Source organism: Jatropha curcas, chromosome 5, assembly GCF_041381405.1.
Source record: "Jatropha curcas cultivar XTBG-Jc1 chromosome 5, XTBG_Jcur_1.0, whole genome shotgun sequence".
Classification (NCBI taxonomy): Eukaryota; Viridiplantae; Streptophyta; class Magnoliopsida; order Malpighiales; family Euphorbiaceae; genus Jatropha; species Jatropha curcas.
In genome coordinates this window covers 17,276,294-17,348,382 of record NC_143155.1, presented here as the reverse complement: position 1 = coordinate 17,348,382, position 72,089 = coordinate 17,276,294, and the positions used below count along the sequence as shown (strand labels likewise).

The following is a 72,089-nucleotide window of genomic DNA, read 5'->3' as shown; positions in this document are numbered from 1 at the left end:
CTAAGAAAGAAACTTCTTCTAGCCAAAACTCACACTTACTGAGCTTAGCATACAGCTGTTTATCTCTCAAAGTCTGAAGTACAATCCGTAAATGCTTATCGTGTTCTGCCCTGTCTCTGGAGTAGACCAAAATGTCATCTATAAACACCACCACAAACTGATCCAGGTATGAATGAAACACGCGGTTCATAAGATCCATGAAAACCGCTGGTGCATTTGTGAGACCGAATGGCATTACTAAAAATTCAAAGTGACCACATCGGGTCCTGAATGCAGTCTTAGAGATATCTTCTTCCTTTATCCGCAACTGGTGGTATCCTGATCGGAGGTCGATCTTAGAAAACATACCTGCACCTTTTAACTGATCAAACAAATCGTCGATTCGAGGCAATGGATACTTATTCTTGATCGTCAGCTTATTCAGCTGTCTGTAATCAATGCACAGTCTGAGTGATCCATCTTTCTTCTTTACAAATAATACCGGTGCTCCCCAAGGTGATACACTGGGTCTGATAAAGCCTTTGTCTAATAACTCCTGCAGCTGAATCTTTAACTCTTTTAACTCTGCTGGTGCCATTCTGTAAGGTGCAATAGATACTGGTGCTGCTCTAGGATAGACATCTATGGTAAACTCTACTTCCCTCCTTGGTGGTAACCCTGGTAACTCATCTGGAAATATATTTGGATAATCACACACTGTTGGTATGTCTTCCACTTTCGACTTTTCTTTCTCTGCGTGTAATGCACATACCAAGTATGCTTCACAACCCTTCTGAATTAATCTCTTTGCTGCCATGGCTGATATCATATTACTCAAAAAATCTCGCCGCTTCCCGACTACTGTAATCTCTTCCCCTGCTGGTGTAGATAACGTCACCCTTTTCTTTGCACAATCAACTAGAGCATTATGTCTAGATAGCCAATCCATACCCAAAATAACATCAAATTCTCTAAATGGCAACTCCATAAGATCTCCTGGAAATTCCTTTCCATGAATAACAATTGGACAGTCTTTGATCACTGTATGAGTTGTTACTACATCTCCTAATGGATTGGTAACCAACATACCCTGACCCACATGTGCAACCGCTAACCCTTTAACCCAAGGTTTAGGTACACTAATGTATGAATGAGATGAGCCAGGATCAATTAAAGCATAAACTACATGCTCAAATAAAGAAAACTCACCAACTATAACATCTGGAGCTTCCTCCTCTTCTCTGGCTCGCATAGCATAAACCCTGGCTGGACCCCTAGTATCGGGTCTGTCCACAGTCTCTGATTGCTGTCTCTGCACTCCAGAGGGCTCACCTCTACCTCTACCTGCTATGAACTGGGTAGGAACTCTTGCCTTCTTTGGACAGTCTTTCTTCTGATGCTCTGATGCTCCGCATATCCAACATTTACCGGTCACCAACCAACAATCTCCACCATGTCGTCTACCACAATGCTCACAAGGTGGATACGGATAACCGGCTGACTCTGCACCTCTACCGGTGCCTCTACCAGTTCCTCTGCCTGAACCTCGAATACCACCGGCAGAACTAGCCACAACTGATGCTGCTGGTGCATGAACACCCCTAGCTATGCCTTGGCTAAAAGAAGGTCTAGAACCAGCTGAACTACTAGCACCTCTGAATCTCTTGCTTTCTGACTGGGATATACTGGGTGCACTCTGAGTCTGGTCTCTCCTCTGCTGAGACCGCTGGCGTCTAGAACGCTGATTGGCCTGTATTCGCTCTATCTCTTGAGCTGCCTCTACCAAGGCTGAGAATTCTCTGAATCTGGAAGCTACCACTCCCATCTGAATCTCATCATTCAAGCCTTCTTGAAATTTCTTACACCTCTCGGCCTCTGTAGACACTATCTGCTTACCATACCTGCTAAGTCTAGTGAATTCTCTTTCGTATTCGGCTACGGACATTCTGTTCTGTCGCAGGTATAAGAATTCCTTTCTTCTCGCATCTAGGTAAGCCTCGGTAATGAACTTCTTCTTGAATTCATCCAAGAAGAATTGCCAAGTACGCTGATCTGCTGTTACTCTCTGTTGCACAGTGGTCCACCATGTATATGCTCCTCTATCAGCAATGAAGTGGCACAAACCAACTTGTCTTCTGCTGTACACTGCAATTGTTCTAGGACTCTCGATGTCCCATCTAACCAATACTCAGCAAGCTCTGGGCTATCATCTTTACTAGCTTTGAATTCCTTTGCACCATATTTTCTAAGCTTCTCCAGTGGGGGCTTTCTCTCTCTTTCTACTATTACGGGTGCTTGAGGCATCACCCCTGTAATCTGTCGAAAAGTATCTGCAAGTTGCTTTAACAGCACCTCTTGACCTAGTGCTCTTGAAGCCTCACCCTCCACTGTTCTAGCTTGACCTGGTGCTGCTGGAGCCTCACCCTCCACTGCTCTGGAGGCGTGTGACTCACTTTCACCTTCCTGAGACATCCTCCTAAAATAATAACAACTACTTAGTTCATCAGGGTAGTCATGGCATGTACATATACTGACTTATGCATGCAAGCCCGGGGAAATTAAACCTAGGGCTCTGATACCAATTGTCAGGGTTCTTGACATGGCTGAATATTGTCCGCTTTGGGCCCTTCCGTACGAGGTCACCCTCACGGTTTTGTTCTTGGGGGAAATGGGAAACTTCCCAGGAGGTCACCCATCCAAGGATTTCCATTAAGCGAGCACGCTTAACCCTGGAGTTCTTCCAACTCTCCAGCCATTTCACCACCAAAACGCGTCCAACCATTCAAGGCATCACCCCTCTTTTGTACTGTCTGAACACCCTGTGCGTAGCCGATGTGGGATTCGCCTAAGGTGTAGTGCCCCAAACCTGGGATGTCACATACACCCCCCCTTAGGGACTCAGCGTCCTCGCTGAGGTTTGCCCCACCATCGGCCAGAGGGACAAGGCTCTGGCTCTGATACCAATTGTCAGGGTTCTTGACATGGCTGAATATTGTCCGCTTTGGGCCCTTCCGTACGAGGTCACCCTCACGGTTTTGTTCTTGGGGGAAATGGGAAACTTCCCAGGAGGTCACCCATCCTAGGATTTCCATTAAGCGAGCACGCTTAACCCTGGAGTTCTTCCAACTCTCCAGCCATTTCACCACCAAAACGCGTCCAACCATTCAAGGCATCACCCCTCTTTTGTACTGTCTGAACACCCTGTGCGTAGCCGATGTGGGATTCACCTAAGGTGTAGTGCCCCAAACCTGGGATGTCACAGTTAATCCCCTTCAACATAGTTGCATGAAGCATGTACAAATAGATGTCCACTTTGTTCGGGATAAAGTTGCAAGCAAGGAGTTATAGGTTCGTTATTTATCTTCCAATGATCAAATTGCAGATATATTAACGAAACCGTTGACTAAGAATAGGTTTATATTGTTGAGAGACAAGTTGACTATCGCCCCACACCGATAGTACAACTTGAGGGGGCATGTTAGTGATAAGGTTAGTTCAGTTGTTGTTATCTATATCACTGTAATTCTGTTAGTATAGCTGTCTATCTTAGCTGTATAGTTATCTACAGAGTGTGAGATATTGTATATAAAGACCTTTTCTATTAATGAGAAATCAAGTCTTCTCCTAATCGTTTATGCTAAAATCGCTGCAATGTATTACAAACCTACTGTTTTTGTTACTTTGTAAGAAGCACAAAACCAAGCTGCAAGGAATTATAGTTCTATGCGTTAAGCTAATAGAAAATATGTTTATTATTAAATATATAAAATTCATGGGTGATTACCAGTTTAGATTAGATTAAATAAGTACAAAGATACAAATAAGAAAAAATTTTAAAAGTTTAAATTTATAATATCAAACCTAGACAAATTAATGGCATGAACTAATACTTGGTAATCTGAAAAAAATAATACCATTGCTGGGAAGCTTATTGCAAGCATAAAGTAGGCAGTGGCATACTGGACTCACCACTACCTTCTTGAAAACCCGTCACAGCACATAAAAAAGCCCCCTCCATATCTTTAAAGACATCACCAAAACCAACCATGTCCTGTGCTTGAAAACTGGTCCGTCCATAAAAGCATGCCAATTGGATTAGAACCACATGCTCTTGAATGAGCCATGGAAGCAAATGCATAAGAAGCACGTAGGACATAAAGACCACCTAATAATGATGATGTCGACATCGACTCTCGCATCATGTAATTGCATGCTGATGTGTGTACTTGAAATTTAGATGTCCAAGTTTGCTGCCATCATAAATCGTTCCTAGCAAGCCAGAGTTTCCATTCATAAATACAAAATATATTATTATAATTTTGATTGTCTATTTTAATTCGCAAGTTAAGGTTGAGAGAAAGGGTTTATAACCTCAGCAAGAAAATTCTCTAATTATATTACCACGGTTGCAATAGCAACACCTACATGGAAAATCTCAATTTTTTGATCAATGAATAACACATACTGTTAAATAAATTGTTATTCACATTTTTTATTTGACCAAGTTTTATGCTAGTTCTAGTCTTTGGGATAGTTGCTGGTCTTTAACAGATTTTTAGTGATTCAATTAACTCCTATTTTATTGTTATTTTTCCATTGTAACTTGGCTATTTAAACAAGTCATATGCTGTTAAATAAAACAGAACATTCATTTCAATTTTGCTTTCATCTATCTTGTTTTGCTCTATTTACTATCTTGTATTAGGTGCATGAGTGGTATCAGAGCCTGGTTAATTGAGTTAAACACGTGAGGTTTGAACGAAACACGTGAGGGAGTGAATTTGAGAGTTTGCTGTAGCAAATATATATCATGGTTGTAGAAAATCTTGTGCAACCAGCGATTCCTCGCTTTGATAAAGCATGTTGATGGAAAATTTTCTTAGATCAAAAGAGTATTGGCAAGTGGTTTCTGAGGGCATTTCAGAACCAGCGCCAGGCACAGCAGTGTCAGATGCACAAAAATTAGAGATAGATGCAGCAAAATTGAAGGACCTCAAGGCGAAGAATTATCTTTTCCAAGCAATTGATAGTTCAATTTTAGAAACCATTCTGTCTAAGAATGCTTCTAAGCAGATATTGGACTCCATAAAGAAAAAGTATCAAGGAACAATAAAAGCAAAGAGGCAGCAGCTTCAAATACTTCGTTTGGAGTGCGAAACACTTCGATGAAATTGGGAGAGTCAGTTGCAGACTATTTTCCTCGATGATGGCAATCGTCAACAAGATGCGGATCCACGGTGATAAGATGGAGGAGGTTACGATTGTTGAAAAGATCCTTCATACAATGACAACAAAATTTAACTTTGTGGTTTGTTCTATTGAAGAATCTCATGACATCGATATGCTTTCAATTGATGAATTACAAAGTTCTTTGTTGATTCATGAACAAAAAACCACTCAGCAAGACAAAGAAGAGCTAGCATTGAATGCCTCAACTGAAAATCATGGAATTGGATGACGGAGCAGTAGGGGCAATGGCAGAGGCTGCAGTAGAGGTGGAGGTCGAGGCAACAATGATTGTGGAAAGGGAACAGGTGCTATAGCTCCAAGTTTTTTGACAAATCCAAAATTGAATGTTATCGATGCCACAAGTTCAGTCATTTTAAATCTGAATGCCGAATAGATTTGTCTAAATTGCAAGGAGAGGAATCAAATTTTATAGAACACGAGGAAGAAACACGAGGAAGAAGAGATTTCTTTACTCATGTTTTGTCACACAAAAGAAGAAACAAATAAGAACCTGTGGTTTCTTGACACTGGGTGCAACAATCACATGAGTGGAGATAATTTAGCTTTCTCCACTCTTGATGAATCTTTTAGAGATAATGTTAAGTTTGGAAACAACTCTAGAATTACAGTCATGGGGAAAGGACATGTTTCAATTGAAATCAATGGAGATTTTACTCACACTATTGTTGATGTTCTTTTTGTTCTAGATTTGAAGACTAATCTTCTTAGCATTGGTCAGTTACAAGAAAAAGATTATTAAATCTCCATAAAAGGCGGAATTCGCAAAGTTCTAGATGACAAGCAAAATTTAATTGCTTACATTATAGATTTTGGTGGAAAACTAATTTTTTTTATTTGCAGCAAATAAATTGCCTAATCTATTAGACATTTAGGTTTTTTAGGGTATTTATTTATTTTTTTTACTTTGCTGTTCTATTTAGTTGCTTTTTGGACATTTCTTGCCAAATTTTTGTCTTATACTCTGTCTTAGGTAAATTCATAATAGGGTAGAAGATAGCTTCTCAGTCATTTGTCTATTTGCCTTCAAAAAAAAAAAAAAAAAAAATACAGTCAAAAACTCAAATTATCCTATTGAAACTATTCACCAAAGTATAGATTCCTTGCTCATATACCCATCTAAGGCATGACTGAAAATTTCGTGAAATTCAAGAGTTGTAGCCAATCTACTTTCCTTCCACTACAAATATGAATCACAAAAAATTTTTAAAAATAAGAACAAATGAAAATTACATGAGCAAATGTTACTCCTCTGGCATTCGCAATCTAGTGAGCACTTGATTCTCCATGACTTTGTTGCTACCCCAAATAGTTCCTCTAACTCCAAAAGCTGCATAAGCAGTCAACATGATTCCATTGCCCTTGCAGAACTCCATTAATTTCTTTTGTTGCCATAGTGGATTTACCAAGAAAAGAAAATATTACTTAAAATGAAAAAAGCAAATGCAGTTACTCGATTAACATGACTAACGCACTTACTTGATTAACATGATTAATGCACGTACTTGATTAACATGATTAATAGCAGGAGGGATCTACACAACCAAAAAATAATACATTCATAACTGAAGGCTTAAAATTGAAATGGTATAGGGTTCAAGATTGTTGCTTTATATGCAAGATTATTGCTTTATATATTCACCATAGACTATGAGTTCAGCTTAATTCCAATGACATAAATAAGTTGGATTAGAGAAGAACTTGTATTGCATTCAAATTAATATTTTTTGGTCAGTGTTTATCTAAACAAAAATGAATTTTTAATCATTTTAAAATGTCTAATTATCTATATGTCGATTTCAAAAATTAATCTTTAAAAAATATATATCCAATCAAATTGTAGAAAAATAAAAAGAAAATTTCAAAAATTTATAAAAAAAGAGAAATGCAATAGTGAACGTATAGAGAAAGTTCAAATCTTCTCTTTGTTTCAGCTTATATATATATAGATTGTATGATGGTGTAAATAGACAGAGTGTGATAACTTAAATAAAAATTATGAATAATTTAAAATATAGATTAGATCAAATTAAATTTCTAAAGTTATTATTGCTACTAAACATTAATTTTTAAGTTAAAAAATAAGTTTCTCGTTAAAATATAGAAAAAAGTATAATACTTTGTGCAAACAATTTAACTAATCCTAGCTAAATTTTAGTTAGAACGAGCATAATCCCGGCACGATGTGCCAGTTAATTATCATAAATTAACATTTATAAATTTAAAGTATGTCATAATTATAGAACTTTGCATTGCATGATAATTCATATTTATTGACCTCATCCATGATAATTTTAACTCATAAATAGCATTATGAATATTATACTAACACTAACATACATAAATAAGTATGTAAGAAACCATAATAGTAGTATTTATACATTTTAGTCTAATATAGTTAGGTTAAAATATTTGTTAACGGATGATTATGTTTTTTCAATTAAATGAAATTGAAAATCCATGCATGTTGTGCTTGTGTTGAATTAGTATAAAATATTATGCAATTTACATAGCATGTAGCACGTATAAAGATTTTTTCTTTTTTAAAAAAAAGTGGTAGGAATATAGTTAAGGAAGATTAAAAAAAAAAAAAAAAAAGCTTGCGTGGATAAACAATGTTGTTATATTTATTATTTTGTGAAAAAAAATTAAATATAGTCAATATAAAAAGAAAATTATTTTAAAATGTCAATAATTTTCAATATATATATATATATATATATATATATATATAATTCAACAAAGTAAACAAATTTGCCATTAAAATTTTGTACTTGTACTAATAGAGTAATAATATACATAATAATATATAAATGAACAGTAAATTGATAGAATAAGTTTATAAGATTGTCACTTATTAATAATAATAGTGGTGATGGTGGTAAGTACTTTTTTATCTGAAAAATTATATAATAGGCACGTTTAAAAAAAAAAAAAAAAAAAAAAAAAAAAAAAAAAAAAAAAAAAAAGAAGATGAAGAATGTATTATACACAAGTTGAAAGTTTTGGGCTAATTGGCCCACTGTAAAAAAAAAAACAGTTTTACTAAGAGGTGCAATTATTAAGGGCAAAAAGAGAAAAATGGCTGAATGGTAAATATACTGTTATGACAACAGTAATCCATTCGCGCCCTTTATATATATATATATATATATATATATATATATATATATATAATATATACATATAAAATAATGTACAATTCAAAGAACTCAAATACATTATTTTATCCTAAATATTGATACTATATAAATAAAGTTCTATTTAAATTATTCAATATGAATAATAAAATTAAAATAATAACTTTTACACTTTAGACAAATACTTAAGTTCTATTTTTGCAACGCTAATACCAAACACCAAATATTATTTGTAATTTATTAGTCTTATAATATGTGCAATTAATGGAGCCAATACAAATTGAAATCACCTTTAATCCTTTCAAAAAATACAACAATAAAATTTAGTTACATCTTCTAACCATAAATTGTAATTCTAGGGCATTGAATTTAAATTTCAAATCACTTGAAATATCTTTTGGATCAAATAGGAAAGAAGAATAGGAAAGAAATAATTTATTACCCTTGTAGAGGTTTAGTTGGAAAACATGCCAAGTATCAATTAACTAATAAATGTACAAAAGGAATTTCAAAGTTATCAAAATACAAAAGAAAAATCTAAGAATCTGTTATATGCTCAAATCACTGTAATGTATTCAAAACCTACCGTTTTGATTACTTTGTAAGAAGCACAAAACCAAGCTGCAAAGAATTATAATTCTGTGCGTTAAGCTTATAGAAAATATGTGTATTATTAAATCTATAAAATTCATGGGTGATTAATAGTTTAGATTAGATTAAATAGGTACAAAGATACAAATAAGAAAAAATTTTAAAAGTTTAAATTTATAATATCCAACCTAGACGAATTAGTGGCATGAACTAATAGTTGGCAATCTGAAAAAAATAATACCATTGCTCAGAAGCTTATTGCAAGCATAAAAGTAGGCAGTGGCATACTGGACTCACCAATGCCTTCTTGAAAACCCGTCACAGCACATAAAAAAGCCCCCTCCATATGTTTAAAAACATCACCAAAACCAACCGTGTCCTGTGCTTGAAAACTGGTCCGTCCATAAAAGCATGCCAATTGGATTAGAATCACATGTTCTTGAATGAGCCATGGAAGCAGATGCATAAGAAGCATGTTGGACATGAAGACCACCTAATAATGATGATGTCGACATCCACTCTCGCATCATGTAAATGCATGCTGATGTGTGTACTTGAAATGTAGATGTCCAAGTTTGCTGCCATCATAAATCGTTCCTAGCAAGCCAGAGTTTCCATCCATAAATACAAAATATATTATTGTAATTTTGAGTGTCTATTTTAATTCGCAAGTTAAGGTTGAGAGAAAGGGTTTATAACCTCGATAAGAAAATTCTCTAATTATATTATCACGGTTGTAATAGCAACGCCAACTGGAAAATCTCAATCTTTTAATCAATGAACAGCACGTACCTGTTGTGCATCAGCTCTGATACCAGTTGTTGGACATCAGCTCTGATACCAGTTGTTGGGCATCAGGTACCACTTTCCTCAGCTCTGATACCACTCATTGGGCCCTTTCAATCAATTAAGAGAAAATTAACGCAGCGGAAAAATAGAATTATAACACACAGAAATTTATGTGGTTCACCCTCAACTATTTAGGGCTACGTCCACAGGACAAACTCCAAATAATTCTTTCATTATTAAATAGTAGGTACACAAAGAGAATAATACAAAAATAGTGGCACTCAAAGTGTTTCCCAAAAACACCCCAAAATAATTTTCTCACTATTTTTCTCTCCCCTAGTTTTAGGAAACCCTTCATAAAACTAGATAACTCTCTCTACATTTTTTTTTCTTCTTCGTTCTGCTATGTTTGTGTGTCGTGTTTGAGCTGCAAACTTCTCCTATTTATAGGAGAGGAGGATGCGTTAATAACGCGTCCACCGATTCTTTTCAAAGAAAACGTGTGTACTGTACACATGTTTTCCTCTTCCTTTTTCTTTTCTTCATTCAAAGTGTGTGGGTTCCACATGTCGGAGGGACCCATAACAATTCTCCCCCTCCCGACGACATGGTGGGACTCTTCATTCCTGCCGCTTTGACACACAGCTCGAACTTCTCCTTCTACCTCAGTTGTTAACAGAGCAACACACTTCTGTAATCTTGACTGCCACGACACGGCTCTCCCTGCAAATGTGATTAGATATCTTGATGTAGACTTTCTCTAGTCAACATCCCTAGCCATATCTGCATCAGTATAATCGACTAATGCTGGCTTCTCATCTCCAAAGCATAAACATACTTTGGTTGTACCTCGAAGATACTTGAAAATCCATTTCACTACAGTCCAATGTTCCTTTCCAGGATTTGAAAGAAACCGACTCACTACTCCGACTGAATGAGCAATATCTGGCCGTGTACAAACCATGGCATACATCAAGCTTCCAACTACTGAAGCATATGGATTCTTTTCCATTTCTTCCTTCTCTCCATCAATAGAAGGGCACTGTTTTGAACTTAATTTAAAGTGATTAACAAGAGGACAACTAACAGCCTTAGCGTTTTCCATTCTAAACCTTTGAAGTACTTTCACAATGTACTTCTCCTATGACAACCATAATTTCTTAGCTCTTCGATCTTCATGCCAAGAATGTGCTTTTCTGGTCCCAAGTCTTTCATAGCAAAAGACTTACTTAGCTGTTTCTTCAAGCTATTAATTCTGACCAACAGTCACCATATCAACCACATAGAGCAAAAACAATGTAGTTATCATCAGAGAATTTCTTCATAGAAACATAGTGATCTGAAGTAGTCTTTCTGTAGCCTTACTCCCCATAACAGACTCAAACTTCTTGTACCACTGTCTCAGTGCCTGCTTCAAGCCGTACAAGCTCTTCCTTAGTTTGCAAACACAATCCTCTTTTTCTACGAAACCCTCTACTGCTCCATGTATATTTCTTGTTTCAAATCTCCATGTCGGAAGGTAGTCTTTCCATCCATTTACTCAATTTCCAGATCAAAACTGGCGGCCATTCTGAGCATTGTTCGAATGGATGTCATTTTCACAACTGGTGAAAAGATCAAAATCAATACCCTTTCTTTGATTGAATCCTTTCACAACCAGTCTAGCTTTGAATCCTGGTTGGGAGCTGTGTTCTTCCTGCTTGATCCTGAACACCCACTTGTTCTTCAAAGCTTTCTTGCCTTTGGGCAACTTCACCAGCTCATATGTTTCATCCTCATGCAAGGACTTCATTTTATCTTGCATGGCTTCAATCCAGTTCCTCTTGTGTTCATTTGTCATAGCTTCTTCAAAGCTTTCAGGTTCTCCCCCATTAGTCATCAGTACATACTCATTGACTGGATATCTAGTAGATGATTGTTAGACTCTACTAGATCTTCTTAATGTTTGAGAACCTTCTGGTGCTGGTGGTTGAACATGAACACCATAATCTTCATCTAGTTCATTTTCATTAGGAACTTTTGGATTTTCTAACTCTGGCACTTGTTCTTATGAAACATTTTCTTCATCTCCAATTTGTCTACGTTTTATTGGAGGACTCTCTGTATGTCTGTTGAGTCTTCATCAGATCTATTGGCACTTTACTTTGATATCTTCAATAGTCTGCTCTTCAACAAATACAGCATCACGATTTCTTATAATCGTTTTCTGGATTAGGTCATAAAATTTATAGCCACATTAGTCTTGGCCATAGCCAATGAATACACACTGTCTAGTCTTGACATCAAGCTTCGACTGTTCATCCTTCGGGACATGTACGAAGGCTTTGCAACCAAACACCTGCAAATGATCATAGGAAAGATCCTTTCCTAACCATACTCTCTCTGGAGTATCATACTGTAGAGGGAAACAGAGTGAACGGCGAACTGCTGTGAGTAATGCTTCACCCCAAATCTTTTAGACAATTTTGCATGTGAGAGTAAACATCTGACTCTCTCCATCAAAGTTCTGTTCATCCTCTCAGCCAAACTGTTCAGTTGCGGCGTCTTGGGAGGTGTCGTTTGATGTCGAATGCCATGCTCTTTATAGAAAGCATCAAATGGCCCAGTGTATTCTCCACCATTATCTGTCCTGATACACTTCAGCTTCTTGCCTGTTTATCTCTCAATCAGGTTTAGAAGACTTCAATGTGTATACCGAGGTCTTCCTAGAATGGTCATCGATAAATGTCACAAAATATCGATTTCCACCATATGACATCATCAATGGTCCACACAAATCTGAATGAATCAGATCTAATACATTCTTCATTCTAGAAGGAGGGGTAATCTTGAAAGCTACTCTGTTTAGCTTTCCCGCCATACAATCAGGACACTTGTCTAGGTGAATTTCATCCAATCCAGGTAGTACGTTCTTTCTTGCCAGAGTTTTCTTACTCATGTGGCGTAGTCGTTTATGCCACAATTCAACTGTACTGTCATTCTCCGCTACACTCAAAGTGTCTTAGGAGAGTTTCGCATGCATCACGTACAGTTTTCGGTCTTTAGCTACCACAAATGAACCTTTTGTGAGCTTCCACTGACCATTTCTGAAGGTGCTACAGAAACCTTCATCATCAAATCTACCAACCGAGATTTGGACGCATGCTCGAAAGCCAATTCCTCATCAGTCTTCTCTTCCAGTTTAGTTCAACTAAACACAGGCAAATGCATTTTAATTACCATAAGGAGATCTCTCATTTCTCCATATATGGTAAATGCCATTTAGACTGATCATTTTGCTTGTCCATTTTGACTTGTGCAAAATATCATCACCAACATAAACCGTATACGTGAACAGTAGTATACGTGAATAGTATACGTAAATAGTAACTGTATACGTAAATAGTAATTGTACACGTAAATAGTACTATGCGTGAATAGTGCTGGGCTTACTTGAAACGGACTAAGTAACGCCAATAGTACTGTTCACCATTTACTATTTTACTATTCATCACTAAGTCGATTTTGCAACGTCTTTCCGAGCGGACAGCACCAATGGACTTGTCGTAATTTTCTCTTCATCGTGGTATATTTATTTTCAAAATATATCCACAGATCCGGTATCACTATCTGACCGGCTAGACCTGCCGAAACCTTCGGCTTTGATACCAGTTGTTGTGCATCAGCTCTGATACCAGTTGTTGGGCATCAGGTACCAATTTCCTCAGCTCCGATACCACTCATTGGGCTCTTTCAACCAATTAAGAGAAAATTAACGTAGCAAAAAAATAGATTTGTGACACACAGAAATTTATGTGGTTCACCCTCAACTGTTTAGGGCTACGTCCACGGGACAAACTCTGAATAATTCTTCCACTATTAAATAGTAGATACACAAAGAGAGTAATACAAAAATAGTGGTACTCAAAGTGTTTTCTAAAAACACTCCAAAATAATTTTCGCATTATTTTTCTCTCCCCTAGTTTTAGGAAACCCTTCCTAAAACTAGATAACTCTCTCTACATTTTTTTTTTCTTCTTTGTTCTGCTGTGTTTGTGTGTCGTGTTTGAGCTGTAAACTTCTCCTATTTATAGGAAAGGAGGATGCCGATTCTTTTCAAAGAAAACATGTGTACACACGTTTTCCTCTTCTTTTTTTGTCATTCAAAGCGTGTGGGTCCCACATGTCAGAGGGACCCATAACAGTACCCTAGCTTTTTGTTCTAGAAAATAACTATACAACCCAAAAAAAAAAAAAACAAAAAAATCTATTTAAAAGCTATTATCAAATAGAAGTTTTTCATCAAAAGCAAAGAGACCCGTAAATTAGAAAGATCAATAAAGAGCCATAGATAGATAAATTATGAAAAAGAAAGAAGAAAAGAAAAAGTACCTGGATCTTAGCTTTGACGTTATCAATGGTGTCACTGCTCTCAACCTTGAAAGTGATGGTCTTTCTAGTCAAGGTCTTGACGAAGATCTGCATCGTCTTGTTTACAAAGACAACACGTTGTTTTAACTTTAATATACATACAAGCAAGGAATATAATCACGCAGAAACAGAAAAGTTATAAGTTAAATTTTGGTTGGATTATGTTTCAAAAACTTATCAATTATCTATATTAAATACTAAGTAAATTGAAAATTACTTGAGTTTGGCCAATCAGAATTCAAAAAATAAGAGTTGGATTAGGTTTCAAAAACTTATCAATTATTCATATTAAATACTAGCTAAATTGGAAAATTATTTGGGTTGGCCAATAAAAATATGAAAAAATAAGAATAAAATTTAAAATTTTCTAAAAAAAGAAAGATAGGATATTGAACAAAGACAACGCTTTAAGCCTTCTCTTTACATTGATTGATTAAATTTTTAAATTGATAAATGAATTTAATAAACTTATTTTAATAAAAGATAACAATTCCTCCATTCCAATTTTTATTTTAACTTTTTTACATGTTAATTAAAAAAACAATCTTTTAGATCATAACAAAATACATCAAGGTTAAGATGTGTTTTAGAAAATTAAAAAATCTAATTATTTTGGACAAAACTAGAAAAAATTAATTAATATTTCTTGAATTCAAAATATGTGAAGTAGGAACCGGACCATCTTTGTTTGCTCTCCCCATAGTTAGGAAAAAAGAGTCTTTTTTGTGTTCCCTTGTTATGAAAGCGGGGGTTTGCTGCTTTGGCATTGAGCAGGTTCCCATAAATTCATATATGTGGGAAACTCATTTTGTTTTTACTTATTAGTATTTTGTTAATTAATCATTGTCTTCTAGATGACATTTATGAAATATACAATTGTTAGTAGAATGATACCATGAGTTTTGCCATTTATAGTACTCTTTGCCAATCCATTCCTCTAGTGGAGGGATGACAAATGTCCTACAGTTAGTTTGATTTGACTATCTTTAAGTAAATAATAAAATATAAGGTTGACCTTGGCCAAGTTAAAGGAATATTTCTTGAAAATTTGAGTCCCTTTAACTAATGGCTTCTTTGGTTTGGTTTTGCCAAAACTTTGACATTCATATTTGTCACATGGAATAAGTTTGGCTTCTAAATCATAGTCGTCTTCATCTTTCACTTTAACAATGACATAGTTAATGGATATGTAACACCCTTTGCCCGAACTACAGATGAACCACCGGGTTTATGGATAGTCTGTGTAAGTGGCGCTACAGGTTATGTTAAAAGCACAATCCTAATTTCTATCTATGAAAACTTCATCCAATACATGACAAACCTAATCATGCAAAATTCTAAGTTCTAAATTTCTAGGGAAAAACTACAAGACTTTCCCCTCCAATATCAATTCCAAATTATTAAACCTGCTAAAAGCACTTCTATATAATTCTATTCTCAAACCCCATATACTACATGATCATATAACTTATGACTAAATACATAATTTCACTTATGAACTTTGTTACTTTAACCTTATGACACCCTCTACTTTTATTTTGACCTACCAAATACTTCAACTTATAAAATTACACCTATTAAACACTTCAATTTTGTAAAATTATTGAACATTTCAACTTACAAAATTAGATCAATTAAATACTTATTAGAAAGTTGAAAAATATGAAAATTATTACTCTAAAAACTATGCTAACTACATATCGAATAAATATTTTGCATATAAAAGTAAAAAAATTTAAAAATTATTAATGTTAATGTGAAAAAAATATGTAATGTTGATAAATTTTGCAAATTCAAGTGCACAATAGGTCATTCATAAAGTTCAGGGTGCCAGAAGGTTAATTTATAAAGTTCAGAGGTGAATTTATGTATTTAGCCTATAACTTATATCACTATTCATACCATACCTCATCATGTCATCATCAATCCAAACACCATATAATTTCTCAAATCCAAATACTAGCTATTAATATTCTTGAAACATTTTAAACTCAAATAATCATAATCAACTTCTATTATAGGTCTATAATAATCAATGACATGCCAAATAAAACTCTCATAACAAATAGCCGAATAAATAAATTGTCCCTAAACTTTCACCAAAAAGTCTTGTGACCTCCTCTATTTTCAAAACGACCTTGTAGGACCCTAAACTTCACTTTTTATAACAATTGCATGCTTGAACAGAGTGGTAAATAAATTGTGTGCAACACATGCAGATGATGTGGAAAGTTAGAATTCTAAGTAGCAAAAATTTTGCCACGTTAGATCTCATGCTAGAAAAAGAGAAGACTTTTTTTTTTCATTTGCAAATTCTTGCAATTTTTTTTCATTTGCAGATATTTCTTGTGTACCAAAAGAATCCCTTCATTGTTCAACTTCTGCAAGCCCCACCATTACCTCCTCCACTTCTCCTACTATCACCTTCATCTTATCATGTTTACGTTTTGAATAAACTATAATCTGATTTACTATCACCGCCATTAGCTTCTTCGTGTTTTAATTGATGACCACAGACGGAGAAGATCAAGTACGCTAGTTCGCTTCACTCTCTTCATTTTCTTATTAACACATTAGTTTTTTTTCTCAATTCTAAACCCACAAAAGATTGTCAGCCACACCCATTAAAAATTTTTAGTTTTTGAGAGATTTTATATGATTATAGTTTCTAGGTACTGCAACGGTCAATTTTGCAAGTTCTAATTAATTATTTTGGAAAATTTCTTATTCTTACATATTGAGTTTATGGAATTGAGGAAATTTTGGCTTCTAGGTGTTGCATCAATTGAAATTTTTTGTTCATTCCATCTTTATTTTGTGATATATGGATTTATCTTCTAGATTTGAACAAATTTTGATATATGGATTTGCTATTTTTCAGATCTGTAAATTCCTGTTTCTTTTACATATAGTTTTCTTCCATGTGTCAATTCAATATTTCTGATTTTTAGTTTTTTTATTTGTTATATATATTGTTCATATTTGAATTTTTTTTTTGTCATGATCTCCGTATTTGTTGTTCATGTTATTTAATATTCCAAACCTACAAGCTCAATGTTTTTGCATTTGAAACCAATTGTTTAGGTAAGAAGAGAGATGGTTTGGTAATTAGATGAGAGGAGAGATGAGATTGGCTTCATTAAAAATATCGAAATTCAGTATAAATTTGTAGAGAGGAAATATGATGAGAGAGAAAAATTAAGTTTCAATGGTATATTAATTAATTTAGTAATAAAAATATATTTTTTTAATGATTTCAAATGCCTATTATGAATATTTTTATAGATTTGCACACAAAGAGAGAATCTAAATGAACACACGTTTTTTTAATGATTTAAAATGCCTATTAGGAATATTTTTATAGATTCGTGCACAGACAGAGAATTAGAATACACACACACAGCTGATTGGATTGATGAGAGTGTAATGTTAGCAATTTTATAATTTTAAGGTGCCATAATGTCACTTTGAAAATAGAGGGAACTATAAGGCTTTTTAGTGAAAGTTCAAGGGCAATTTATGTATTTGGTCCATAACAAATACATGAGTGCTAGCAGATGCCACATAATAAGTTGTTTTGTACTACAATAATCCAGATAACTATACAAAAAGAGTCTGTAACTCTAAAGTTGATATAGATTAAGCCCTCCTCTAAGATTGCTACTATCTAAACCTGTGCATGAGAAAGCTCAACATGCTAAGCTATATGTTTAGCGAGCATATAATTCCCAAACAAAAACATACAAGCCACAGAATAGCTAGCATACAATTTCTCAATCAATATAATTCAGGAAACATTCATTTCACAAAACTAATGATATCATTTATTATCAAAGTATCATAATCTCACATCTCGTAAATAATACTTTCTTAATCTACCACTTTCATATTTAATATTAAGTAACTCATTTATGGCAATTCCAAGCAAAAAGTTTGTAACATACATGTAAATACCTCAATCACACATATTCATACGATTTCATTGGTATTTATGTGTACTATATATATATATATATATATATATATATATATATATATATATATATATATTCATACTACTAAGTATCATAATTTAATAATAGAGCACAATAAATATTTATGTAATATTAACTATTTTAAATATATGTTTACCCAAATAAACCTTAGTAGGTATAAAGGTCGTATATGGAATTATATCAAATGTGCACCAGGTACTGAATGTTGGGCTCGAGCGCTATACTGGCTTAAAGGCCATACTGGACATCAAATGCCATATTGGGCTCCTCAGCCATTCAAATAGTGTGCCAAACGCTAAGATATCTCAATATATCATAAAAGTCCCGAATGATCAAAATACTGGTAGACAATGTACTAGGCATGTCACCCCCTTATTCTACATGGTTCCCGATATGCTTATAAGAGATATGTGCACTTCTATTAATCCATATCATCTTTTCCAAATCATAAGTTAACCAAGTGTACGTAAAAAAAATCCAAGTTTAAACTTTAGTTAACCAAGTTTCTTATCCATATATCCAAATCATGTATTTGGTTCATATGACTATTTGCTTATATATTCATTAGGATATACAAATCTATGCAATTGTTTATTTTACACATTAATTTTCTAACTCATTTTATGCATATAAGTTTGGTAACTTAATTATGTGTGACTGACTAAGGATATACATATCACTTTTATAATCATGGTGAAAAACTTTAGGACATAAATCTTTCAATCACATAAATGAATCTTAAGAATTTAGCTAATCGTGCAAATTCATCAATATTCATCTTGACTTCACAATTCATCGCAATATTCAAGTTTAGTAACATGGTCAACTAAGAATTTCCGCTTTAACTTAATCATGTTTACCTTCCAAAGTCTTGTCAAATAGCTTACTTTTTTTTTATTTCCAATAAACTCAAGACCATAAGGTTTACCTATGTTTATAAACACATAAACACTTTTTTAAAGGCATATAACGTTAGACTATGCAATCCTTCACATATGCTTTATGGCTATTCAAGATTTCATGAAATCATCGTAATATAACAGATAGATAGTATAAAAGATTAGAATTTACTAAAGGTGATCATTTACCTTTATAAAGCCATAATATATCTCCTTGGTCATAATTAAGAGGATTATCATAAAAACAAGTAATTTAAGTTGACAATTCATGATATACAATACACACACACACACGCACACACGCACACACACACATAAGTACACTTGACTCACTCAATCAATTCATAGTAAGTTCATTTGTCACAATGCATACTCATGTTTATACTTTAGTATGATTGATTTTCATAGGAAATCTTAGGCTCATTTTCTAGAGGTTTCAACATAGGCACATTAGGTATGCATCTTAGAAGTTTAGGTATTATTTAACATACTATCTTAATCACATTTATAAAATCATTCACATTTATGACTATGAATTTTACATTTGATAATAAAGTCATGAAATCTCACCAATTTAAATAACCATAGATGCATGATTTAATAATCAGGGATTTAGAATCTCACCGGTTCAAGTAACCATAGACTCATGCATTAATAACCCAAGACTTAATATCCAATCATGTCAACCATTGAATTAAGCCTTATAATATTACCAACCATCATTCTACCTTTTAACTTGCATTAAATATATGTAGGCAATATATTCACATGCAAGTATAATTAATATCATGCATTTAATAAAATTATTTTCCACGATGATAATTGTACTACCAAGTTCATTTGCTTGCATTAAATACATGCAAACACATATTTACAACAAGTATAGCCAAAATTATACATTTAAATAAGGTTATTTTCATAATAATAATAATTATATTACCAAATTCCAAGTTTTATTTCACTACTACCATTTATTTACTCTAATTAGTCAACTTGGTCAATATAAGTCATGTAATTCACTTACATATATTCATGTATTCCTAAGTTTTTATCCAAGTAATATTCAAACCACGACTATTTAGCCATTTTCCAACTAAAATCTCTTTACACTCTATAATTTATTTTTTGCGTTTATTGACTCCAATTAATATAAATAGATATTTTTAAAGTCAAGTAACTTAGAAACATTCATTTTTCACATTTCAAACAATATAATCAAAGTTTCACTTTCTATCATCTATTAATTTATTCCTAAATTCCTAAGGTAAAAAGCATTAAAATAATATATATAATCATATATTCACTTCTAACTCAATTTTTTTATTTATTTCACCAAGTCATAATTCTCAACATTTCTCATAATTTTCTTAAGTGCTTATTTACATAATTTCATCCTATTATTACATCATCTAATCCAAAATTGGATGCAAGAATCAATTATTACATCATTAGTCCAATTTAAATCCTAACAAATACCTAAGGAAATTAAATTAATGAATCAAAGTCTCATGTCCCAAACTCATTTAATTTTGTTTAATCCACATCTAATATACTATGTCAAATTCTCATTTCTCATTCAACATAATAAACAACTAATTAATACTAGCATCCAATTTACTATTACAAAATTAAAGAAAGAACAAAACACAAGAGAGGGAGCGACCCCTCTCATGGTTCGGCCACTAGATGATTTCTCTATAAAATTTTTTTTTTTAATATTTAATCCTACACATCATCTAATCATGCCATGAATTTAACTTTTTTGAATCAATTTCATATAAACACATCAATTATCACAAAATCTCTAAATCATGTTATCAAAGCTTAATTTTAGGGATTTAGTATACCAACCTCAAATTTGCAAATTTCTCAAATTAATATCTCAAATCACTTAGAAATTTCGTTTATCATTCTTTGAGCAATCTCCTCTTTCTACCAAGAAAATCAAATCAAAAATAAAGTTTTCGCTTTAAACATGCATTAAATCAACAATAGAAAACATAATTATGAATAACTAAATTCTACACACCGAATATCCAAACTAGACTTGAACTGAATGAACCAAAATCAGTGTAAAAGAGATTGATAATTTTCATTGATTTGGAAATAACTCCTTACCTAGCTTAAATTTCTCATGAAACTTAGTGGCATTAGAAATTAGACATCGAAAGCTTTCCAACAGTATCTTATGAGCAAATATTGAAGGTTAAATGAGCCTTGCATCAGTCAAATCAAGGAAAAAGCAATTGAACCAAACCGGGTCAGTGCAGGAAGCCTAAGTCGCCTAACCTAAGTGGGCCAGCCATGGAAGGACAGCCTGCTGCCCAAGGCCCAACGATCGAAATTCCGTTTCCTACATCAAAATTCTTACATAAATATCCCTAGGCCAACTTCTATAAATTCAAGCCTATTTCCAACTCCAAAATAAACTAAATTTCACTCTTGCTCCTTCCAAAGTACATTCTAGAAGCCTTAGTTAAAACATTTCTTTAGCTTTCTAGCTCTCTTCTCATTCATCCACTTTTCTTGAGTGTTCTAAGTGAGCAGGATGATATTCCTCTAGCTCACTTTTCCCTTAATCTCTTTCTTTAGCTTAGATTTTTAGGTTTTCCTATCTTTGGCTTGGAGCCTCCTTAGTCTACTAAGCCTATACAAAAAGTCTCCTATGAGTCTAGACCCTCCTTGGTCATCCAAACCCTATTTGACTTAGATTTCTTCTTGAAATCTAAATCGTACTAAAGCTCTAAGATGGAAAGGTCTTAACCTCCCCCATCCACTTAAGGAGAAAAATTTGAGTCGGTCTTCCCTCCGGTCAACCATCCAGTCAGACACATCAGTCTCGCCAAATGCCCAGGTAAATCCTCTATGACTCTTAACTTTTAATATTACTCTCTTATTCTAAATGGCTCCAAGAGCCTTTCTTTTTCCAAAATGGCAATCCAAAGCCAAAGTCCATTTTAACCAAAATTCGTCGATCTAAAGCCAAGAAAATACATTTTCGGTGATCCAAAGCCAAAATCATTCTTTTCATGAAAATAGCAATGCAACGCCTAAAATATGCCAAATGAGGTCTTCAATGAACCTTTTCATAATTCAAATCAACCAACCTCCATTTCAATATGGGAAAGAACTGCTTCGTCCTGATTTCCATTCCAAGGGATAAGCATGCAAGCTTGAGTCTCTAAAATCGAGTTGTGGACCAAATCCACCAAAAACTTCTTTTTTTGTCTTCTTTTCTTTTCTTTTTAAATTAAGAGATGTGTGATTGCCCTAGAATCCCCATTAAGGGGCAAAAGGCAGCACTCCCTAATTTTGTAATTTATTTTTACCTTTCACTTTATTTTATGTCTTTTCTTTCTTTATTACTTTTATTTTATAGCTACGTGTAATTGTCCTTCCCTTCATCTCAACTCTATTTTTCATTTGGATTGAATATTAATTAAGGCCAATTAATTGAACATTTCAACTGAAAATCTAGTCCCTGAATCCTTGTTAGTTCGGTCGATTAGTGCACTTTCTTAAATGGAGGCAAATTAGGATTTTCTTAAGTTTACCTCATAATGAAATTTAAATGGCGACTCTATAGAACCCTTCTGTGAACCTAACCTAAATGAGCGTTCCGATCATGTTTAGTGCATTGGACCTCGCGCTTGGGTCGACATCTCACAATAATGTTGGAAATCTCTCTTTAGAATTCACTTACTTGATTTTCTTCAAAATAAATCTCCTACTAACCTTAAGCATGAGAATAAAGTTCAATGAGCATGTTTTAGTGTTAGAGTTCTTCATATCATGGAGTTTAGATGAGGATTTAGTATAAAAGAAGAAGAAAAAATCGAGGAGATGGGTAGTGTGTGGCTAGGGTTTGTATGTAAATACATAATTGTCACGCCCGACTCCAACTACGATGAAGCCAATTCCATCCCATAATGGATTGGCAAGACCCACACGGTTTTGTTTGCAAGTGAAATGGGGAACTTCCCAGGAGGTCACCCATCTTAGGATTTCCATTAAGCGAGCATGCTTAACCCTAGAGTTCTTCCAACTTTCCAAGTCATTCCATCAAAAGGCGCCTCTAACGATTAGTTTCCCCCTTTTCGATATATGATCCGATTCATTCCTGTATCTCGCATTCCACTACCCAAAGCTAGCCTGCCATCCTAGACTTTGCTCTACGCGCCCTCTTAGGATTGCTTTGCCTGGTCAGGATGTCACATGCCCACCAGCTTCCGCATGGTTCATCCTCGAACCATACATCTACTGGAGGCGATCCGGGTCTGATACCAATTGTCACGTCCGACTCCATCCATTAGAGGAATTATCTACTTTAGATCAAGCCAATTCTATCCCAAACTGGATTGGCAAGACCCGCACGGTTTTGTCCCGCAGGTGAAATAGGGAACTTCCTTGGAGGTCACCCATCCTAGGATTTCTGTTAAGCGAGCATGCTTAACTTTGGAGTTCTTCCAACTCTTTAAGTTATTCCATCAAAAGGCACATCTGGTGATTAATTTTCCCTTTTTCGATATATGATCCAATTCATTCATGTGTCCTGCATTCCACTACCCATAGCTAGCCTGCCATCCTAGAAGCTAGCCAAGAGCTTTACCGGGTCGGGATGTTACAAATAATATTCTAGTCTCAAGTACGGCTAGGATTATATCTAACTTTGATTAATGGTTCTTATTCATCTCCATTAAACTCTTATTATTTGCATGATTTCCACACTTCTATTTATTTCTTTTCAGTCACCATTTAAATCCATCTTTTAATGATTATTCCTTTTCACATCTCTACACATTTATTTACAATTATACCCTTATGCACTCAAAATTACCCAAATGCCACTAATATGAATAATTGTAATGATATGCTATTTTCAATATTAGAATAATGCTACCAGTATGCAAAATTGTAATAATATTCCTATTTTTCAACATTACAACAATACCACTAGTATGCTTCTAAAATCTTTTTAAATAATAGTATCTAAATCCAACTCCCGATTGAACATACATATCTTAAACTAGCTAAATCAATTTATATCACTACCAAATTTTACACACATACATAAAATAATAAATGCTACCTACTGGTCATAAATCACATATCACGTCCTAGGACCAGTGATGGTGATTAGGAAGTGCCACTAATTAAGACTCAAGATTTTGAGGTCTTATAAATAAGTGTTTCCAACTTCGTGGTAAGAAGGGAGTTCCACCTCCGTCGACTCCAGTAAGATCTGCACCTGAGGGATTATCTCATCATAAAATGAGTCATTGATTGGAAGTCCTCCTAAGAATTTCAAATTTCAAAGAGAAATTAACTCTTCTCTAGCTGGGAGGAAAAGAGTATTTGTTGAAGCACTCCAATGTTCACATAAACATTGAATGATGTTGGGGAAGTGATCATAAGTGAAGAGCGATGTGAACAAAACATGATACACTTTGGCTTTCAAAAGTAGTTGCTTATTACTTACCAACACATCTTCAAGCCACTTCCAAAGTGTTCGACGAAGGTAAATTCACCAATAAATTTGAAAGGAGGATGGCAAGAAACTTTGTTGTTGTTGATACGATTTCTCAAAAGCGAAAGATTATTTGATGGAGTTTAAAGCGAGTGAAGTGAAGATTGCAACAAACGGCATTGTATGCACTTAACTACTTCATGTGAAAGCTGGAATTCACATGTACGTTCGATAGTCCAATCCATAAGGTGAAGAGGGTCTACTTTGCTTGGTGCTTTAGCTCCAAAATATTCATCAACGGATCTTTGAAAAGTGAAAATCATTACAGGATTTGAATCCTCTTCGTCATCACTCAAAATTTCATGCTTTGAATTTTGTGAAAATCGAAAGATCAATTATGTGAACGAGCTTGATGAAATCTTAAAAGCAATTGACTAGCCAAGAAAGAAAAATCAAAAGATGACTTGTTAAAAAAAATAATTACAATAGTTTCATGATATATGAATTTAGAAAAAATTAAATCAAGCAAAATTCATGCAATCAACCATGTTCAAGTCAAATTAAATTTGCTAGTTGCTGGTGATTATTAAATTGTGCAAGCATGTGAGGTATTTGCTAGTTGCTGGTGATTATTAAATTGTGCAAGCATGTGAGGTTACTATCCATGGTCATCAATTAAGAAATTTCAAAAAAAAAAAGAGGGCATATGAAGATCACGGTTACAAATCAGTACAAGGTTCCAATGGAGGGAACCCCACCCCCCCCCCCCCCCCCAAAAAAAAAAAAAAAAAAGAAAAGAAAAGAAAAAAAGAAAAAAAGAGAAAAAAAGAAATCAACACGTTAGGAGTCAGGCCATGTAAATCAAGGTGTGCGTATAATTCATGTGTTAGATGCACATGGAAGCGTGCACTAAAGGAATCGATAAAGAATTCAAAGTATGAAAAGTTGTTGGTGTTGTCATGATGATGCAGGACAGGGAATAATTACTCAGATAATTAGCGAAGCAGAATTACAAGCATTATCTGGGCATGAGGAGCATTGCTCCTGCTCAGAAGATAAGGGTCAAATCGTATCATATGATCAGTGGTGCCAATTACTTGCCATTGATTTCAAAAAAAAAAAAGAAAAAAAAGCCAACTCAGTTAATGGATTTGCACAAGACAACAATTTGAAGAAAGGCGAAGTCCATTCAAGTGAAGTCATAGGTGATGACATAAGCATAAAGTTTCATTAATTTGTTTCCAGTGTGTTTATTAAGTGCGCAATTGAATTTAAGTAGCCATACGCAATTACGTGTTTAAGCCATTAAAGGAGAGATAAAGAAGAAGATCAAAATCTAAAGAATTGAACAGGTAACAATAATAAATAAAAAAAAAGGAAAATATAATCACGAGACGTACCTACACTGTCACTAGAGAATATTTAACTGACTGTTTCAATTTAATATGCAGAAAGCTCTGGGTTAAAGACAATCCGTAATATATGAAAGTAGGAATCAAGGCAACGTTAGATTTTTAAAACGCCTCTGCTAAGTTTATGAATTGACAAAAATATTATTATCAATTCTATTTTAATTATGATATTAAAATATTATTTTTATTATATTAATATTATAAATTTAATCTCATTGTAATTAGAAATTTATCCTATCATACCACTATATATGTTTAGTTTTAATTATTTTTTACTATCAAGAATTGTTACATCAAATTTTTGCTAATTTGAAATTATTGAGTTTACAGTCATGTCTTCTTATCAATTGCGGTAAGTATAACCTTAACTACTCTCTATTTACAAATTAATATAATAGTTTTTACTTATAGATCTTATGATTTAGATCTATAGATTTATAGATTAACTGTAATTGTTTAGTAATCATGAATAATTATAAATTTACAAGCTTTCCCTCATAAATAGCACTATCATAAAATATCTTAAAGAGATGGACCAACAATTAGAAAAATTTTATTTATTTATAGATTAAAATTATATAATAATTCTTAATTAGATTGATTATATTAGTTTCCTTAATCATTTTATTTTTATTAATTAACAAATCTTGTTTCATTATTTTTCCATTGTTAAGAGTTGACAAAGGTTTGACAAATATGTTAGCAACGGAATTTATTCCATTCTAAAGTTATAACATAAATTGATTTTTTCTTCCATTGCTGAGAGTTGGTTCTACAAACAGGTTAGCAACGTAATTTTTATCCACCGCTAAAATTACAACCAAAATTCAGACCCTATTTTCGCTGCATATCTCTTCTCCGCCACATCCTTTGGTATGCTTATACTTCCCTTTCTCTTTCCTTTCTCCCTTTTATTTTATATTTTATTAATAAAAGTTTAAATTTTTATTTAGATTGTAAGATTAATATTTGTTCAAATAATATATTTTATTTTTTATTTTTTTAGTTTCAAGGATTTTGATGGAAGTAAGATAGCCATGAGAATTTTAATATTGAAATTATAATATAATAAATTATTATTTTTTCATGTATAAGAATTTCAAATTTTATATAAGTGCGAATGAGTAGGAAATATTAGGTTCCAAACACCCCTGCAGACTTTAATTAAAATAATTAAATGATTAAATAATAAATGATAAATTGATATCTATGATTAACTTAGCTATGTTAGCTAATTCTTATAATATACAATTCTAAAAAAATAATAAAAATAATTCAATTAAAAGAATTAAAAAATTGGTACTTATTATTTAAATTTATTATTGTACTTCCAATAGTTGAACATAAGACGTATGAGTAATATCTTAGTTATGAATAATTTATAAATTATAATATAACTCAATTAGGAATCTTATTAAAATACCAATTTAATATATACTACTAATATAAATGTTTAATACTTATAGAAAAAATCACCATAACAATTTTATTTTTCTTTGGCTATAGGGTTTATTATTATATATCAATAACTTTTCTTCTTATCATTTTACTTCTTAATTTTAAAGATATTATTTTACTTGAATTATGATTATTTTTACTTTCCATATGGTTTCAATCATAAAGTTTTATTTTTTCATTCAATTTTGATTTTTTTTAAAATATTCATTCACTTTGTCTACATAAATATTATAATATTTATAGTAAAATATTGACTAAAAAACACCTAATTAATATACTTAATTTTTTATTCAATAATTTATTATCATTTTTATTATATTAAAGAAAAATCAATAAACTATATTTAGAAAAAATAAAACAACGGTTAAGTATAACGAGTTTTAACGTGCGAAGCACGTTATTAATATTAGTATATATATATCGAGCAATGGTTCCTTTTATATAGATTTATCAACTCTAAATTCGACAAGGATTTAAATTCGAAACTTCAAAATCGTCAAGTATTTCGACTTCTTGAAGGACAAGAAAATAAAAAAAATAGAAAATTCTAATTATAAAAGGATTATAGTTTTCCTTTGGGCTAAAAATATTAATTAGAATATTAAATTGGAGTTGCTAAAAATTTTTAACTTGAAAATACAATTAAAAAAAAATTGGCTCATTAAATTAGGCCATGCAGAAAAAAAAATGAAAATTCATGTCATAAAAAAAAGGGGCATGGGTTAAATTGAAAAAAAAAATTTCAAAATTTTGAGATTTATTCAAACAATTTTATGAATAAATCTCGAGGGGCATCTGTAGACACCTAATTTTATTTAAGTTAATTTAATTATTTAATTAGCCAATTAAATTATTAGTTAGTTAAATTAAATAATTTATTTTAATAACCAATCAAAATATTTAAATGATTATTAAAATAAAATTATTGGATAACTATTATTTACTGCATAATTAAATAATGTAGTAAATTCCAATAAAAATTCACTAGAGGGACCAATTAAATCAAATATTTAGTGAATAAATTAGGCGTCTACATGAGCTAAGTGATGTAGCAGCAGCCAATGAGAGCTTGCCAAGTGGACCAATCAAATTATATACTTGACATGGGGGCTTCCTTTAATCTCTATAAATAGGAGGCTTCTCTTCACATACAGGACACACACATATACAGAGAGAAAGAAAGAAAAGAAGCTTCACAGCTCTGTCAAATTTAAGACTACAAAAAGTCTCTCCCAAGTCTAAAGAATCAAAGTTATTTCAGCTTTAATTCAAGATCAAGTCTATTCAACCCTTGAAATTTTTCAAAGTTCATTCTACGTCAATTCAACATCTAGTCTTTTCGATTGTTGAATTGCATTCAAGATCAAGTCGACTCGATCCTTGAATCGTGTTCGCAACAACAAAGAGAAGAATCAAAGAATAATCTTCTTTGTATTAGGCAATTTCACACTAGAGATTATATCCACTTCTGTATAAATATGATTTGTATTTGTATTTTTGTTTCTTAATTTTTAGAAATAAATTGTACGCAGCTTGGTACTCCAATCTCAATTGGGATGACTGCTTCAACTCCATAGACTAAGGAGAAAGGTGTTTCTCCTGTAGATTTCTGCGGTGTTGTTTGGTATGCCCACATCATATTGTTTAGTTCGCTTGCCCAATTTGTTTTGTTTAATCTTTTCTTTAAGCCCTACAAAAGAATTCTATTAGTGACTGCCGTCAATTCTTTTGTTTGTGGATGTGCCATAGATGTAAAGTGTAGGCTGATCTTTCAATTTTCACAAAAATTGTGAAAATGAGAAGAGTCAAATTGCTTTCCACTATGTGCGACTATTCTGTTCGGTACTCCATATCTAAAGATAATATTGTTTTTTTTTTAAATTATTATATTATTTGGGGCAATTGTAGATAGAGGTTCTGCTTCCACCCATTCAGAGAAGTGATCAACTGCTACCACCACAAATTTCTTTTGCCTCGTTGTTTTTGGAAATGGCCCCAGGATATCTATTCCCCATTGTGCAAATGGTTAAGCAGCTCCCAAGGGTTGTAATTGTGCAACTGGTTGTCATAATACACTTTCATTTTTCTAGCATTTTTTACATGTTCTAATGTTTTGTCTGACATTCTTCTTCATGGTTGGCCAATAATAAACTAGTAAGACAATTTTTCTAATAATGGCATCAGCTCCTTTGTGTGCTCTGCACAATCTTTCCTACACCACTCTAACGGCATATTCTGCCTCATCTTCATTCAAACACTTTGACCATAGGTTAATTTTTGTCCATTTGTACAAGGTTTGATGCTTATAGGCATAGTTTGCTGCCTTTCTAAATATTTTGATCGCTTCCTTTTTAATTGGAAATTCCTTACTCTAGAAATTCCATGATCGATTTCATCCACCCTTGTTGTGCTGTGATTATTAGGGCTTGCTCTTACTCAATGTTGGATACTGTATTTCTAGTGGTATAGAGCTGTTCATCCACCCATTTTTTTATGCTGCCTTTTTTTCCAGGTTATCTGCTTCGATATAGTTTGCTCGAGGAATTCGATTTATCTCCCATTCTTCAATTTGAGACAACAATTGTGTTGCTAGGGTCTTGTATTTCACCAAAGTCGGCTCTTTTACTTCAAATTTTCCTGTCAATTGATTTACCACCAATTGTGATTTAGAATATATGGATAACCGCTCAGGTCTTACCTCTTATGCCAGCTTTACTCCTGTAATCAATGCTTCGAATTCTGCCACATTGCTGGTTGCTTCAAAATTCAATTGCACAGCATATTGAAGTTTAATTTTGTTTGGTCCTTGCAGTATGATTCTTGCTCCATCCCCTACATGGTCGGATGCACCATCTGTATATAACCACCAATTTCATTTCTGCAAACTCCTTTGTTCACCTTTCTCTAAGTTTCCTGTTAATTCAAGGATGAAGTTTGAAAGCGCATGTACCTTCAGCATTGTCCGTGGAATGTATTGTATATCAATTTGAGCCGAATGGATGACTCTACCATTGATCCCGATGTCTATATCCTGTGTAACACTTTTTTTAATGCATAGTTAGTCCGAAAAAAAACTGTGTGACTGAAAATAATGTCTAAGTTTTATAGAAGTGATCAATATTGTACAAGCTAATTTTTCTATGAGAGATTACCTTACTTCCGTCCCTCTTAAAACCTTACTAACATAATAAATCGAGAATTGCTCAATACCTTCTTCCCTAACCAAAATGGAGACTAGTGTTTCTTGTGCTGTAGATAAGTATAAATATACGGGTGCACCTGATTTTGGTCTACAAAGAACACTACAAAAAACATCATTTGGCGATCGAAATTAGTGACCGACGCTAGTTCATCGTTGATTAGCGACCAAAAAATGATGGATAGCGACTACACACAATGGTGAATTCTTTAGTAGTTTAGCGATCAATATAGTGACTAGTGGCGATCAATTCAGAGATGGAATCGACGACGTTTGCCTAATCCATCACTCCGTTTGTCGCCAAGAATTGGCTCCAAACATTGATACTGAAGGGCGACAGATTAGCGATTGAATTTGCGACTTCTGAGTGACATCCTTGGAAGCCATTGCTAAATATGGTGCCTAAATTTAGGCGGGAACTAATAGCGACTGACTAGAGATGGATCGCCGACAGCTTTGACAAACAAAAAGCAAAATTATGTTTATAATAGATTAGCGATCAATCTGTTTAGATAGCGACGGAATAGCAATGCCACGTCATTTAAAATAGTGACCGCTTTTTATTAGTTAATGACCAATTCGGTCGATCGCTAAATTAGTCTCGCCCAATTGTTGGCTCAAGGGTCAAATATTAATCTCGATATTTTGATGATTAAAACAAAATAAATAAATTTAAATTATATTATTTGTGCTAATAATATTTTATGCAGATTACATATGGAAAGTAATAAATGAACAAGGCAAGTCCTACAAACTCAAGGATTGTAAAGACATTTGAAGACCCTAGTGGTTAGACTTTTAGGATTTATTGTAGGATAGAGAGAACATCCAATTATAAGCACAAAAATCAATTTACTCTCACTTTATCAAAAAGGTTTTTCGAAACTATCTCTTTAAAAATCAAAAACTTTTTCTTTCATTTCTTGTTTCATAAAATTTTTTTTTTAGGAAAAGTTTACTTTAATTTTTCGAATTCTCTTAAGGTTTGAAATATTCAAATTACCTAAATTAAAAAGACTTTGTCTCTAGCAATTTTGGTAATAAGAATAAATCGAATAAAGATCTTATGCACTTCATTTTCGGAAACAAAACCTTTTTGAAGATCCAAAAATCTTGATTTTATTTTCTTACCTAAACGAAGGAAGATTATATCTTAATTCATTTTTGATAAATAAAATCCTTCGAAAAAAAGATTTTTCAAATATTTACTTTCGAAAATCTTTATTTTTAAAGGAAAGAAAGATTGTCTCTCATTTGCTTACCAAAAAGATAGAATGTTGACTCAAAAGTTTGGGTGACAAAGATTTCCATATCTTCTAAATAAGGAAAGTCAATATTCTGATTTGAAAAAGAGATATTCACTTTCCAAAAACGAGAGTCACAACCCTCTTTATAAAAAGGCTTTTTCATTTTTGAAAGTGGTGGAGAAAAGAGTTTTCGTTTTAAGAGTATTCGTTCATTGATCATATCTTTTATCTCTCAAAACTTACTTTTTACCCCCTTATTTCTTTTCATCTTAATACTTTACGTTTTATCTTTAAAAGAGAAAAGAAATTTTATAACAACTTCTTTTAAAAAACAGTTCTGATTTCTAAAACGATTTTCTAATCTTAAAAACTGTTTTTTCCTGTGCTTATATTTGCATTTCTATCTGTCTATTTAGATTTTGTAATCTTTAGTAGACAAGTTTGTTTTTATTTGATAAACTTTTGTGTAATAGCTTAGGTGAGAAGCTATTATGAAATAGGTTATCAAGCAACCTTCTCCGTGAGAGAGATTCTAATGTCTTGAATTGAGTTTCTGTACTCTACCAAAAATAGAAAGGGTTGAGGTTAACTAGAACCTTTGGAAAATCTAGTGGGACAAATGGTAGATCTAAGAGTTGATCTATTGCCTTGTACTGTTGGTTTGTCTCTTACCCTTGAAAAGAGATAACTTAGTTGAGGATCTCAAGATGAGTCTTGGGGAGTGGATGTAGGCGAGTTAGTGCCGAACTACTATAAATCACTGTGTTGATGTTTTTATTCTCTGAAGTTCTGCTTGATGCTATTTTGTTCACACTTCTGTTTATATTTTAGAAATGCTAAAGTTGTTAATGGTTTTGATGTTCTAAAACTGAAATAAGCTTTATCTTTTCTGAACATTAGAACTTTGGACTTCTACTAAGTGAATATACCAAGTTCTAAACTGTTTTTCCATTTTCAGTATATTTCACTATTTGGGTTTCTAATCAGTTTTCTAAACTTGATCAAAGCTTTGTGAAGCAGTTCAGATTTCGATAACTGTCTCTCACATAGCTTTCATGTTTTTCTAAACTTTATGAGGAAGTTTTAATCACAATAGCTTTCCATCATAAAGCAGTTTTGATATTAAATAAGACATTGTGAAGCAGTTCTAATTGATAGCTGCACTTTGCAAAGTCTTTCTATTTTCTCTGCATAATGGCTTTGTGAAGAAAGTTCTAATCAATAACTTATTTTCACAAGTGCATTACTTTTCCGCTGCAAACAGAATTCTGAGTTTTATTTTTAAAGTTAATTTTTTATTTTTAGAAAATCCAATTCTCCCTCCCCTTGGGTTGTACCATACATATTCGGGACCCACACCTCTCTCCGCTATCTCTGCTCTGTCTCTCTCTTTTCTCAGTCTCCCTACATTTTTCGGCAAGTAACTGGAGAAGTCGTCGCCGCCACCAACGATTGTCTATAGGTAAGTTTCTTCGATTTATTTTTTTTCGTTTTCTTTATTCTATGATTTGAATGTGTATTTTTTCTTTTTTCTTTTTCATTTTCTTTGTTATGTGAATAGTTTGGGCTTTGTGTTGTTTGTTTTTTACATCTTGATGTTGTTTGGTTCTGTCAGTTATAGTTTTAAGTGGCTGTGGGTGTTTTATATTTTCATTGTAGTTAGTTTCTATTTTCTATATATTGTTGTTGAGTTTTAGTTTTAGTTTTAGTTTGAATAACTAATTTCTAAATGGCTTATGTTGTGTAATTTAGTTTTACTTTGAGTTTTTATTTTAGTTAGTTTTCTCTGTAGTTGGTGTGTAATTTTTGTGTAGTTTATATTGTTAAGTTATTGTGTAATTTAGTTATTGTAAGTTAGTTTTATATTTTCATATTGCTTGAGTTAGTTTTAGTTTATAAGTTAGCTTTAGTTCTTTAAATGTGAATGTTTAATTTAGAATGTTAATGTTTAATTTATTTGATTCTTGTTGGTTAATTTAGAAATGTGAATGGTTTGTTGGATTCTTAAATTTGTTGGTTGTTATATTTAGTTGAATTCTTAAATTTGTAGGTTTATTAGTTTGTTGATTATGTTAGTTTGCTAATTAGTTTTATGATTGGTTTGTTAAATTTGTTGATTCATATTTTACTTTGCTAATTTGCAGTTTGTACCCTAGCAAATTTCTTCAAGAATCATAACTCTGGTTAGCTAATTCTTTCCTTTATATAGATAGTTTGTTAAGTTTTATGTTAGATGTAGCATTTTAATTAGGAAAGATATAAAAAATAAACTTAGCATAACCATAATTTTAATTATAAGTTAAAGTTGTACGGAAAGCTTTTTAAATTGGAGAATTAAAAAAAAAAAACTTAGAATAACCATACTTGAAACTTAATAAAGCAAATAATGTAACTTAATGAATTGCAAGCATAATTAACATATCTATGAAAAAGCATAAAACTTAATTAGCACATATAATATGAAGCATAAAAAAATAATGATAATATGAAGCATAAAAAACATAAAACTTAATAAGGCAAATAGAAAGTTTAATAAAGCATAAAACTTAATTAATACATAACTTATTATGAAGCATACAAAGCATAAAACTTAATAATTAAAATATGAAGCATAAAAATCATAAAACTTAATGATGGAAATCCTAGTTAACATATAACTTAATATATGTTTTGTACATTTTTTGATTGTGCATTGATGGTTGAAATTATTTTATTTTATGTATTTTGTCAATGAATTGTGTTGATTGGAAACCTAGTAGTGGCCATTGACTTATGAAAGTGATTTATTTTGTTTGTGTATGTCAAAAATTTTGTTGATGAAATGTGTTGATTGGAGGCTTAGTAGTGGCCATTGATGTGGATGTTAATTTATAGAAGTGTTTTTTGTGTTTTAAAATTTTGATTTATTAGTTTTTAAGGGGAAATGCTATCAAATTTTTTTCATAAAATTCTGAAAATGGACCATAATCAATCTAATTAATATAAATAAGTAAAACTTAGTTGCATATTTAGTTTCTTTCTCAATCCAGATGGAAGAGAAGACATTGAATTGTCCAAGTTGAACAGTTTATAAATTTCTTTAAGTACAAAATGTATGAAGACATAAAATAGTTACTTGAGCATCTTTTGGTTGATTTCAATTATATCTCATTTTTATGTTCTTCGCGAGCACAATGCAATGTTAATGTTTCACTTTGTGCACCTAGGGAATTGGGGAGAGATGCTGCCAAAATTTCATTAGATGCTTATTACAACTATTGTATGTGTCCATACTATATACTTATAAGACATTTTTGAATGTGCAAGGTTTCCACCAAAACTGTAGGACTAATAATTTAAATCAAAATACACCTTTATTTTAAAATAATAAAGTAGCTACTGATAACTAAACAGGACAAATGTCTGCTGATTGGAATTAGATGTACCAAAGATACGAGTTGAATGTATTATTAAGGAGAATTTGTGGACGATCTGAAATCCTATTCAGTTTGCAATCAATAATCCATGTTATATGGATGGAGGGAAAATAAGGTGTCCTTGTAAACTCAAAAAGTGCAAAAATAAAGCTTTTTCTCTCCTTTCCTTTGATGGGGAGGAGAGGATAGAAAAACCTTCAAATCTTCAAATGCCTTTTGGCACTCTACAGTCCATTCAAAAGCTTGGACATTCTTTAATGACTTACATATATATATATATATATATATATATATATATATATATAACATCAACCTTTAACCTAGACCTTTTCAAACCCTCCTGCATCTACAATCCCTATGAATGCAAACCACCATTTCTCTTCTAAGCTCCAAGCTCCAAAATCCTCTTTCAATCCATGTGAATTCATATAGAATCATGAGTCTTAATTGATTGAGGGTTCTTTGTAGAGAGAGACCAAACAATACGAAGGAATGAAAATGCAGAAGAGGAGAGAAAATGAGTTTTTTCTCATTGTAGGAAATGAGGATGGGTTGGCCCAAAACCCTTAGGGTTGCATATCATTTTTTAATTGATTGAAGGGCTTGGATTACATGAGAGCTTTTGATCCAAGGGCAATAACTAAATCACTTAAAACTTCTACTTATTTACACTTAGACCCCTCAACTCTATGGGTCTTAACCAATTAACTCTTGAAATCAACTTCTAACTATTTATGCTATGCCACATCTCTATAGCAATATTTACAACAATCTCATTAGCATACATCATGCATCTATATAATTCCATCTATGTCTTTGCCTCGGTTAGATCTTAACTATGTGATCAACTTATTTGTCACTGTATTTAACATAATATAAATTGAATAATATTATCTACGGGTCAAAAAATTATTTATCATTTTTGGGGATCACTGTTCATGACTCAAGAATGTCTTTTTCACTAACCCCGAATTTGAGGCATTATAATATGAGTTTTGAGACTATTTGAGACTGTAGACCCTGGGCCGTCAATTTAAATATAAAGAAAACATAGTAGGCAAATGTTAGGAAAAAGACGAGGACGAGGAGAGAGATATGATGTTGATTTCATTAGAATTTTAATATATTCAGTGTGTCATGCTTTACAATAAATGCTTCTACCTATTTATACTGAATTTTTACTTGCTGGGCAAGTAAAAGCGGCTTTTAAAATATCTTGAGCACCAAGTACACAAAAAAAAAAAAAAAAAAAAAAATAATAATAATAGTGATTTCACGCGCGCACATACACACACCGTTAATAGAATATGGCCCTTTATAATGAATTTCTATCTTATTTGGGTGGACTGTGACCGAAACCTTGTTAGGATAGATCATATGAGTTTTTCCACCTCATTTTTGCCTTAGTTTAGGCAGACTGGGTAAGGAGGCAGGCTGACTAGCCACTTGACAGTGCAAGTGCTAGTGCCGCACGGGAGAATTGCTAGGAGCAGCCAGAAAAAAATCCCTAATTTCATGTTGCTACACACTATTTGGGCCCAATATGTCGGAGTTAATAGGGTGTTAGATTTATTTACTTTTAAATGCTTATGTTTATAAATGTTGTCAAATGATTAATACTCATACAAGTTAGGTATAAGAAAATTAGATGTTTAATTTTAAAATTATCAAAGTCAATGCATGTGCCATGCCATAGTAAATTATGATATTCAATCTCTTTTTTTTTTTTTTAAAAAAATTAATTGATTAGAAAAATTGTTCAATTCATCTATTAAAATTGAAAATTAATATATGTATCTAACTAATAGCATATCACAAACTTGCAACATTTATTTTCACTTAGTACTATAATTGTATAAGTATTGTATGATTAGAAATCAATAAAAAAGAAATATTAGCTTGTCAATAGCAAATGGATAAAAATGGATGATGACTAATTAATGAGTTAATTTTAAGAAAAATAATAAAATTTCAACTATTGCTACCATTTAGTTAATTTTGAAAAAGGCTATATCATCAATTTATTAAGATATAATTAATTTTATGTTACATTTGAATTTGGTAAATTTAAATGCTAAACATTATAATTTGACAAAATCTATTGTTTATATTTGTTTTATATATATAACTTCAATCAATTTATAAAAAATTAAAGACTTAAAGATAATGAGTTTCACATATTTTTAAACATGTAATTATTTTAGTCCAATTAAACTATTTTTTTAGATTTAGCATTTAAAAATTGCTATTGAAAATAAATATCTTAATATGCACACAATGATTCTTAATTACAAATCCAAATACATTTGTAATATCAGAATTGTTTTTATTTTTATATTCAATATTCAGTTTTATGCTATTAACTTAAAGAAAAGGAAAATTCTAGAAAATAAAATTGAGCACATGTAGTCTGATATAGTGTCTATATATATATATAATATAATAATATAATTTAGTATGTATCTTTAGATATGTTGGTGATGTTATATTGGCATGCGAAGGTTGATGCTACGAATATAAATATTACGGTGTGAGATGATGATGATGATGATTTTACATAATATGTTAAATGGTTTTTGGATGCTAATTTATATATGATGTTATTTAAATGTCAATGACATTGTTCAAAATATGCATAAATATGGTAAAATCAGAAAGGAAGAAAAATCATTTTAGAAGAGGTTAATTACAACTAAGCATTTGAGGTGCTAATGCTTTTCCCAACATGTACCAAGCCAAGTTACCTAGTTATAGATTGTGTGGTGGTTTGATCTTCTACAAGGGATTTTAACAAACTCAACTAATAATTTAGAACAAAATCTAAACATTATTCTCATCATTTAAAACCAATAAGCTTAGCATTACCAAAAATATATAAACCTTCAATTGCTGCTTTAAATGAGCCAAGTTGTTGATGAATTGCTTGAGGCTCGGTTTGAAAAACAAACTCATTCGATAAATTTAGTGAATTAATCTAAAATTTGCTTATTGAACTCGTCCAATAAATAAGTAGTGCTCAAGCTTGAAACAGTTAAAAAGTTCTTTTGTTGAACTATAAAATATAAATTTAAGTTGAGATGGAGCCCGAGTATCCCTTTATCAAGTCAAACTCAAGCTTTACAATAGTAAGCTCGGCTCATTAGCTCTATTTCAAATGCTCTTACAAACACGAGTTATTAACATAAACAACCTACTAAAAACCAATCGTAAAATTCATTTTTTTACTGGCCATTAAAATGAATATAGGTTTTAAATTCAGACGAATATATAAATGCACCTCTAAATTTTGTTAATTTAATCTTGTGACACTCTCAACTTTTATTTTGATATATCAAACACTTCAACTTATAAAATTATATCTATTAAACATTTTAATTTTCAAAATTATTTTGTTAATTTAATCTTGTGACACCCTCAACTTTTATTTTGATATATCAAACACTTCAACTTATAAAATTATATCTATTAAACATTTTAATTTTTAAAATTATTTTATTGAACACTTCAACCTACAAAAGTAAATCAATGAAACACTTATTAAAAATTATGAAAATTATTATTCCAAAAGTCATGCTAACTACATTGATAATTTGTAGATAAAAGAAAAAAAATCTAAAAAAAAATTGGTATTAGTGTCAAAAAAGTGTGAATATTACAAAAATTTCCAAGTTAAAGTGCACAATAGGTTATCTGTAATGTTCAGGGTGTAACAACGTTAAAGTTACAAAGTTTATGAGTGAATTTATATATTCAGCCGTTAAACTTACTTGATGGGATGCAAAATTATTTAAGAAACCCAACATCCTCTCCTTAGTGTAAAGGGAGAAACTCCGTAGCACCAAAACCTACATTCATGCTCAACTTCCAGGAAACTCTTAAAAATGAGGTAGAACCAACACTAATCCTAATTTCTTGGATTGAACTTGGTATAGGTTTATGAGTGTTTGAACAAAGGAAAACTAGATTAAAGTTTATGTTTAATCAAAACACTAGTTCCATTAATTTTTTACTAATATTAAAAGTTAGTAACAATTATTCCAACCAAATATATTTTAGTATTTCTTAAAACGTAATATATCTATAATTGACCAGTAATTATAGAATTCAATATATATTTTTCATATCATATCTGACATGCTCACTTATATAGAATTACAATGCATTATTTCCAATGTAAACTTCATAAATGAGGGGCTCTAACGGAGCCAAGTATTTTAAACTATCAGAAATTTACGTTAATGATATGAACAAAATCAATAGCCAACAATAATACTAATAATAGAAAGATAAGAAATATAGCCATCCATTCATAACAGAGAAAAGGGAGAATTTGTAGCTTAAAAAAATACCACCTTTTGCTTTGAGCTTTCTTTTCATCATTCACCTAAAAAGTAGATAGGATTGGTGTTTGGATGTTTTCTTTTCTACCCAGATTGATTAGCCATCGAAATGTGTTCACCCCACCTCCTACTGGTGTTATCATTAATCTCATGCTTTAATATTGTCATATTCTTTCTTTATGTAGATGCAATTTCTATCTCCAATAATACAGGAGTTTGGTTTGAGTTGATTCATAGGCATTCGCATAAGCTAAAGACAGAGGATAATTTGCTTGGACCACCCAAGAATAGATCGGATCGTATAAGGCAGTTGCTTGAAAGTGACAATCTCAGGCAACAAGTCATTGCATCACAGTATAATAGAAAAAGAAGGGGCATAAGTGTTTATGATGGAAAAGAAACAGCCGAGATTCCAATACAAACAGGTACAGATATTAGAGTGGCAGAATACTTTGTATCATTTCGAATTGGAAGTCCTCGACCGCAAAAGTTTTTGTTGGTGGCAGATACAGGCAGTGATCTAACATGGATGCACTGCAAATATAGGTGCAAAGGGTGTCCTATGAGCAGTCCTCACCGTGGTAGGGTCTTTAATGGTAATGATTCCCCTTCATTTCGGACAATTCCATGCTCCTCTAAAATGTGTGAAGATGATCTTATCCCTTATCAAAGCGTGGCCGATTGTCCTTCCCCAGAGCTACCATGTATCTTTGACTATGGGTAACTATTCTTTATTTTTCTTGTATTGATCTCACATACATGATTTTCTATTTTAATCTTTAAATATATGCATATGTACATTGTTCTTCAAATATTTAATCCTATGTACCTTATAGAAGATTTACCTTGTTTTTTTTCGAAGATATAAAAGATTTACCTTGTTTAATATGCATTATCTTTAATGACATTTTTATTAAATTGCTTGTGCAAAATAAGTCTTTTTATTAAGTTAAGTTAATCTTTTTATTCTTAGGTCATTAATTAATTCAGTTATAAGTAGTAATATAATTATTTTAATATTATTACTGATTAAAGTGTAATCTTTCATGTGGTAGATATGCTAATGGGTATCGGGCAATAGGGATTTTTGCTAATGAGACTGTCAAGGTGGGACTCCATAGTAGGCTCAAGATAGTACTATTTAATGTGGTTATTGGGTGCACAGTAAAATTCATTGGTGACTCAAAATTAGATGGAGTGTTGGGCTTAGGGTATAGTAAGCATTCTTTTGTCGTAAGGTTGGCAGAAGTATTTGGAAACAAGTTCTCATATTGCTTGGTTGATCATTTGTCTCCAACTAACGTCAGAAACTACTTAAGTTTTGGAGATGTGAAACATACAAAAGTGCAAAATATGCAATATACAGAATTACTACTAGATTACATGAATCCGTATTATTGTGTTAATGTTAGTGGAATATCAGTGGATGGTAAAATGCTAAACATTCCACAGGAGGTATGGAACATCACTGGTAAGGGTGGAGTTATTCTTGATTCAGGCACAAGCATGACAATTTTGGCAGGAGCAGCACATGATACAGTGGTAAATGCATTTAAAGTTGCCCTGGCAAATTTTGAAAAGATAGAGATACCAGGAATACCTGTAAAACATTGTTTTAGTACTGAAGGGTACAATGAATCATTGGTGCCAAGACTTGTATTTCATTTTGCAGATGGAGCTAAATTTCAACCGCCAATTAAAAACTATGTGATTGATGTTGCTAGAGATACAAAGTGTCTTGCATTTACTTCTGGTGGATGGCCAGGAACAACTATTATTGGTAATATTTTGCAACAAAACCATCTTTGGGAGTTTGATCTTGGCAGGGCTAGGTTGGGTTATGCTCCTTCATCCTGTATTATATCTGATACATAGAAGTAACAACTTCCTTTTTAGTTTGTGGATGTTGAAAGCAATACTTATGAAAATTGTATCTTTCAATTAATTTAATTGTACTTAAAATAATGATAATAATAATGAATGCTAATTAATTAGTTAAACTAAGATTCATTTAGATTTGAATAAAGTAAAATCAAAGCTTCAAAAAAATTATATTTGCTGATGGATCACGTGTGAAGCTTTGAGAATAACTGTCTGTCTTGCCATGTCAGCTTCTAATATTTGGCCCATCATTAACATATAATACACATAGAGCTAGCTTTCTTTTTTTATAGAACATTACTAAACATTCAGTTTTACACATAGATTATTCATCTCTCAAAATCGGTTTCTTCAAGCACAAAAACCTGAAGAAGCCAGTGCTTTTGTTCTGTCGCCATTGATCGGCCCCGCTAGCTGATTTTGGTTACTTATTCTTCTCTGGCAAGTATAATTTTTTGGCAATTTCTGCATTTTCTTTTCTTTTTCCAATTTTAGAGAATGAAATGGATAGTTGAGGTTTGTGTTGTTTCCATATGATTACTAGGATTTTGTTGCATTTTGGTTTCAATTTTCAATTGCAGAATTTGTGTTTAATTTTGATTGGCAATCACAGTATTTTTTATAGTGGATGTAGTTTAATTGTTATTGCAATTAAGCAAGATCCAAAACTTTTGCCACCACCAACGTAAGGAGGAGAAAGATGGCCATAACAATGATCTTTCAGTGTCTACTTAACGCTTTAAAAATCCAGTTCTATATTGTTGATTTTACTCTCTTATCATCCTAAACTCTCTCCTCCCATCTTTCTATCCACTAGCCTAGCTACCAACTGTCTCTCATATCTCTCTAAAACATATATATGAATCAAGTACAACCAAAATAAATAATAGCAGAAATAGATAAGTAAAACAAAAACATAAAATAGAGAGAGATACATAAAAGGAGAGAGAGAGAAAGAAAGAGCATGTGTGATAAATCTTCATAAATCTCAGGGGAATAGGCACAAACCTTTTTCAACTTTTTAGGCATTAATTTCCATTAAAGAAGAATATCAAATAAGTAAATACTACTTTTATTATTGCTACTATATACTTATTGGTGTTTATTTTCTCTTCTTTTGTTGATTGGTTTTGATTTGAGAGGAAATTGAAATCCAATGCAAACAACATGGGTTGATCCTTCTATAAAACTTGATTGAATTCATCTCATTGAATAAGAAGATAGAGAGAATAACAGATACAAGAGAAGAACAAAAACAGAGGAAGTTTACAATTCTGAAAAGAAGAAAAGAAGATTCACCAAAACTTGCTACACAAGATGCTCTATACAGTTATTTATACACCTTTTACGGACACCACTGACACATCAAATTTAGCTCTTAAAATCTGTTACAACTCAACTTTCTCTCTCTTAATTTTCCATAACAAACTTGCAACACTTCAACTGTTTTTGTTATGAGTAAGAAGAAGATATACAGTATGTGTTTTGTCACTGCCTTCATTATCCGTGCGACACCGTTTTCCCTTTTTGTAATCTTTTTCTTTCTTGAATAATGAAACGACATCGTTGGCTAATATTAGCCGTTACTAACAATGGCTTCCTTCTTCAAACCACTAGCATCTTCAATCCTCTGTTACCCCCCGCAAGCTGGGCCATGGATGTTAGACATGCCTAGTTTGGACATGAGAAACTTAAAACGTGAAGGAGAAAGAGATTTGGTATACAAGTCAGCAAGCTGCAGCTCTGTAGAAATAGGCATAAGATGAACAAGGCCAGAATTAACCTTTTCTCGAATAAAATGGCAATCTATCTCTATATGCTTCGATCGCTCATGAAAGGCAGGATTAGCTGTGAGATAAATTGCTGATTGATTATCACAAAAGAGACTAATGGGTGCAAATAAATTATGACCAAGATCGGATAGCATATAGCTCAACCATTGAAGTTCACATGTTGTGACAGCAAGAGCTCGATATTCTGCTTCTGAAGAAGATCTGGACACAGTCACTTGCTTCTTTGATCTCCAGCTGATCAAGGAATCTCTCAGGTAAATTGCATAACCTGTTATAGATCGCCTTGTGTCAAGGCAACCGTCCCAATCAGAGTCACTAAAGGCAGTTAGCTTTGGTGCTGAACTAGCTTTATAAAATAAACCATTACCAGGACTAGATTTAACATATCTAAGAACCTTGAGCAATGCCTGATAATGAGTTGTTCTTGGTGCAGAGAGAAATTGGCTCAAGGTATTGACAACATAAGTGATATCTGGCCTTGTGGTAGTGAGATATGATAGCTGCCCCACTAGTTTTCTGTAACTTGTTATATCAGTCAACAAGTCACCATCATCTTTACTCAATTTGACATTATAATCCATAGGAGAGGAGGAAGGCTTAGCACCTAAAACTCCATACTCAGTTAGGAGCTCTAGTGCATACTTTCTTTGACATATATGCAATCCTGCCTTTGACCTAGCAATTTCCAATCCCAAAAAGTACCTTAGCTTACCAAGATCTTTTATCTTGAATTTGGCATCCTAAGAAGCTTTGTCTAAGCTAATCTCCGAAGAATCATTCCCTGCTTGAACAATATCATCTACATAAATCAATAGGGCAGTAAATTGTTCCCCTTTTGATTTAGTGAATAGAGAGTGATCTGATTGGGATTGTTGATAGCCAATAATAATAAGAAAAGTCGTTGACTTGTGAAACCATTGTCTACTGGCTTGCTTCAAGCCATATAAACTCTTCTGCAGCTTACAAACTGAACCATCAGGAACCTATAACCCCAAAGGAGCCTCCATATAAATTTCTTTATGTAAATCCCCATGAAGAAAAGCATTGTTTACATCAAGCTGCTCCAAGAACCACCCTTTCATTGAGAGAAGTCTGATAGTTGTAACTTTAGCTACAGGAGAAAAAGTATCAAAGAAGTCCTGTGTAACACCCTCCGCCCAGTCCCGTGAGACCCGACGACGGATGCCACCTTCGGTGTCGGAGACACCATAGATTAGTTTTGACTTAATCTTAGCCATCCAATTGTGGAAAAAGACCAAAATACCCTTTGATCACTTTATAAGGTCAACTCCAATTATTGAGCAACCACTTTTTCTCTTCTTCTTCTCCTCTTCAACGCCAACTTCCTCTTCTTCTTCTCTTCTTTGTTTTTCTTCACTTCTTACTTGTTAAATCCACCAAATTGAACCCACCCAACTTGATTTAAGTAATTAATCTTAGAGAATTAAGCTTGAGAAGTGATTTGTGGTGATTATTTTCAAGAAAGTTGGAGATTCTCTACTTAAGCCAAAGGTTGGGGAAACCTCTACCATGGAGTAAAGGCAAAGTTAGAGCTTAGAAAGCTTTAATTTAAGCTTGCTAAAGCTTATTTTTAAGGTTAGTGTTCATAAACACACTTACCTTACTTGAATTTTTGATTTTGTGCATATATGCTATCATGTGTATATTTTGGGATTTTGTATGAAATGATTGATTTGTTGAACTTTGGTTGCAATAACATGCTCTTGGGTAATGTTTGATGAGTATTTAATATGTGGTAGAAACCTCTACCTTGTATCTATGTCTTTCCTATTCTTTTCATGGTTAATTGGGAAAATGTGTTATTGGGTGAGCTTTAGGACAATTTCTCGATCCCTTATATTCTCTATTCGTGTCTGCGTCCTTCATTAAAGTTGTAGGTCTACTTCTTAGCTTTCCAGCCCATCCTCTTATGTCCAATTTGGATATATATAGCTCAACTTATGGCTGAAAAACCCAAACTGACTCTGTTATGCCGGGCCACATGCATCTTTAAATTGAGTGCCCATTTTGACCACTATAATGGAAAGATTATGTTCTAAGTTCTTCATGAGAGTTGTTGCCCTGTGTCTTGAGACTTCCCTGGTTTTGGATTGGTTTAATTTGAGTGTTTGGTGAAGTAGGAATTTAATAAACATTGGACTTAGTTCTGCTGAATCGGGTCTGGACTATTGGTCTGTGTTCCTAGCTTCTGTTTACCATCTTACACATTGATCTGGGCTGTGGTCCCTTCATAACATTTGTATAATTTTATTTTATCTTTCTAATGAATCTGATTTCGTTCAATTTGGAAACCTATAACTCAAGTTATGTCTTAAAAACACAGCAAAGGTCAAGGTTATTTTAATGGTGGAAATTTCCTATGCCTTGAATCATGGGTTTATTTGGATAAATGTATGTATGAATCATGTGTGATGAGGTTCTCTTGATTATTTGTATGTTTGAGAATTTATTTGATAAAAATAAGATATAATTTTGAAAAGTGTTATTGTGGATATGTTTAAATAGATATAAATGGGAAAAATTGTTGGAAATTTTATAAAGTGTGGAATTAGTTTAGATAATGCATGAGGAGAAGGAAATTCCTCCCCTTGGTTTTCATTCAGAGGCCAAACCACTCTAGGGTGGTAAGGCTTACTTCATTATTTTTTTTGTATGGTATGCTATCTATATATATATATGGTCATAAGTATGATTATTTTGATAACTTTCATATGTTTAGAGTTTTTTAAAAAAATGGGTATTTACGGTGCATGTGCTTTGAATTTTGAATAAGGAAAGTATGATTTTATATGATAAGAAGTTTCTTATGATAAATTTCATGATGAGTTTAAGAAAGTTTTAAAAGAAAAGGAATTTATGAGAAGTTTCCTATATTAAGTACTTATGTTTAAGTATGAAGTTTTCATGAGTCACTTAAGTTCAAAAGTAAGCTAACATGTATGATTTCATATGATAAGAAATTTTCTATGTTAAGAAATTTTCTATATACCATATAAAACTTGATTGAATTCATCTCATTGAATAAGAAGATAGAGAGAATAACAGATACAAGAGAAGAACAAAAACAGAGGAAGGTTACAATTCTGAAAAGAAGAAAAGAAGATTCACCAAAACTTGCTACACAAGATGCTCTATACAATTATTTATACACCTTTTACGGACACCACTGACACATCAAATTTAGCTCTTAAAATCTGTTACAACTGAACTTTCTCTCTCTTCATTTTTCATAACAAACTTGCAACACTTCAACTGTTTTTGTTATGAGTAAGAAGAAGATATACAGTATGTGTTTTGTCACTGCCTTCATTATCCGTGCAACACCGTATTCCCTTTTTGTAATCTTTTTCTTTCTGGTATAATGAAATGACATCGTTGGTTAATATTAGCCGTTACTAACAACGGCTTCCTTCTTCAAACCTCCAGCATCTTCAATCCTCTGTTACCTTTTGCATTATATATTGATTCTTTGCTAAATAGCTCCACTTGAGTTGGCTAATGAAAATGTTGAGTATTTTTGGTTGATTTAAAACCCGACCTATGCAAGTTTGAACAACCTTATTTGATCGTACAAAACCAAGCCAAAATAGACAAAAAAAAAAAAAAAAAAAAAACCCTAAAATTGAACAAACTTGAAAATTAAATAACAACAAAGGCCTTAATTGGGGCCTTTAGGCTTGTGCTTGCACCAATCCGATTTCTCCCTAAATCAATTTAAACCCCCGAGCCATATGTCCTTCCTTAGAAATTTGGATATCATACCTATCCAATTGATTCACGTAATAAGCTGGATTATACCCTCTAAACTTTATGGAGAAAAAAGGCATATCCTTAGGTTAGAGAGAGGAAAATTAGGGATTGATATACCAAAATTCCTATTGTAACCTAATATTTGCTTTCTCTATAATGTAAAGGAGTGGCTACATTACAAACATTAGAGATGCCAATCACTATCCTTTAGCAAAAAGAAACAAAAGTTAGCCTTTAATGGCATCGCCTTCTTTGTATTTTTTTGTACTTTTATTTTATTTTATTTTTTATTTTGTTTAATTCTATGTTTAAGTTTTTTAAATTTATGCATTGAATTCTTTTGCCTTTCTAAGTTGAGTAGATTGTAGTTATAACATAGAAATATAAATGTTTAATTACTGAATAAAAGAAACTTGCCATGACCAAAACTTAATAGTATGACATAGATAAGCACCAAAAGCTCATAGTAAGCTTATGCTTTTGACTTCAAACTTAATAATAAAAACATATATATTAGCCCTCAGTAGGCCCATTAAACATCAACACAATAATATAAATATATTTGCTCAACCCAAATACAAACAAATATTTCTTTGGCTTAAGTTGAAAAAAAAAAAAAAACATAATTGACTTTGTTATTTAAGATAATGTACATTAAACATCAAGTTTTTATTCTAATAAAATTATATTATTGTTAGCATTAATGGATAAGGTAATGCCCCATAACAACCCTCATCTTAAGTTCCTTAAAGTTATATATAGATCCATAAATGTACTAATATGTGTATGCTTAAGTAGGGCTTTTAGTTGGTGATTAGTAGAATAATATGAGGAGAGAGAGAGAGAGAGAGTTATTAACTAACTTGATTTTCTTTCATTTTCCCTCACTTTCTCGTCAACTAAACACCCCTTTTCAGCTGATTATCCTTTAGAAATCACAATCCTTCCATGAAACACCTTCTTGTCATCATATCAAACTAAATTAAGCTTTTGAAAGGTGAGATTAAAGGAGGAAAACGATGGTGATCTGTTAAGCTTACTGGATTCCAAGTAGTGAGAGGAATGAAGAGGTTCTATTCTACATAGTAAAGACTTATCTTGAACTTTGAGATAGAGATTTATTTTTGGTTATGTGAATTACATCTATCTATACTATATAAAAAAAGTGGGAATGAGGAGGATTAATGAGATTATCTATAATGCCCTTACTGAAATTTTAAATGTTTTAAAATAACCTTATTAGTGATCAATTTTAAATTTTATTTTAAATATTATGCTTAATGTATAATTAACGCTACGATAATACTCTTAATGAAATTTAAATGTTCTATAATTTGATTGGATGTTTTTTTAACTTTTTAATAGATGAATACATATAGATAATTAAGCATTTGAAACTTTAAAATTGTACTATTATTATCTTATTATGTATAATTATGTTTTATTTCATTATAATATTAATAATAATTAAATAATTTTAGTAATTTATTATTATTATTTATTATTTTATTTTTATTTACTGCCTTCAACATTATTATTTTAAATGAATGTATGTAAATATGAGACATTTGAAAATTTTTACTTTTTTAAATTTATTTAAAAAAAATATTTCTAGATAATTAATATTTTGATTTTAAAAGGATATGGTTAAATTTCTTTAATTATAAATTGCGCTCTGATTTGGTGGGCCGAAAAATAGGATAAAAAATATTATTTTTAAACATCTCAAATTTGATTAATTCTATTGATATCTTATATAATTCAAATTATATTCTTTCTATTAAGGAATATAATTTTAACAATAAATTTTTTAAATGATTTCGTGATTTTGATTGGCTAAAAAATAAAAATAAAAATTATTATTATTTATAAATATTTAATTTGGTTTATTAGATTAGTTTCTTATTCTATTGTTAAAGTATATTTATTTACTGAAAAAGATTATAGTGAAATTTATTCACAAAACATGTAAATTAATTATAAAACGTAAAATAAAAACTATGTGATGATTTTTATAAATCAATTTAGTACTTAAACAAAAAATAAAAGCAATTAGCGTATAATAAAAACTCTATAAATCAGTATGTTGAAGAAAATATAAATGACATATTTTATATTTAAATTACTATTTTAAAGAGTGAAATAAATATATCAATTTTTTTTAATGAGATATTACAGTGCAAGATATATAATTAAAAAGCATATTTTACTGTCTATATAAAAACTACTATATTTATTGCAATCTAAATAAGAATTTATACTTTAATTATGTAAATAAAAAACTATAAGGAGTATAAAAAAATGAGCATATCACGAGTATAGTCAACGTGCATCGCATGTCATAAAAAGAACTAGTCTATTATAAAATGAAAGTATGGTTTGGAGTTGTAAATATGTGTGAATGATGATTTAAGAGTGAATTAAAGTATTAGAAGGAGAAGGAAGAAGCTTGTTGGAATTTAATTGCTAGTAGCTGATGAAAAGCGGTGGGTATCCGACCCTCAATCTTGTTAAATTAGGTTTTGTTATTAATATTGAGTTCTTGATTAAGAGATTCCTAAAATAAGTATGATTGTGATGAGAATTAGTAAATGAATTGTGAACATATGTTTTTTTATACCTCCAAATCATTAGAAAGTGATAGGTGTTATTCTTATAGTATTTTTAATATAGTTTTTATTAGGAATTTTAGTAATTTTAATCACTTTAATTAATTTTTATTTAGTTTTATTTATGTTTTTGTTCAAAGCTTTCTTGAATCATAATCCACTTGATCTTAAAGAAATTTGCAGGGTTTTGGCACAGAAAAGAGCAAAATAAAGCAAAACACTCAAGCCCTAGCACGCCCTGCCCATACACATTAGCACGCCCGTGCTGAATTTAAGGAAAATCAAGTGAAGACTCAGACTCTAGCACGGTCGGACCGTACTATATGGCACGCCCGTGCCTGAAAGGACCTCAGGGCGTGCTTGCTTAAGCACACCTGTGATGCATTTCATCCTGGAAAGTCAAAGCCTAGCATGCCCTAGCAGTGCTATGGGGCACGCCCTTGCCACAGATTCTTCTCTGGACATGTTGCGGAGCACGCCCCGTGCTGAACAATCCATAAAACTTAGGCTCTGGCATGCCCAGACTGTGAAAATAGCATGCCCGTGCTACGAATTTGATGCCGTCCTGAATTGAGAACGCCAGCCAATTTCTATAACTTACATGGGCCCACCTCAAATATTTTCCTGACGTGCAAATCAAGATCTAATCCTATTTAGGAGGATGGAAAAGTCCTAATTGAGAAGAAATCCAAAGCTTAAATAGTTTCATATCTCCAAAAAGATTTCTTACTTAATAAGGATTCTATTTCCTAAACAGAGTCAGATTTTCTCTCAAGAAGTCTATATAAAGAGAGGGGCCATTCATTGTAAAGGATATCTCGAGTCTTTGACAATTCTTGTTCTATTGTTTCTTCTCTCTCTCAAATACTCCAAGCATTTAAGATTTGTGTCAAGATTCAAGGAAGCCGTCCACGTTATTTGTTGCCTAGTTTTTATCTCTAAACTCTTTAACTTGTTTTATTCTTTCATTATTCTGTTTGATTATGTAATTTTATTCAAGTAGTATTGAGTTTTATTTAATTACTATATCGAACTAAATTCTCATACTAGGGATTTGATGTAGCTTAATTTCTTTTCCAATTTATAATATTAGATTTGTTTTTCTTTGTTCAAAGTATAATTTATTATTGACTTTAATGCTTCCAGGGAGAGTTTCTCCCCTGGATTGATTTATTTCATTAATCACTATCGAGAGAAGGATTTTTGATATGAAAAAGGTAATAAATTACATGAGAATAATAACTTGATGCAGAAGCTATATGGTTTGACTCATGGGGGTTTTTCATAAGTTAATAACCTTAGGTTATGAATTCACAAAACAAACCACAAAACTTAATAATTTAATTCATGTTTGATTACGCTATTGGAAGATAGGTAATTAGATTGGATTAAAATAACTAACAAAACATCGGGAGAGCTTATTAGTGATTCTAGGGTTGTTTCCCTGACTTGAACAATTAAAATTGATTAACGAACTAATAAAATAAATTGGATAGAGTTAAGTGAAATCAAAATCCCTAGTAGTTTTAAATCCTTGACTTCTTTTCTTCAATACTGTTGCTTGGTTTATTTTTGTTCTCTTTTAATTATTTATTTCTCACAACAATTTTCCCTTATTGTCGTTTAAATAATAATAGGTTAACATAATTTTGGTACTTGATACAAAATCCCTATGGAGATGATACTCTACTCATTCTATATTACTTGTTGCGATTTTCGTATACTTGCGAAAAATTACTGTCAAGTTTTTGGCGCCGTTGCCGGGGATTGGCGTTATCAATATCAATACTAATTACCCTATTATTAATTTAGACATTTATTCTTCTTTTGTTTTATTTAATTTTTCCTTTAAAGAATTATTTCAGGTGTTTATGCAAAGAAGATCAGGTAGGACTAAACCTTTGATCTTTGATCTAGAAATTGAAAAGACCTGTCGTAGGAACAACGCCGCTAGAAGAACACGTGAAAGCAAACTTGAACAGCAAGCAGACATGGACGATGAAGTTAACCCTCAAAACAGACCTCAACCTCATGTCCGCACCTTGTGAGATTATACAACACCTTCTCTCAATGGAACAACCTCGAGAATCACAAGACCTAGGGTGGAAGCAAATAATTTTGAAATTAAACCTGCAATTATCCAAATGCTTTCTCCCTCAATTCAATATGGAGGTTTACCTAGTGAAGATCCTAATGCCCATATCATAAATTTCCTGGAGATTTGCGATACCTTCAAACAAAATGGTGTTTCCAAGGATGCCATAAAACTAAGACTCTTCCCTTTCACTCTTAGGGACAAAGCACGATCTTGGTTACAATCATGCCCTGCTGGAAGTTTTACAACATGGGAGGAATTAGCCCAAAAATTTTTAGCAAAATTCTTTCCATCTTCATGTTTTCGCCGAAATCCCGAACCCCGGAAGGATCTCGAAAAACATCTTTTTATTTATTATTATTGGTTGTTTATTTATTTTTTGGGAAAAAGGTGATAAAAAATCTCTTTTTGAATACGCGATGCCGATAAATCGGTCTTATAAATTATTTTAGTCGCCACCCATTTTTTCAGCAATGGGACCGTTTTCAATTTTATTTTATAAAATTGACTCCATTTTAAACCCAATTTTATTCAAGGCCGAATTATTTAGAAAAAAAACTGATCAGGCGTACGTAGTACGATTCTAGGTAAGGGAATTAGGTACGTCGGCCCGTTGGAAGCCGATGCCTGGAAAACGGCCTCTTTTTAACCTACGATTTCTAATTGATTTTATTTTAGAAAAGCCAATTATTTAAACCCAACCCGAATAAACCGAACCGAGTTCCTATGTGGAAAATTAATTAATCGTCCCAACTAGATTCATTCATTGCATTCATCATAAATTAATCATCACATCCACCATTCATCCATAATACATATCAAATAAAATTAAAAGACCCGCTCTTGCCTTATGGCCACAAACCGATTTCAATAATATAATCAATAATAAGCAATAAATAATAAATTCTAAAATCTCATGATCACAAGTAATTAATTGGTTTGGTTTGATTAAAACACAATTTGCCCATTACTGGTTATTTTCCGGATTAAGATTAAAAATCTACTTAGTAACATGAAATTAAGGCAGAATAAGGCAACTATTCTGGAATTTGAAGACAGTCGCGTCACGCAGCTGTTCTATGAAGAACAGTCGCGTGGCGCAACTCTCATTATTTATTCTGGAACTTAGAATAGTTGCGTCACGCAGCTGTTCTATGAAGAATAGTCGCGCGACGAAACTCTAGTTATGGTTTTGGAAACTAGAACAGTCGCGTCACGCAGCTGTTCTATGAAGAACAGTCGCGTGACGGAACTCTTATTATTTGACTGGAGATTGGAATAGTTGTTTCACGCAGCTATTCTATGAAGAATAGTCGCGTGACGGAACTCCTAGCTACGTGACGGAACTGTTCGTGACATTATTAAATCACTCAGACATATCGATTATTTATTCATAGCGAAATATCAGATACAAGTGTGAAATAAAATAGAGACTGAGTACACGAACAGCTGCGTCACGCAGGTGGTCCAGTCCGGATCAAAGACTTTTGGACATGAACAGTCGCGTCACGCAGGTAATAGCTACGTGACGCGGCTGCTCTGGTCCGCAACTACCTTTCAAACTACTCTTTTTACGTGTTCTTTTTGTCAAAAATGATTAGACACAATTCAAAAAAGGTCCAACAGTGGGCAAAATTACGTTTAAACAATTACAAACCAATTAAACACTATGAAAATGAGATTTTTAAGCAAGAAAAAGTTAAAAATGAAAAGAAAAGGGTAAAATGATTACCTAGCCCTCAGATTTGAGGATTGCATGCACTTAGATCGGTTTTAGGACACTGCTTCACGATCCCAGAGATGTTGTTACCAAGTTTATACCAAGCAAACGTTTTCTTTTCTTTCTTTTCTATCTTTTTCTCTCTTTATCTTTTTTTTGCTCTTCTTTTTTTTTTTTAGTTTCAAAACTAGATGGTTAATGGTTTGATCTTCCTCAAGTTTACTCACTTGAATTCTTGGAGAAGAAACCCTAGCCGTTTAATTGAAAGCTTAAGTTAAAACATTAAAATCTTTAGAGAAAAATGAGAGAAAATGTTAAAAAGTCCCGTTTTAAGCACAAAATGATGTATTTATATGGTAGGCAACAGAACAAGCTGCGTCACGCAGGTAGAGGCTGCGTGACGGAACCATGAGCTGCGTGACGCAGCTTACTTTTCATACAGTTGTCGCGTATCCATACAAACAGTGCAGGCCGCTGCACAGGCGCGCGCCAGAGGTGTCAACCTAGTTAGAGTTGCGTGACGCAACTATGAGTGCCGTCACGCAGGTTATAGCTGCGTGACGCAACCCTAACGCGAGTCAGGCTCCTCTGGGCGGTTTGGTTCAAATTTTGGTTCAAACACTTCTGGTTGATCGTGATGCCTTGTCCCTTATCCTCATATCCTCATTGGGTCAGGTGGGGGCATAAAACCACGCGTCAACACTTCAAAAACCACAAAACTGCGCAATGAGATAATGACCTTTGCCCACCATGATCAAAAGAGTTTGTACGAAGCTTGGGAAAGATTCAAGGACTTATTAAGAAAGTGCCCACATCATAGTTTGCCTAAGTGGTTACAGGTACAAACTTTTTATAATACGTTATCTCCTAACATTAAAATCACTCTAGATGTAGTTGCAGCTGCAGGTGGATCTTTTGAAAGAAAAGAAATTGATGAGGTATATGACCTGATAGAAGAGATGGCAAGCAATAGTCATTACCAAAACAGCTCCAAAAGAAAGAAGTCTGTAGGAGTTTATGAGATAGATGCCATTACAGCACTCAATGCCAAAGTGGATAATATGGTAAGAAAGTTGGATTTATTGACTACTAACCCTGTCAACTCTATTATGCAAGTTTGTGACAGGTGTAATGGGCAACATGGGGAGAATGCATGCTAGACTCTTTAAGCCCGCAAACTTTGGAACAAGTAAACTATGTGATGAATCAAGGAAGGAAGAATTACCCATACTCTAATTCTTATGATAACAGATTGAGGAATCACCCTAATCTTTCGTATGGGAATCCAAACAATGCCTTGAACGCACCACCAGGTTTTATACCTCAAGAGAAAAAAAATCTCAGGATGATCTCCTTATTGCCCTTTCTAAATCGCACATGGACTTCATGAACGAAACTAGAGAAAATAATAAAATCCAGCAAGCTGTGATAAGAAACTTGGAGATTCAGCTAGGACAGTTTGCAAACATAATGGCATCCCGACCTCAAGGTACGTTACCTAGTAATACCGAAAAGAATCCTAAAGAGCAGGTACAAGCTATCACTTTGAGAAGTGGCAAACAGTTGGAGGAACCACCGAAGATAGAAAAGAAAAAGGAAGAGCATAAACAAGTTCCCATAATTAAACTAGAAGAGCAAGAGGAAGTAAAACCATATGTTCCACCTGTTCCTTTCCCATAAAGGTTAAAGAAAGCACAAGATGACAAAAGCTTCCTCAAATTTCTTAATGTCTTCAAAAAGTTTCAAATCAACATCCCTTTTGCTGAAGCTCTCGCTTAAATGCCCAGCTATGCAAAATTTCTAAAAGAGATCCTAAGCCAGAAACGAGAAATTGATGATCAAGGAACAGTAATGTTAACTGAGGAGTGTAGTGCAATTATTCAAAACAAATTACCTCCAAAGTTGAAAGATCCAGGAAGTTTTTCTATTCCTTGTAATATTGGTAATCTTGATTTTGAAAAAGCTTTAGCATATTTAGGTGCTAGCATTAACCTTATGTCTTATGAAGTTTTTAAGATGCGAGGGATGGGAGAGCTAAAACCAACAAGGATGTCTTTACAATTGGCAGATCGATCAATCAAATATCCAAGAGGAATTGTAGAAGAGTGCTCGTAAAGGTAGGTACATCTATCTTCCCTATTGATTTTGTTATTCTTGACATTGATGAAGATAGAGAAGGATCCTTAATCCTTGGAAGACACTTTCTTGCAACTACAAGAGCATTGATTGATGTATATGAAGGTAAATTAACTTTGAAGGTAGGTTAAGAGGAAATTGTTTTTGATGTTCTTAAATCTTGTAAACTCCCTATGGATTATAATGACTGTTTTAGGATTGATGTTATTGATAAATGTGTGAAAGACACTTTACATATTAAGAATAAGGATGACATTAATAATTCGAGCATCATGAATAAGGAAGAAAGTGAACCACCAAGGCAAGAACTAAAACAACTTCCATCTCATTTAAAACATGCATTCTTAGGTGAGAATAATTCTTTTCCTGTTATTATTTCTTCTCACTTAACACTTGATCAAGAGGAAAGGTTATTGCAGGTTCTTCGAAAACATAAGAAAGCTCTAGGGTTGTCAATTTCAGATTTGCAGGGAATAAGCCCAAGTGTATGAATGCATAAGATCCTGATGGAGGGAGACTATAAACCTTCAATTGAGCATCAAAGAAGATTGAACCCAAATATGAAAGAGGTAGTCAAGGCTGAAATCATAAAGGTTTTGGATGTTGGTATTGTCTATCCAATTTCTGATAGCAGTTGGGTAAGTCCTGTGCAAGTTGTTCCAAAGAAGGGAGGTATGACAGTTATTTCCAACAAAAACAATGAGTTAATTCCCACTCGAACAGTCACAGGTTGACGTGTGTGCATTGATTATAAGAAGTTGAATAAAGCAACACGCAAGGATCACTTCCCTTTACCCTTTATCAATCAAATGCTTGAAAGACTTGCAGGTTATCCCTATTATTATTTTTTGGATGGTTATTCAGGATATTTCCAAATACCTATTGCTCTTGAAGATCAAGAGAAAACGACTTTCACTTGCCCTTATGGTACCTTTGCTTATAGGAGAATGCCTTTTGGATTATGCAATGCTCCTGCAACTTTTCAAAGATGCATGACGTCCATATTCTCTGACATGGTTGAAAAATTTATTGAAATATTTATGGATGATTTTTCTATGTTTGGTTCCTCTTTTGATGCTTGTCTTTGTAACTTATCTTTAGTAATGCAGCGATGCGAGGACACTAACCTTGTTTTGAATTGGGAAAAATGTCATTTTATGGTTAGTGAAGGAATTGTTTTAGGGCATAAAATCTCATAAAAGGGGATTGAAGTGGATAAAGCCAAAATCGAGGTAATTGAAAAGCTACCTCATCCAAATTCAGTAAGAGGAGTAAGAAGCTTTCTTGGCCATGCAGGATTTTATAGGAGATTTATCAAAGATTTATCCAAAATCATAAAACCTCTTTGTAATTTATTAGTTAAAGATGCCCCTTTTTATTTTGACAAAGAGTGTTTGAATGCTTTTAACAGGTTGAAGAAAGAGTTGATTTCAGCACCTATCATTGCTGCACCAGATTGGGATCTTCCATTTGAACTTATGTGTGATGCTAGTGATCATGCTGTTGGAGCTGTTCTTCGGCAAAGAAAGGAAAAGAAGTTGCACATCATTTATTATGCTAGTCGCACATTGAATGATGCACAATTAAATTATGCCACCACTGAAAAAGAACTTCTAGCTATTGTTTTTGCTTTTGATAAATTTAGGGCTTATTTGATTGGAGCTAAAACAATAGTTTACACTGACCACTCTGCCATTAAGTATTTTTTAGACAAGAAAGATGCAAAGCCTACATTAATCCGTTGGGTTCTTCTTTTACAGGAATTTGATTTAGAGATTCGTGATAAAAAGGGAACCGAGAACCTTGTAGCAGACCACCTATCCAGGCTCAAGTTGGGTGAAGAAAGGTAAATGAAATTACAAATCAATGAAGACTTCCCCCATGAACATCTTCTCCTCTTAGCAAACACACAAGCGCCATGGTATGCCAATATAGTTAACTACCTTGTTTGCAAATTCACTCCTCCCAATCTTTCTTATCAACAAAAGAAAAAGTTTTTTCATGATCTCAAATATTACTATTAGGAGGAGCCTTTCTTGTTCAAATATTGTAGTGACTAGCTCTTTTGACGATGTATACCGGAAGAGCGTATCTTGAAAAGCGGTTTGTATTGGCCTAATCTATTTAAAGATGCCTTTAACTTTTTTTGACTTTATGATCGTTGTCAAAGGTTAGGTAACATCTCTAAGCGACATGAGATGCCTTTAAACAGTATCCTTGAAGTAAAGATCTTTGATGTTTGGGGTTTAGATTTCATGGGACCTTTTCCATCTTCTTACTCTAATCAATACATTCTAGTAGCAGTGGACTATGTCTCGAAGTGGGCGGAAGCTTTTGCCCTTCCCAATAATGATGCCAAAAGTGTGATGAACTTCATCAAGAAATATATTTTCACACATCATGGCACCCCAAGAGCGAAAATCACAGACGGAGGTAAGCACTTTTGCAATAAATACTTAGATTCCCTCCTTTCAAAATATGGTGTTTCTCATCGTGTAGGTACTCCATATCACCCTCAAACTAGTGGACAAGTGGAAGTTAGTAATAGGGAAATCAAGAAGATTCTGAAGACGACAGTTGGACAATCTAGGAAGGACCAAGAAACTCGATGATGCTCTATGAGCTTATAGAATTGTATTCAAAACACCAATTGGTATGTCCCCATATCGAATGGTCTATGGTAAGGCTTGTCACCTCCCTATTGAGTTGGAACACAAGGCATATTGGGCAATCCAATTTCTTAACTTTAATGCTAAAGAAGTTGGTCAAAAAGGTTGCTTCAATTAAATATGATGGATGAAATATGACTCCATGCTTACGAGAATGCCAGAATCTATAAAGATCGCACCAAACAATGGCATGATAAGCACATTATCTTGAGGAATCTAAAGGTAGGACAATAGGTATTGCTCTATAACTCCAGACTCCATCTCTTTCTAGGTAAGTTGCACTCTAGATGGTCTGGCCCATTCACGATCAAAGAAATTTTTCCACATGGGCCATTGAAATAGTGGATGGTGACAGGAGTTTCAAAGTCAATACTCAACGCTTAAAGGTTTATCAAAATGAAAATTATGATCCAGTCAAAAACACCATCAATCTTATTTAGCCTAAACTAGGTTTAGTGCGTCGAGCTTAACGACGTTAAACAAAAGCGCTAGTGGGAGACAACCCATATTATTTTTCTAAATCTTCTTGTTTCAATTTATTTTTGTTATTTCTGTTATAAATTTCCCAAAATTTTCTCCATAATTGTTCTTCTGTTTCAGTAAAAATGCTTTCAGGTACAAGTTGAAGTCCACAAGATAGCACGCCCTAGCTGTGCTCATCAACACGGTCGTGCTTCAAAGAGGTGAACATCACTCTAGAAGGTTAGAGGCTAGCACGCCCTAACCGTGCTCATCAGCACAACCGTGCCTCAAAGAGGTGGGAATCAACCTTCAAGGTTAGCGGCTAGCACGCCCTGACTATGTGATACAGCACGCCTGTGCTAAAATAAGGCAAAGTTTTTTTACAGCTGGCACGCCTAAAGCCGTGCTCCATGACACGCCCGTGCGTCAAGAAAAGAGAAAGTCGTTTCACAAGTCAGAGCCTGGCACGCCCTTGCCGTGCCCTCCAGCATGCCCGTGCTAAGTAAGCCAAACTTTTCTTCTACAGGTCAGAGGTGCACACGCCCTAGCCGTGCCTTCCAGCACGCCCGTGCCCGTAAACTACCTCAAAGAGTCAGAAGCGCGCATAGCCAAATCGTGCCAGGTAGCACGGGTGTGCAACGTTCAGACCTGCGCATTAAAACACGCCTCTATTTAAAGGGCACGCCCTCATTCCACTCTTTTCCCAAATCACACGCCCTAGTTGCCTCCTCCATCTTTTCTCTTTTCTCTCTTTTTGTCTCAACCCAAACACACCAAAAACCAAATTTCTTCACCTCTCTACTTCACCATGCCTCCACGATACAAGCGCAGCAGACCTGCTGTGACATCCTACCGAGTCGAGTCTTAGCACTGAGTCGAGTCATTTCATAGAGTCGAGTTGAGTCGGGCCAAACCAAACCCGGTTGGGGTAGAATGGGGTTATAAGTGGACTTACTTGATTGAGAGAAAAAGATCAAAGCATATGGGTGAGGATTTATTTGCATTAAAAGACCAAGCTTGGGTCTTAAGTAGAAACCTGTTGACAATTGAGGTACCATTTAGGAAGTTTCACATAAACATTCATTGATATTTTGATGGCCTACCCGTAATAACCATTTCACTTTCCCATTTTCATCTTTATCTTCATCTCCTTCCTTTCTCCATCCATTTTCATGGTAGTTAAGCCTTAACTTCAACTTCTCTTCTATCCAAGTAAGTAAACCTTATTGAAGTTCATAATTGAATCATTTGGTGCTATTTTTAGAATATTCATAAGACTTCTTATTTATAGGTGAAGTGAGTTCAAAGGTAGTAGAAAAAGGAAGTTAAAGAAGAGCTCAAGCTTTTTGGAGTAAAGGTTTGATATCTCTTTTCATTTACCATTTTCTTTGCATGAGAATTTGTGTGGTGTGTTGTTAATGAGACAATATTGCTTCATGTTGAGTGGGAGGACTGGTAATGGTGAGAAAACAGGGGAGGAATTGAATAAATGAAGTAAATAGTGAGTTTATGCTGAAACAGGTTTTGCTGGAATTTTACTAGTAACTTCATCTTGATTTTGACCCCATTTAATGATGGAATTAGGAAGTGGTATAGAAGAGTTATTTGTTCCTCTATGTGTTAGCTTTACATGGGTTTTTGAATCATCCAAATCTAAGTTGTATATTGAGAGATATGACCAAACGAGTACAGACTGTGCAGGCTGGAAAACGCGACGCGCGCGCGAATTGCATGACGAGCTCGCGACTTGTGCCTGAAACTCACTGACTCTCATTTTGCACTTTACGCGCTCGCGACTTTCATTTGCGTGCTCGCGACTTTCACCTGAAACTCTCTGACTCTCATTTGGTGCTTTACGCGCTCGCGACTTTGCACTGCGCGCTCGCGACTTGTGCCCGATAACTCACTGACTCTCATTTTTGCATCTCGCGCTCGCGACTTTGCACTGCGCGCTCGCGACTTGTCTTTTCATGCACTTTTGGACTTTATTTTCTATGCAATTGGATTCCTTTGCTCAACTTGTATGCCTCCAATCATTTTACAACAAAAATACAACATTAGAACATGTATCAAAACAACATGCAAGCATACAAATGATGTGAAATCAAATAAACATTATGATTTATGAAGTTATGAACTATGAATATGATGTTGTGTTATATTATTGACATACCAACATTAGGCTCCATTGAGGTTAGGTAGAAACCACTTAGATAAGGCTATGTCGCGACATAGGATAGCAGATCTGCACCCCATACAGTGTGATACTCCGGCTACAGGCCGTTGAGTGGATATGATTATATATGGGCCATAGCAGCCAAGCATACAGTATTCATCCAGTTTCATACAGTTTTTCTTATCACTTTGGTTTCACTATAACCTTATGGAGCCATACAAATATCTTGACATAACATTGCATGAATCATACAGTATTATAAACAGTAAGAAAGATCATCAAGGTATAATGAAGGTATCATGACATGTGTGCTTATATGTACCATATGTGTTTACATGGTTCTTTCTACACATGTATGTGCTTACTTGTTTCTTTTTATGTTGAGATATCCACTGAGCTTTATTTGCTCAGCGAGTCACCTGTTTAACTCGCAAGTTTTGATCTGGACCGTAGAGAGTCAGCTTGCAACTGCTGCAGTTCATCTGTAGAAGACTTAGTCTTCAGGGTAGCTACTCATTTGGATGTGTATCTTTTGTCTACCCTTTTTATGGCATGTACAGGGCACACAGTTGGGCCCATTTCATTTTGACACTAGTATCGTGTCTTGTAAATATAAATTACATTATTATTATAAACAACATCAGCTGATATTATATTCAATATACATTATGATATCAACATGACAAGACATAAAGTCAACCAGTTTGTAGCGTCTCGGTTCGGTTCATTCGGGTTAACGGGTGGACCGGGAAGGGATGTTACAAATTTTGGTATCAGAGCCCTAGGTTTAGTTTCCCCGGGCTTGCATGCATAAGTCAGTATAGTGTACATGCCATGACTACCCTGATGAACTAAGCAGTTGTTGTTCTTTTAGGAGGATGTCTTAGGAAGGTGAGAGTGAGTCACACGCCTCCAGAGCAGTGGAGGGTGAGGCTCCAATAGCACCAGGTCAAGAGGTATTGTTAAAGCAACTTGCGGATACTTTTAGACAGATTGCAGGGGTGATACCTCAAGCACCAATAGTAGTAGAAAGAGAAAGAAAGCCCCCACTAGAGAAGCTTCGGAAATATGGGGCGAAAGAATTCAGTGCTAACAAGGATGATAGTCCAGAAATAGCTGAGTATTGGTTAGATGGGACATCGAGAGTTCTGGAACAATTACAGTGTACACTAGAGGACAAGTTGATTTGTGCCACATCATTGCTGATAGATGAGGCATACACATGGTGGAATACTGTTCAGCAGCGAGTATCAGCAGAGCAGCGTACATGGCAATTCTTCTTGGATGAATTCAAGAAAAATTTCATCACAAAGGCTTACCTAGATGCGAGAAGGAAAGAATTCTTATACCTGAGGCAGAACAGGATGTCAGTTGCCGAATATGAAAGAGAATTCACTAGGCTCAGCAGGTATGGTAAGGGGATAGTGACTACAGAGGCCGAAAGGTGTAAAAAGTTTCAGGAAGGCCTGAACGATGAGATTCAGATGGGAGTGGTAGCTTCCAGATTCAGAGAGTTCTCAGCTTTGGTAGAGGCAGCTCAGGAGATAGAGCGAATTCAGGCCAGTCAGCGTACCAGACGCCAGCGGTCTCAGCAGAGGAGAGACCAAACTCAGAGTGCACCCAGTGCATATCAGTCAGAAAGCAAGAGATTCAGAGGTGCTAGTAGTTCAGCTAGTTCTAGACCTTCCTTTAGCCAAGGCGCAGCTAGGGTTGCTAACGCGCCAGCCGTATCAGTTGTGGCTAGTTCTGCTAGTGGTAGTCGAGGTTCAGGCAGAGGAACTGGTAGAGGCACTAGTAGAGGTGCAGAGTCAGCCGGTTATACTTTTCCACCTTGTGAGCATTGTAGCAGACGGCATGGTGGAGATTGTTGGTTGGTGACTGGTAAATGTTGGATATGCGGAGCATCAGACCATCAGAAGAAGGATTGTCCGAAGAGGGCAAAAGTTCCTATACAGTTCATAACAGGCAGAGGGATAGGTGAGAGCTCCAGAGGGCAGAGACAGCAGTCAGAGACTGTGGACAGACCCGATACAAGAGGTCCAGCCAGGATCTATGCGATGCGAACCAGGGAAGATGAGGAAGCTCCAGATGTAATAGTTGGTGAGTTTTCTTTAGGTGATCATACAGTTTATGCTTTAATTGATCCTGGCTCATCTCATTCATACATTAGTGTACCTAAACCTTGGGTTAAAGGGTTAGAAGTTGCATATGTGAGTCAGGTTATGGTAGTTACTAATCCATTAGGAGATGTAGTACAAACTCATACAGTGGTCGAAGGATGTCCAATTGTTATTCATGGAAAAGAGTTTCCAGGAGATCTGATGGAGTTGCCATTTAGAGAATTTGATGTTATTCTGGGTATGGATTGGCTATCCAGACATCAGGCTATAGTTGATTGTGCAAAGAAAAGGGTGACATTATATACAACAGCAGGGAAGAGATTACAGTAGTCGGGAAGCGGCGAGATTTTCTGGGTAATGTGATATCAGCCATGGCAGCAAAGAGATTAATTCAGAAGGGTTGTGAAGCATACTTGGTATGTGCATTACAAGCAGAGAAAGAACAGTCAGAAGTGCAAGACATACCAATAGTGTGTGATTATCCAGACGTATTTCCAGAAGAGTTACCAGGGTTACCACCAAGGAGGGAAGTGGAGTTTACCATAGATGTCTATCCTGGAGCAGCACCAGTATCAATTGCACCTTACAGAATGGCACCAGCAGAGCTAAAAGAGTTAAAGATTCAGCTACAGGAGTTATTGGATAAAGGCTTTATCAGACCCAGTGTATCACCTTGGGGAGCACCGGTGTTATTTGTAAAGAAGAAAGATGGATCACTCAGATTGTGCATTGACTATAGACAACTGAACAAACTGACAATCAAGAATAAGTATCCATTGCCTAGAATCGATGATTTGTTTGATCAGCTAAAAGGTGCAGGTATGTTTTCTAAGATCGACCTTAGGTCGGGGTACCATCAGTTGCGGATAAAGGAAGAAGATATCGCTAAGACTGCATTCAGGACCCGATATGGTCACTATGAATTTTTAGTTATGCCATTCGGTCTCACAAATGCACAAGCGGTTTTCATGGATCTCATGAACCGCGTGTTTCATTCATATCTGGATCAGTTTGTGGTGGTGTTTATAGATGACATTTTGGTCTACTCCAGAGACAGGGTTGAACATGATAAACATTTGCGGATTGTACTCCAGACACTGAGGGATAAACAGCTGTATGCCAAGCTCAGTAAGTGTGAGTTTTGGCTGGAAGAAGTTTCTTTTTTTGGACATGTGGTGTCATCTGAGGGTATCAGAGTGGATCCTAAGAAGATTGAAGCTATTGTTGATTGGAGACCACCCAGAAATGTCACAGAAGTTCGAAGTTTTCTGGGTTTAGCCGGCTATTACAGAAGGTTCGTAAAGGGATTCTCCATCATTGCATCACCTTTAACAAGATTATTGAAGAAAGCAGTTGTATTCCAATGGGATAATAGATGTCAGCAGAGTTTTGACACTTTAAAGAAAAAGTTGACTGAAGCACCAGTGTTGACTCAGCCAGTGTCAGGTAAAGACTTTGAGATTTACAGTGATGCCTCTCATATTGGGTTAGGATGTGTACTCATGCAAGACAGAAAAGTGGTAGCTTATGTCTCCAGACAATTGAAGCCACATGAATTGAATTATCCAACCCATGATTTAGAATTGGCAGCCATTGTTCTAGCATTCAAAGTATGGCGGCATTATCTGTACGGTGAAAAGTGTTACATTTACACAGATCATCAGAGTTTAAAGTATTTACCGACACAAAAGGACTTGAATTCAAGACAACAGAAATGGATGCAGCTTTTGGCTAATTATGATTATGTCATTAATTACCATCCGGGCAAAGCTAACGTGGTAGCTGATGCCCTTAGCCGGAAATCATTGTTTGCTTTGAGAGTAATGAGAATTAGCATGGAGTTGCAACAGCAGAGAGTTATTCTAGCACAGATGCAAGTACAGCCATCTTGGGTTCAGGAAGTTGCAGAAGCACAGAAGAAAGATGCACAAACATCACTATGGGTGAAACAAGTACAGAAAGATCATGGTGGGAAATTCAGATTGGATAACAGTGGAGTTTTATTCTATGAAGACAGAGTTGTTGTACCACAGATAGGGGAGCTTAGACAAAAGATTCTGCATGAAGCTCATAACAGTCCATATACAATGCATCCAGGCAGTACCAAGATGTATCAAGATTTGAAGAAAGGCTATTGGTGGCCGGGCATGAAGAAAGATATCGGAAATGTTGTAACAAGATGTTTAACATGTCAACAAGTAAAAGCAGAACATCAACTGCCAGCTGGGTTACTTCATCCAATAACAGTGCCAACATGGAAGTGGGATCAGATCACGATGGATTTTGTTACTGGATTACCTCAGACGCAACGGAAGCATGATGCAGTATGGGTGATCGTGGACAGATTAACTAAGTCCGCACACTTTCTACCAGTTCGGATGGACTATTCTCTGGACAAGTTAGCAGAAATTTTTGTTAGTGAAATAGTTTGACTACATGGAGTTCCATCATCCATTATCTCTGATCGTGATCCAAGGTTTACATCGAAATTTTGGGGTAAACTGCAGGAAGCATTAGGGACGAAATTGCATTTCAGCACTGCATTTCATCCTCAGACAGATGGTCAATCAGAGAGAGTAATTTAAATCCTGGAAGCTATGATGAGATCATGTGTTATAGAATTTGAAGGCAGTTGGGATAGATATGTATCTCTTATGGAGTTTGCCTACAACAACAGCTACCAATCAAGCATTAAGATGGCACCATATGAAGCATTGTATGGTAGACCCTGTAGGACACCTGTGTGTTGGACAGAACTGAGTGAGAAGAAGATTTTGGGTCCAGATTTGGTTAGAGAAATAGAAGAGAAAGTGGAAATCATTAGAAAACGGCTGAAAGAAGCAAGTGATCGACAGAAGTCTTATGCTGATTTAAAGAGAAAGGATATGGAGTACTCGGTCGGTGATAAGGTATTTCTGAAAGTTTCACCATGGAAAAAGATCCTAAGGTTTGGACGAAAGGGTAAGCTTAGCCCTAGGTTCATTGGTCCATACGAGATTGTTGAACGTGTAGGACCATTAGCCTATCGCCTAGCGTTACCTTCAACCTTAGATCGAATTCATAATGTCTTTCACGTATCAATGTTAAGGAGGTATCGATCAGACCCATCGCACGTGTTATCAGCAGAAGAGATTGAAATTCAGCCGGATCTCACTTATGAAGAAGAACCAGTTCAGATCTTAGCCAGAGAAATTAAAGAATTACGGAACAAAAAAAATAGCATTGGTAAAAGTTCTTTGGAGGAATCATAAGACAGAAGAAGCAACTTGGGAATCTGAAGACACCATGCGACAACAGTATCCGCAATTGTTCACAACAGGTAAACTTCGGGACGAAGTTTTTATTTAGGAGGGGAGAATTGTGACATCCTACCGAGTCGAGTCTTAGCACTGAGTCGAGTCATTTCATAGAGTCGAGTTGAGTCGGGCCAAACCAAACCCGGTTGGGGTAGAATGGGGTTATAAGTGGACTTACTTGATTGAGAGAAAAAGATCAAAGCATATGGGTGAGGATTTATTTGCATTAAAAGACCAAGCTTGGGTCTTAAGTAGAAACCTGTTGACAATTGAGGTACCATTTAGGAAGTTTCACATAAAAATTCATTGATATTTTGATGGCCTACCCGTAATAACCATTTCACTTTCCCATTTTCATCTTTATCTTCATCTTCTTCATCTCCTTCCTTTCTCCATCCATTTTCATGGTAGTTAAGCCTTAACTTCAACTTCTCTTCTATCCAAGTAAGTAAACCTTATTGAAGTTCATAATTGAATCATTTGGTGCTATTTTTAGAATATTCATAAGACTTCTTATTTATAGGTGAAGTGAGTTCAAAGGTAGTAGAAAAAGGAAGTTAAAGAAGAGCTCAAGCTTTTTGGAGTAAAGGTTTGATATCTCTTTTCATTTACCATTTTCTTTGCATGAGAATTTGTGTGGTGTGTTGTTAATGAGACAATATTGCTTCATGTTGAGTGGGAGGACTGGTAATGGTGAGAAAACAGGGGAGGAATTGAATAAATGAAGTAAATAGTGAGTTTATGCTGAAACAGGTTTTGCTGGAATTTTACTAGTAACTTCATCTTGATTTTGACCCCCTTTAATGATGGAATTAGGAAGTGGTATAGAAGAGTTATTTGTTCCTCTATGTGTTAGCTTTACATGGGTTTTTGAATCATCCAAATCGAAGTTGTATATTGAGAGATATGACCAAACGGGTACAGACTGTGCAGGCTGGAAAACGCGACGCGCGCGCAAATTGCATGACGAGCTCGCTACTTGTGCCTGAAACTCACTGACTCTCATTTTGCACTTTACGCGCTCGCGACTTTCATTTGCGTGCTCGCGACTTTCACCTGAAACTCTCTGACTCTCATTTGGTGCTTTACGCGCTCGCGACTTTGCACTGCGCGCTCGCGACTTGTGCCCGATAACTCACTGACTCTCATTTTTGCATCTCGCGCTCGCGACTTTGCACTGCGCGCTCGCGACTTGTCTTTTCATGCACTTTTGGACTTTATTTTCTATGCAATTGGATTCCTTTGCTCAACTTGTATGCCTCCAATCATTTTACAACAAAAATACAACATTAGAACATGTATCAAAACAACATGCAAGCATACAAATGATGTGAAATCAAATAAACATTATGATTTATGAAGTTATGAACTATGAATATGATGTTGTGTTATATTATTGACATACCAACATTAGGCTCCATTGAGGTTAGGTAGAAACCACTTAGATAAGGCTATGTCGCGACATAGGATAGCAGATCTGCACCCCATACAGTGTGATACTCCGGCTACAGGCCGTTGAGTGGATATGATTATATATGGGCCATAGCAGCCAAGCATACAGTATTCATCCAGTTTCATACAGTTTTTCTTATCACTTTGGTTTCACTATAACCTTATGGAGCCATACAAATATCTTGACATAACATTGCATGAATCATACAGTATTATAAATAGTAAGAAAGATCATCAAGGTATAATGAAGGTATCATGACATGTGTGCTTATATGTACCATATGTGTTTACATGGTTCTTTCTACACATGTATGTGCTTACTTGTTTCTTTTTATGTTGAGATATCCACTGAGCTTTATTTGCTCAGCGAGTTACCTGTTTAACTCGCAGGTTTTGATCTGGACCGTAGAGAGTCAGCTTGCAACTGCTGCAGTTCATCTGTAGAAGACTCAGTCTTCAGGGTAGCTACTCATTTGGATGTGTATCTTTTGTCTACCCTTTTTATGGCATGTACAGGGCACACAGTTGGACCCATTTCATTTTGACACTAGTATCGTGTCTTGTAAATATAAATTACATTATTATTGTAAACAACATCAGCTGATATTATATTCAATATACATTATGATATCAGCATGACAAGACATAAAGTCAACCAGTTTGTAGCATCTCGGTTCGGTTCATTCGGGTTAACGGGTGGACCGAGAAGGGATGTTACACCTGCCTCTTCAGTAGCTACTATACAACGACCAATTGCTCAATCTTCCGCTGCTTCTCCTCCACCTGTTCCACCTCCTACGACTCCGGCTCCTCCTCCATTTGAAATTGGCTCACTGGAATAATAAGAAAGGTACAACAAACTTTCTCTTCACCCTATTTTACCAAATCGGTTTATTGATGAGACTACACTAGCACAAGTGGGGCTTCGGGATGCTGTTTTAGAACCCCTTAGGCGTATTGGGTGGGATTAATTTATTAACATGAAAGATCTTGTTTATGCACCTCTCACTTTAGAGTTTTTGAGTTCCTATTCTTCTGTTATTCGCCTGTTTGACTTCCCTAGCAAAATTAGATTCAGGCTGTTTAGGAGAAATTTTGAACTTTCGGTAAATGAGGTTAGTCACATATTCGGATTTCCCACTGAAAATGCTTTCAATCGAATATCGGCAGATTTTATGGATCGTAGTACATGGACCAAACTAACTGGGGAAGATAATTATAATCCTAGGTTTTCAAAAGCATCGAAATTGAGAAACCCTGCCCTAAGATATATTCACAAATTCCTAGCCAACACTATTTTTGGGAGAAATGAGAGTGATGGGGTATTGAGCCGCAATGAATTATATTTTTTATGGGCAATTGATTAGGGGATTTTGTTGCATGTTGGTTACTGGCTATGTTTACGATGGGCGAGAGTTGCACGGGAGGATAAAGGAGCTATTATGAGAGGGTGCTTTGTAACCCGAATTGCAGCATATCTGAGAGTTTGGAATCCCGCTAGACCAGTTTATGATAGTGTGGGAGGAGGAAAGGGTACTAGGCTAGACTTAGATGTCATGATTCATATGAAGTTGGTTGAAAAAGTAGGCGATTCGTATCGGATAGTGGGTTCTCGAGAAGAAAGTTCTGATGATGAGGAGGCTGAGGACGTCGGTGACACTAACATGGAGGAGGATAATCCGACTCCTTTCCTTGCTTTTGGTACTTCTTCTGGTGCAGGTACTTCTGGAGCTGGTCCATCTTTTCAGGGAGCATTGAACATGTCCAACGATGAAGTTCTTGCCCGAATGGACATGTTTGACACTCGCATTAACGGAACGGAGTCCATGATTGCTGACAGATTCCAGTCCATAGAGATTATGCACGGGAGCCTCGACTCTCGTATTGACACCATGCAAGGCTAATATTAGGGAATTGCTGATCAACTCCACACTGTCATTCAATTATTGCAGCCACATCCGCCTCCAACACCTGAATCTTGATGGATTTTGACTTCTTTTCCGTTGCTTTCTATTTCAATTTTTGTTTTTATATATTGGATATTATATCTTGGATTTTGTTTCCTTTGTTGTTTTTTTTTCAGTTTCTTTAGATATTATATATTCTCGTTTTTAGTGTTTTTCTGATTTTCTAGCTTTGCTACATTCCAACACCCAGCTTTATTGTATTTTTCAATACAATGATGGTAATGATTACTACACTCTCTTATTCTTTTGTATTGATAATATGATAAGTTTGGGGAAGTGGTCTTCTTTTTGAACATTTTGAGGACAATGTGCTAGATTAAGTTGGGGGAAGGAAAATTTTAGTTAAAATTTTATTTTATTATTTTAGCTTAACATGGTTGGAATAATTGTGAGCAAGCTTGAAAATTATCATAATTTACTAACTTGTGATAAATTTAGTTGTTTTTTCTAGAGTAGTATGTTTGAGCTTTAATTTTAATTTTTGACTTAACATAATTCTTTGGTTTAACTATTTGTTTTTAAGATTATAAAAACTAATTTTTATGAATTTTATGATATATAGATATGTTTTTAATCAAATTTTATTTAATCTTGGCATTCCTAGAATAAATTAGAATTCCCTTTGAGACAAAATTTTTAAATGCTTGCATTTAGAAAGAGATAATTTAGGCATTCTTTGATAAAACCCTTATTTAGCCTAGGCCAACTAAATTAAAATATGACTTTTGCAACCAATTTGAAACCTATATCAAAATTTTATTGTTCACCCTTATTAAGCCTAGCCATTACACCAACTTAATTTCCTACCCTAAGTGCAATAATGTATAATTGAAGGATTTGATTTCTGTTAAAACATAGCAACAAAAGGGAGAAAATTTTCATCAAAACTAGCAAGTGAAGCAAGTAGAAAAACAAAGAGAAACACCCTATAAAAGAAGCAATCAATCAAAAAATTCAAGTTTGGGGAATTAAAGCAAGGAAGAAATTATCAAAGTATTATGAAAAGGCTCTGCCAAAGTATCTCTAAATTTTGAGCTAGTGAAGAACTTCAAGAATTAATCTCCCTTTACAAAGCAAATTTTGTTTTGATGAAAATCTTGATATTATACATTTTATTGTGCTCTTTATCTATCTTCTTATCCTTTTTCTTTGTTTAGCTAAAATTATACCCCTAAAACCTCATACAACCGAAATAAAGATATTTTGATCCTTTTAAATTGTATGCATTTCAATTGTGGAGAAGGGATGACTAATTTTGCCTATGGGAATGATAAAGTTATATTGTTAAAACATCTTAATTAAGGGTTAAATAATTTTCTATAAAAATTCATATTCTACTTATCATAGGTTGAATAATTATTGGTGTTGAAAATCTTATTAACTTTTGTTTAAATTAAGGAATGTGTTTCATCGAAAATTGAATTTTTGCTAGAATATAATTAGCGTGGGAAACACTTGATTTATTCACATGTTAATGACTCTTGATACTTTTGAAATTGTGAATAATTATCTCCAATCATATTAAGCTAGCTTTGTTAAGTTTGTTTAGCCTGTGTTTTTCTTTTGTTTTTAGTTTTGTTGCTTGAGGACAAGCAATGGTTTAAGTTTTGGGAATTTTGATAGGTGTTATTCTTATAGTATTTTTAATATAGTTTTTATGAGGAATTTTAGTAATTTTAATCACTTTAATAAATGTTTATTTAGTTTTATTTATGTTTTTGTTCAAAGCTTCCTTGAATCATAATCTACTTGATCCTAAAGAAATTTGCAAGGTTTTGGCACAAAAAAGAGCAAAATAAAGCAAAACACTCAGGCCCTAGCACTCCCTGCCCGTGCACATTAGCACGCCCGTGTTGCACTTAAGGAAAATCAAGTGGAGACTCAGACTCTAGCACGGCCGGATCGTGCTATATGGCACACCTGTGCCAGAAAGGACCTCAGGGTGTGCTTGCTTAAGCACGCCCATGATGTATTTCATCCTGGAAAGTCAGAGCCTAGCACGCCCTAGCCATGCTATGGGACACGCCCGTGCCACAGATTCTTCTCTAGACGTGTTGCGGAGCACGGCCTGTGCTTCCATAAAACTCAGGCTCTAGCACGCCCAAACCGTGCAAAACAGCACGCCCTTGCTACGAATTTGATGTTGTCCTGAATTGAGAACACTAGCCAGTTTCTATAACTTACATGGGCCCACCTCAGATATTTTCATGACGTGCAAATCAAGATCTAATCCTATTTAGGAAGATGGAAAAGTCCTAATTGAGAAGAAATCCAAAACCTAAATAGTTTCATATCTCCAAAAAGATTTCTTACTTAATAAGGATTCTATTTCCTAAACGGAGTCAGATTTTCT

The 72,089-nt window shown here is 34.0% G+C and overlaps 1 protein-coding gene, 1 non-coding gene and 1 pseudogene across 2 annotated transcripts; 2 read left to right on the top strand and 1 right to left on the bottom strand.

Annotated features, from left to right (window-relative positions):
* The first annotated feature begins 4,639 nt into the window (after positions 1–4,639).
* LOC149496300 (uncharacterized) lies at positions 4,640–6,062 on the top strand (annotated as a pseudogene).
* Positions 6,063–39,564: 33,502 nt separating this feature from the next.
* Positions 39,565–41,593, top strand: NANA (Eukaryotic aspartyl protease family protein). The gene is made up of 2 exons (XM_020680170.3): positions 39,565–40,309; positions 40,645–41,593. The coding sequence occupies exons 1-2, from the start codon at positions 39,699–39,701 to the stop codon at positions 41,462–41,464; spliced, it is 1,431 nt and encodes a 476-aa protein (XP_020535829.1). The 5' UTR covers positions 39,565–39,698; the 3' UTR covers positions 41,465–41,593.
* Positions 41,594–54,174: 12,581 nt separating this feature from the next.
* LOC119370453 (small nucleolar RNA R71) lies at positions 54,175–54,281 on the bottom strand. The gene has a single exon (XR_005177980.2). It is a non-coding gene; the product is annotated as a small nucleolar RNA R71 (small nucleolar RNA).
* Between the last annotated feature and the right edge of the window lie 17,808 nt (positions 54,282–72,089).

Excerpts from the sequence above, each read along its gene's own strand:
- NANA (XM_020680170.3), top strand. The coding sequence starts at position 39,699 with ATGTGTTCACCCCACCTCCTACTGGTGTTATCATTAATCTCATGCTTT. Across the intron at positions 40,310-40,644 it reads CCATGTATCTTTGACTATGG|ATATGCTAATGGGTATCGGG; the intron begins GTAACTATTCTT and ends TTCATGTGGTAG.